Source organism: Miscanthus floridulus, chromosome 13, assembly GCF_019320115.1.
Source record: "Miscanthus floridulus cultivar M001 chromosome 13, ASM1932011v1, whole genome shotgun sequence".
NCBI lineage: Eukaryota > Viridiplantae > Streptophyta > Magnoliopsida > Poales > Poaceae > Miscanthus > Miscanthus floridulus.
In genome coordinates, this window is record NC_089592.1 from 53,871,178 (window position 1) to 53,943,266 (window position 72,089).

Here is a 72,089-nt window from a genome sequence, read left to right on the forward strand (position 1 = left end):
TCAATTCAAGGCATAGTCCATTGGTCAGTTGTAAATAAGTGTAAACTCCTTTTCTAGATGGATGTTCAACTTAACAGTCTCCATCGAAACACTGGTATATCAAACAAGCTCAGAACTGAAGACATTAACTGTGGACTTCTGAAGTTTGGTGGGGATTGTTAGATTAATTTGGGCCAGGCCCATTATTTATCTAATTAATCAAATAAACTTCAAAGGCCCACAATTATTGTTAAGTGGAAAAGTGATTAGTACCATATGGGAAATTCACTAAAAAGGTTCTCAATTTAAATAGTGAGTCTTATGACTCTCACATAGACAAGTTGAGAGGGAGAACCGGGAGGCCACACGCGCGCGCCGCCGCCGCCGAGCCGAGCCGCCCGCCCGCGCGCGCACGCTATGTGGGCCGTGGGCCGTGGCCTGGTTTGGCCTGGTTTTGTCGCTTGGCCCAACCGAAACCCTAGCCGTCGTAGCCAACTCCCAACGCCCAACCACCCTGTCTAGGTTCATTCCCCCGACAGGGCCTAACGGACAGATGGGGAACGGCGCGGCTATAAGGGGGGCGCCCCTGTCCGGCAGGGGATAGACCCAACTCTTCCTCTTCCTCCTCTCCGCAATATCTGAACGCTGAGCTGTTCGTCTGCATCTCCGACCGAAGTTCCCTGCGCGCATAGGGAGCTTCGGTAGCAGGCCTCCGGAACTTCCCCCGTCAAGCGTACCTGCACGGGTAGGCAGGGAATCAAGTTTTTGGGGAGCGCCGGCTTTCCGGCGCGACTGCTGCCCTGTCTTCGCTTCTGCAGGATACTGTTCGGGGGCTTCTGCTTCCTGACGGGAGAGTCCCGTGTTACTGCTCCGACACCTCACCTGCAAGAGCTTCCCGTGCTACTGCTCCAACACCGCACCTACAGGAGCCTCCCGGCGCGACCTCCTCTGCAACATGGTGGACACGAGGAGGACTGGTGCCCGCACCAACGCCACCGACGGAGAAGATGGCGGCTCACTGTCCGCGGGTACCGGCAGTCCCACCCTAGGGTATAAACCTAATCCTACTGTGCGCTATTGTTCATATGCTATTCTGTTAGCGTTGTTAGCGTACTTGGTTGCTGCAGTGTTAAAGACTATCTGCAGTAGTGGTGGTGTTACAATATGGTTAGTGCTATTGTTACTATTGGTTAAGTCGTTTTTATGGACTAATATAAGTCGTAAATTGACCAAATATTCAACAAATAATGCTAAGGTTCACCCTAATATCCATCATAAGAAGGAAGAAGCTAAATAAATGCCCATGCTTTATAGCCAGATGTAGTGGTGTGTTTCCTTCGCTGTCACCCGCATTCATTATACTCGTGAACTTTGGGTTCATGCAGATGTACCGCACCAACTCAGCACTCCCGAATTCAACAGCACAATGCAAAATACTTCTATGTTTCTTGTCAACCAACTCATGGCAGCTAGGGCATATCTCCATGATCTCGCGGATAATTTCTGAGTTGCCAGCTATAGCAGCATAGTGCACAGGATAGAGACCATCATCATCTGGAATGTAAGCAAGCAAGCTGTTGACCAGTAAAAGTTGACCACTCCACTATTCCCAACTGACGCTGCATAGTGAAGGGCAGTTCTTCCAGAGCTGTCAGCCTTTTGCGCAAGTGTTGGCTCCCAGCGTTGCAGGGACTCGCACATTTCATGAGCTAAAAAGAAGAAGAAGAAAAGATTACCACTACAGTAAAAGAGAACACTTATAACACTTGAGACCTGTAAGGTAGAGCTCTCAGAGTTGAATCCAGAAGCTCTGACATACAAACATTATGTCATAGACAAATGATTCTATGCTGATTTTCTCAAATAATATAGGAGGCTGGGAGATGAAAAAAAAAACTAACTTCTCCTGATTTACTTCCTGCACAGAATCACCTCTTACATATAGTTTATCCTAAGAATCAATTTCTGCCACGTATCACTTTTCTAAGAGAATCACTACACACATAGAATAAGGAACAAAACGAGGTCTACCAAAAACGTCCTTATTACATCGTACTTCAAATTGAGGAAAGTGGAGTTAAGGGAATAGAGACAAAACACTACCAAGTCTACAAATGCATTTTCTATTTCTATAAGAAAATATCTCGCCAGTCTCGTACTATACCTCTGTTTTGTATATGATATTAGCACAAAAGATCAAAGATAAAAATTTAAGTATACGCATAATAAACACAAAACTGATATGGCATGAAGCGAATGTGTAGGAAAGAATTCATGTTACCATACCGTTTCTAGCAAAAACTGCAGCATGCAGTGCAGTTTGTCCATCTGGTCCTCCGGCGTAGCTCGCCGGCGATTTCACACTACCTTCACGAGATTCACTTATCAAGATGTCAACCATGTCAGCCAGGTTGGACACAACCGCCATGTACAGCGGGGACACCAAGTTACTCCTCCAGTCGCCAGTTTTGCAGTTGCTTTTGATACCTTTTTTCCTTATTATGAGCCGACTATATTTTTCTAAGAATGATTCCACTGGTTGGTTGGCCACCAAGGATCCTGGGACACTTTCTGTCTGGTGTTATTTCTCATGCTGTGGAGATCAATTCGTTCTGACTTTTCCCTCTTTTCTTTTAATTCAGGTTTATGGTTTTGCATCTGTTTTTTTTATCAACCTAAACAAACAAACAAACTGTTTATCTCTATTGTTACATAATATGCTAATTGTTAGTTGCAGCTGTGTTGTCGGAGCTTTTTTTTTAGTATGTGTCCAAATAAATTAATACGAGCTCTGTTACTCTCTTTAGTTTTGTATCCCAATCGTTGAACAATCAATTAATTAATTAATTAATTAACCTTTCTTTTTTTGCGATTTTATGCGCGACTGCATGCAGTGGCAAGCTCTCGTCAAGCCCCAGGTCAGAGCCACCGTCGTCGGGGACAGGGAACCTGCCGCCGCACATCGACGGCCCATACAGCGGCGGCGGCGGCCAGGTCGTCGGCGCAGCTACGCCACCGTGGCGCATCGTCCTTGCCGTCGCCGTCTTGGGTCTCACTACGTAGAAAAAGGTTTTTAGAAACGGTTGGCAGAGGCGGATCTGCCAGGGGGGCTGCCGGGGCTCAAGCCCCCCTACCCTGGCAGCTCCATTGGAGCCCCCTTAGCCCCTCATGAATTTTTCAGCCATTAACAACAGGGAAGAAGGTGCTGGAGTGCTCTCGACGGAGGTTGAAGATGAATTTCGAGTTGAAGATGAGTTCCCAGCCCCCCCTAAATGTATTTTCTAGATCCGCCACTGATGGTTGGTAACCCTCTGTAGGGGCGGTTTTGCCAGCCGCCCCTATGAAAGGGTGGCTAAAAATCACTGATTTGTAGAGGCGGTTCCCAGGCCGCTCCTACAAATCGATTTGTAGGGGCGGCTGATGTTTCCAGCCGTCCCTAGAAATCGATTTGTAGGGGCGGCTGGTGTTATCAGCCGCCCCTACAAATCCGATTTGAATATTGAGCCGCCCCTACAAATCAATTTCCAGAAATCACGAAAAAGGGGCAAAAAAATAGCAAATTTTTTTTAACCGAGGAGGTCCCCACCAGCAGCCACACACACCCTCACTCTATGGTTGAGGCATTTTTTCACGATCGTCATCTTCTCTACCACTATACCTCACATTCACTTATGTCCACGATACATTTTGATTCCCCATGTATTATATAAAACTGAGCATAAATTGATTGTTTGAGGCCCTGAACCAATTCAAATGAAAAAGTTGTCAACTACAAAGTTTTATAACTTTTCAAGATCTACAACTTTCATTTTTACTGTTTCTCCATCTGAGGTCACTTTTAAAATTTGAATTTCAAATAATAGAAATTCGAACGTAGTTTTCCATGACAAGATGGGTTCAAATGAGAAAGTTATCAAGTACAAAGTTTCATAACTTTTCAAGATCTACAACTTTCATTTTTACTGTTTCTCCATCCGATGTCGTTTAAAAAATTCAAATTTCAAATTTTTGGAAATTCAAACGTAGTTTTTGTTGACAAGATGATTTCAAATCAAAAAGTTGTCAACTACAAAGTTTCATAACTTATCGAGATCTACAACTTTTATTTTGATTGTTTCTCCATCCGAGGTCGTTTACAAAATTTAAATTTCAAATTTTAGAAATTCAAACGTAATTTTGTTGACAAGATGATTTCAAATTAAAAAGTTGTCAACTATAGAGTTTCATAATTTTTTGAGATCTACAACTTCTATTTTGATCATTTATTCATCCAACATAGTGGTAGTAACATTGTTCACAAATGTTATATATCCATCTTATTATTTATGAAACTATAAGATATATATAAATTTTGTGAACAATGTTATTACCACTTTATCGGATGAAGAAATGACCAAAATAAAACTTGTAGATCTTGATAAGTTCTGCAACTTCTATGTTCATGATTTTTTCATCTAAAATCAATTAGTGTTCCAAAATAACGTTTGGCCTTCTCTATGTGGTCCTCCGGATATTGTTCATCTTTTGCCCCTCTCTTTTTTTTCTATTTTTGGGGCTGTCGTTGTTTTTTTGAGAAATTTCAACTTTTTTATTTTATTTTTTTGATATTTTTCTTTTACTTAGGAGCACAAAAGAAGTAACCACAGAAAATATGAGCTGAAACAAGTGAAAGACGTGGCCTGTGGAATTTTCAGAAAACTTGCTCAAAATCGACAAAAAAAACCTTGTGACCACAAAAAGAGGATCTTGTGACCACTTTTTGACCAATCTAAAATTTCCGAACCCCGACAAGTCGGGGATGGACGGATCCAAAATTTTTTTCTGATCGATTTTGATATATGGAACGTCGAAATCGGAGTTCGTATGCGAAAACTAGACCAGTTTTAAGAATTGGCTCCGAATTAGAGGACAAAACGGGAACAATAATTTCAAACATTATTTTCAAGTAGTAAATGATCTCAACTAAAAAAGTTGTCAACTACAAAGTTTCATAATTTTTCGAGATCTACAACTTTCATTTTGATTGTTTCTTCATCCGAGGTCGTTTATAAAATTTGAATTATAGTGCATACTTTTAATATTTGACGTCTATTTATAGAGGCACTTCATCGTTGAGCCGCCCTTACAAATCAATTTATAGGGGCGGCTGTATATTGAGCCGCCCCTACAAATTAATTTGTAGGGGCGGCTGGATATCCAGCCGCCCCTACAAATCGGGCCATTTGTAGGGGCGGCTGATAACACCGGCTGCCCCTACAAATTCATTTGTAAGGGCGGTTTATTTAGCAACCATTTGTAAGGACGGTTCTATCATCAGCCGCTCCTAAAAAAAAATTCATCCCGTTGCTAAAAAAACGTTTTTTACGTAGTGTCTGGTGACTGCCGCCCTGGGTGCAATCGCACAAATCTGGACTGTCTTCAAGCTGTGCTGGAACCACCAAGGTGCAGGCGCGGCGGGTGACTAATCAATCCATGGAGAAATATGAACACGTACGTACGGAAGAAGCAATGGTATACGCATATAATATATATATAGCTAGTGAGCTGCTCAGTATTCAGCAACACAAATAGATATCGCTTGCATGCAGCGAGCGCTGAGTCAGGAATATGCGTTCGCGTGTCCAAGCATGATATTGAATAAAGCGCCGTCACTATTCGAGCGCGGGTTTGTTGCTTTAATGCATGTGTCACGAACAAATCAACTAATTATATTATATTATATACATATCATAATGTACATTATTTGCTGCTATATATTATGGCAACTGCTCCGGTGCTTCTCTTTTAAGAATTACACGTATCTCAAAGCACCAAATCTAATTAACCAGACATTTTTCTTAATTATTATTACCCATCTAGCTAGATCGAGCATGGGCCCAGCTAGCCCGTCCATTCCCAATGCAAAAACGTGCCAAAGTCAAAACCCGATCCATTTGTTACACCCAGACTCCACTCCCTTTTGTTCGGAGCCTTCAGGGCTTCAGGGCGTCGAATTCGAACCTGATATGCTGCTGCTCTTCGATCTCGGTGTCTTTGCCGAGTGCATGGGTGTCTTTTCTTAATTATTATTACCCATCTAGCTAGATCGAGCATGCCGAGTGCATGAGTGCCTTTGCCGAGTGCATGGGGCACTCGGCAAAATGTGTGGCTGCTGTAGTGTCTCATGGGTGTTGCCGATCGAGTCCCGCGCTGTCGTTCTCTGTTACACCGATGCCGAGACGACGACGACCCTCAATCCTCATCTTTTGCCTGAGCAACGAGGACGACGATGGCTGTAGCAGTTCATCGCGTTTTATATATGGCACGTACGGCGCTATGATCAGCTACATGCGATACGATCCTACTGCCGTACGAGGACAGCGGCTGCGGCGGGCTCCCGATCGACGGAACTGATGTGGCTTCTGGCCGGACATCAGGGAAACAAACGAACGAGCACCGGCGATCGGAAAAGACATGGGCCGTTAGGCCCGGGCTGGTTTGGGGGATATGATGGAATAATTACTATGTTAATTTACGAGATTATAGTAACTTCTTACTAAATGGTTTACTATAACGTTATGGTAAATATCTTCATGTGTTATAGTAACCCAACTATCGTAAATATGTATTGACATTATCGTAAATTAGTATATAAAATTATCGTAAATGGATGTGGCTACAAAATAACTTATTTTATAGCTGGCTACTGAATATACTCTCCATATATATATATATATATATATATATATATATATATATATATGAACTTTTTTATTATGGTTGGGGAGACGTCAGGAAGCGTTAGCTGTGTCAATGATTGATGGGCCCATATGAGTGAAGGCGTTGAGAGGCGTCAATGAGCGAGGCGTCGGGAGGCGTTGGATGTGTCTATGGTCGGTGGGCCCATATGCGCCATAACGCCTCCAAAGTTGAGAGAATTAGGACTTAAATAAAAGAGTGACAATTTCTTTTTCGTAGTTATTTATTTTAATCAAGGATAAAACGGTAAATCCATAATTGTAAAAATAATGTTTTGAGTGGATGAATGGGTGCTGCCGCCCCGAGGCCAGACAAGAGTTCTGTCGAATGTCGATGGTGTAGCGTTGGTGTTTCTCGTCCTCGCTCGGGCTGAAAACGCTAGCACGCAGCAGCGTCACGCCCCAGCGCGTCGCCATGTTGCCACACTGTGGCCATCGTCGACTTGTACGCGCCGAGGACGCTCCGTTGTAGGGGATCTACGAGGGATGTGGCCGTCCGCCGGCACCCAATAGATACGGCTTCGATTTCCACTGTGTACAGACGAAAGGCATGTGAAGCTTAATCAATAGGGAGCCTGGAGAAATATATGGTTGCTGCTAGCTTGATCTCCATTGGTTGCACAGGAACAGGACGAACATAGGAGTTCTGCCGAATGCAAACGTAAGCGAACTCACCCTGGCAGGCAGGGCCACCAGCGCGACACCGTATGAGGGCGGCGGCACCGGCTTGAGCGAGGGAGAGAGTAGGGCGGTGGCAGCGGCCTAGGGTGAGTGAGAGAGCGAGGTGCGTGCGGTTTGGGGGAAGGGGATTCGCAATGACCATATTGTCCTTGATGAATAAAAATCAACAAAAACAACTATTTTGGGTAGGCATCAGGGAGCGTTAGGAAGCATTTTCAACGTAAAAGGACTCTATATATATATATATATATATATATATATATATATATATATATATATATATATATATATATATATATATATATAGAACTACTATCCTGTAGCTGGCTACAGAATAACTTATTCTGTAGCCACTTTGAGTTATGATAATTACTATATTAATTTACGAGATTATAGTAACTCCTTACTAAGTGGTTTAATATAACGTTATGGTAAATATCCCCATGTGTTATAGTAACCCAACTATCGTAAATATGTATTGAAAGCATATATATATATGCTTTCAATGGACGATATTATCTTCTGCAACTCCAATGCAAGAACACATGCACGCCATGCTGCAAAGTGCAGATGCACGTCACTCTCAGTGGACATCATCTCCTGCAGCAACTGCTTCCATCTCTTATTCATCAGTATTCTTATGGACTCTTTGGCCACATGGACCTGAATTTCATCCCGGCCGATTCTTGCCGTGCTGGCGGTATAAAGATGACGATATTGTGCACGTTGAAGATCTGACAAGTTGCTAATTGGCACTATTAGATTCAGACAGGATCAGACATGCGAGTGTTACTTATTGAGGTGCTGCCCCCCACTGTGTCGCTCTAAATCCATCAGTGACCAATTGTGTCGGAGCATGCCATCATGCTCCTATAAAAAAAAATCAGTAATGTAAGCATCAAGGTTAACGTATGTGATGACAGAGCTGTTACTATCAAATTAAGAGCAGGTCTCCTCAGCCGTGCTTTTCGGACTGCACCAGTTTTTAACCTGCTAATGCAAGCTATAGTTGAGGCGTTGAGCAATGCAACGTGTTCACTACTGATCGGCACAAGAAAGGTTGAAAATGTGAATGCAGACTTTTGGGAGGATACAACACAACACTGTATACCATACATATTCAGATCAGGATGCCAGGTTTTCAGAACGATCAAATCCTCTGCTTTGCGTGAACAACAAAAAAAAAGAAAGATGCCAACTAAAGATTCCTCATTTGATACACGGCTATTCTGGAACTAGATAACTAGAAGAAGGTAGTAAACCCATGAAATTACTTCAGACAGATTCCAAGTTTAGCATCATATCTGACAAAGGTAAAGCATTATCAAGTGGCAAACCAATGAACCAACCGTGCTGGCAATCTATACCAAGATGAGATATTAGGCACGTTGAGAATCTGACAAGGTGCCAATTGGTAAGCATTATCAGATAGGATCAGACACACAAGTGTCAATTATTGGCGTGCTGCCCCCACTGTGTGTCGCTCTGATTCCGTCAGCAGCTACCTTGCCTGAGAAAGATGCCACACTACAAAAAAGAATTAGCAATGCTATTAGAACTGAGGACAAGCTATTAAACTAGCACAAATCTCCTCGGCCGTATTCTCCGACCACAGACCAGTTTTATTGAGCAATGCGATGTGGGAAGCCTCTGAGCTTCATGTATCGTAGTTTTAATTTCGCTAGTAGTGTTTCTTTCAGTTCTTAGTAGCTTAAGAGTAACCGAGAACATTTGCATTCATGTAATCGCCAAACATATGTATTCCGCTTTCTAATTCTCCTTAAATGAAAGGCAGCGCTCCTACCACTAATATATTTTTTTTTTAAAAAACTACTAATTGGCACATGTAGACTTCATTGAGGATAGATCACTGCATATAGTAATATATCTGGAACTGGGAATGTTTTTTTTCCCTTTGCGTACACAACTTCTAAAGAGAACTGAAATTTCCACCTTTTGGTTTAGGACTATTCAACATCATCTGACAACGCACGCATTATCAAGCACTGCCAAAATGTTACATGAGCTCCTGATGGATACAAAAGTGACTTTTACTATCACCAGGCATGCAACATGGCAACTGCAACCACAACTACACATGCTACCATCGACATGCACTGAAGTTTTCGGTACTGTCCTGGAGCTAAATTTGTGTAACTGTGTGCAGAAACTAGTGACGCACTGCAGGTTTTCAGCTGGCTTCTTCTGTATATACACACTAACCTGGATATCAGTTCTAGCAGATGGTACAAACAAAATTCCTTTTCGATTTCCATCTGGTTGGGTTAACTGTTTTCATTAGATCTTCGGAACTCGCTATTAAGGCCACTGAACCAGAAGAGGTGCTTTCTCTGCTTCCTCATCAGGCTGGTCTGAAACATTTCGCCAAAAAAAAGGCTGGTCTGAAACAGCAACCTCGGAGCATTTGCCCCCTGCTTCCTGGATTAAGAGTCCAAGCAAAGCACAAGGGGATTGCCTGTAAGGTATTTAGCATTAGAGGAACTCTATGTTCAGATATCATGTTGTAAAACCATATGTACCTTCCAAAGCCGCTGACGACCTAAAGATGACGGCCATCAAGTGCAGGGGAACCAGGCCAAGCGCAAGAACACGAAGAGGAGCAAGATCGCTCCATCACCAATTGGAGAGATGGAGGCCCAGGTGGTCCGAGGGACATGCGTCCAGGGAGCAAGCGTTTCAGCGGTTTTTTACTTTTCTAATGTTAGGCAGAAAACAACGTCTTTGATTCTCTGAAGAACCATAAAATTGGTGGACTCTGTGTGCTCAAAAACTCTCGAATTCCTCTCCTTCCAAACTTCCCAGCAAACTAGTATAATGAGCGAACGTAGGCCTTTCCTCCTCGTACTCGGCGCATTTGACATCGCCGTCCACCAGTTCTCAAGTGTCTCGCTATGTGGCCATGCACTCGGTTGTAGGTTGGAGTTTTGTGCCCAGGTGGCAATTTCCTTCCAGAGGCGCTTCGTGAATCTGTAGTCCCTGAAAAGATGCAGGCCTGTCTCCGCATGAAGCCGGCATAGTGTGCAGGTTCCTCGGTTTGGCCACCTCCGAGCTTCCAATCTATCAGCGGTCCAAACTCGGTTTTGAATCGCAAGCCAACTGAAGAATTTGCATTTAGGCGGTGCCCAAGGTTTCCAAATGAGTGCCTCAAAGTTGTTTTTGGTTGCACCAATAAACTGGGCATGGTAAGCAGAGGATGTTGTGTATTCACCATTTTCCTCAAATTTCCAGGAAAGATTATCTGGCGTGCCCGTTCTTAGAATTATGCGCCTAGTTGCTTGCCATAGATGTGTGTATTCAGCTAAGTGCTAGGCAGAGAAACTATGATGCTGCAGGTTGATGTCATGAATCCAATTATTATCAAGGAGTGCCTGTTGCAGAGTTCTATTTTTCCTTCTGGAGATGGCAAAGAGGTGCGGCGCTACGTCGCATGGCCGCTGACCGTCTAGCCATGCACTCGACCAGAACAATGCTCTTTTTCCGTCTCCTATTGTTAAAGTTGTGGATGCCGCAAAAAGGAGCTGATCGGTCGTGTTACATGGGGTTTCATCCCCAAGACTACCATCAAAACTTGCTGACCATTGTCGCCATAGCCATCTCAACCTTAATGCCCTTGCAAACTTCCCTAGATGGAGGATGCCCAAGCCTCCAGAATATTTGGGTCTAGCTGACCTCGGCCAATTGACCTTGCATTTTCCTCCTGTTAGCGTCTCGGCGCCTGCCCACACGAACCTCTTCCTCTGTCGATCGATGTCCTTGATTGTCTCTTTTGGTGCACGGAGGGATGTGAGGAAGTAGACTGCTTGCGAAGTAAGGACCGCTTTAACCAGAGTCGAGCGACCTGCTGGGTTAATTTGGCGCCCATTCCAAGCAGTGAGCTTGCTGACCGTTTTGTCTACCAGAGGCTGGAAGTCCACACGCCTTAGGCGCTGATGCGTTAACGGTAGGCCTAGGTATTTGGTTGGGAAGCATGAAATTTCCGTTGGAGAGCCAGCAAGGATTTCATTTAGATTTAACCCTTCACACCGTATAGGGATGATTGTGGATTTCTGAAAGTTGGTTTTCAGTCCTGAAGCCTCGCCAAACAAGGTTAGGAGCTCGGCCATAGCTAAGATGTCTTCCCTTGTTGGCTTGACAAAAATGGCCGTGTCGTCAGCCTACATTGAAGCTCTAATTTGAGTTGTTCTTCCCCTCAGCCTGGACAAATGTCCTTTTTCGGTTGCTAGATCAAGCAATTTTTGCAGTGGATCCATTGCTATGACAAACAATAGAGGTGACAGTGGATCGCCTTAACGAAGCCCTCTGCCATGTTTGATAGGCGTGTTTGGGATGCCATTCAATAGAAACCTCGTCGAAGAGGTGAAGAGAAATGCAGCGATCCAGTCTTGCCATCGACTAGGAAATCCAAGCTTATTCAACAGAGTGAGGAGATATTCCCATCTGACTGAATCAAATGCTTTGGCGATGTCGAGCTTGAGGAATATTGTTGGCAGCTTAGAATTGTGGTAGCGTCTTATTGCATTGCGGACGGCCATGTAGTTGTCATGGATGCTTCGTCTTTTGATGAAAGCACTTTGCGTTGGGGAGACAATGGAACTCATATGGGGCGCTAGCCGTAATGCAAGTACCTTGGCGAAGGAATGAATCAGGCTGATAGGTCGGAAGTCTGTAATAGCTTCAGCACCATCCTTTTTGGGAATCAAAACCACGTTGGCTGAGTTGAGGAGTGCAAGACTGTTTGTCCGTAGTGAATGGAAGGCATTCGCCGCATTGACGATATCAACCTTGACGATGTCCCAGCATGATCTGAAGAAGGCGCCAGTGTATCCATCTGGCCCCGGTGCTTTGTCAAACGGCATTTGGTGGATAGCATGTTTTATCTCCTCTTCAGTAAATGTTGCGTCCAGTCCACTAAGATCATGGGATGACAGGTTCAGCTCATCCCAGTTGATGTCGTGCTGCCGTGCTGGAGGGTGTCCCATGAATTTTGAGAAATGGTCCTGTATTACAGAAGCTTTGTCATCATGGTTTATTGCTCAGCCATGGCCGTGTCGCAATCTTTGGATGTGGTTTTCCTTCTCCTGGCATTTACTTTACGGTGAAAATATTTTGTGTTAGCATCGCCTAGATTGATGGACGACAGTCTCGATGCTTGTTTACATCTAGCTCTTTCGATCACTGCTAGCCCCAAAATTCTTTTCTTGAGCTTAGCTCGTAGAAGCAGCTCAGCAGCCGTGAGACTTCTATTTTCTTGGGCGACATCGAGCCTTAGGATGATCTCTTGCGCCATGAAGAAAAGTTTTTTGGCGTCAGAGTTGATTTCCTTGCTCCATGCTTTCAGTTTTTGCGAAGTAGAATGCAGTTTGTGGCACAGGACATGAAACGGCTCATGGTGGTCCGTTGGAGTATCCCATGCAGTCCTGACTACATCTTTGAATCCTGGGAGTTTGACCCAATAATTTTCAAACTTGAACGAACTTGGCCTTCTAGGTCCCGATTGGTTGGATAGCAGCAGAGGGCAATGGTCGGAGAGTGATGTTGACAACGCATTCAGGATGTGGTTGCTGAAGGTAGCGTCCCATTCTACGTTATAGAAAAAGCGGTCGAGTCTTGACATTGTGGGTCGTTGCCTCTCATTGCTCCAAGTGAATTTCCTATTCTGAAGGCTAATTTCAGACAGATCACACTCATCTAGCGCCTCACGGAAGTGGTGCATTAGGCGTGGGCTTAGGTTCCTGTTGTTTTTGTCTGCAGCTCTATAGATGAGGTTGAAATCGCCCGTGATGAGCCACCGCATGCTTGGCGCTGGCTTTAGCGCTTTTAATTCATCAAGAAAGCGTAGCTTGTCTGCACTACGATGCGATGGTCCGTACACCACTGTAAGCAGGAAGCTGGCGTCCGAGTTTTTTAGCTGAACGTTCGCCGAGATGTGGAATTCTCCGATGGTGATGTCAGTGCAGCTTACACGACATTCGTTCCATAGTATGATGATGCCTCCACGCGTTTGAGAAGGCCCTGATGCCGGCTTGTAAGCAAACTGACTCAGGCGATGGCCACCAAGGTACGAAGCATCATATTGACAGATTTGGGATAGCTTGGTTTCTTGTAGGCATGCAATGTTGCATGACGTCGCTGCTATTAATTGGTGGACGGTGTCTCTTCGAGCTTGCTGATTTAGGCCTCGAACATTCTAGGACCAGAGATCAATGCTGTGTGCACTCATGGAGGGGTGGTGAACTCCTCAAATTGCTGCATGATGGCAGCCTGCAGGAACATTCGTAGGATTGGAGAAAGATCGCCGAAGACTGATCTACATCTCCAGGCATTCAGGAGCAATAAAACAACTCTGGAAGCATCACCCGTGGTTGAGAAGCAAAGTTGAAGCATACTAAAAATAGTCTTCGGCGTACACAAATCATGGTGGCCCGACAAGTCTGCAATCAAGCCTACAGCCTGAACGACGACGGTGGAATGTGCGAAGTACTAGTACAAATTCTGATACAATGTAGCTTGATACATATTAAGCGTTAGGACGCAAGTTGTGCAGTCTGCAATGACCGTCAGGCTGCTGCAGTCAGGATGGTTGCGTCGCGGAGTTCTTCGACTCCCTCGCCCATCATGCGAAGCAGCGCATCATCAACTTCATTTGGCTCTTCGGTGCCCAGGTTGAACATCTCCGTCAGCGCGGCAATGATGTCCGTCGGCAGCGGGCCATTGAACATGGCGATGTAGTCCTGCAAAGCGGTTTCCACAGGTTCAAGGTCATCATGCAGGAGACCAAGTTTTCGGCAAAGGTTTCTCTGAGCACGCTGCATCTGGGACATGGGGCGAGCATTGGCCAGGCGAGCACTTCGCCGTACCGCAGACATGTCGAAGGCACGCTGGCGTCCGTGGCGCCTAGCCCCGCCAGAGGCCGGTGTTGGCGTAGCAGCAGCTGCGTGCTGTGGTTGTTGGAGCAGTGGTGCCATCGGCTTGCTGAAGAGTGTCGCGACACCATCGTCACCCTGAATTGTGGGGCTCTCCACTGCAGCGAGCTCGATGCGGGCCAATGCTTTCTCGACCGCAGCAATGGAGTTGTCTTCCACTGCTGCATTCGGTGGGAGCGTGTTGAGGATGCGGTCGAAGATGCCACGCACTGGGACCGTGGCGTGAAGAGCTCGGCCTGTCGGAGCTGTCTGGGGGGCCGCTTGGACCGGGCTTCATTCCCTACCTCCTGCAGGTCCAGCATATCAGCTTCTGGGGGGCCTTGAAGCAGCCCAAGCCCCTCAGCTAGCGCCGAAGCTTTGTCGATGTAGTCTTGCATGAGAGACTTCAGCAAGGAGGCCATCTCTCCGGTGTGCTGGACGCCCGCCCAGTCCACAATGCGCTGCATAGCACCTTGGAGGGCCATGGCGTGGGCTTTGAAGAGGCGCTGCAGCTCAGCCTCTTCAGTCACCTGCAAGACACTTACTTGAGGAAGCTGAGTGTGGATCTTGGCGGGAGCAAAGCACCTTTCTACTTTCCTTCAACTTCTCTCCTAGTTTTCAATTGTGTTTTTTGATTTTCTAGCTGTGTACAGAGTCAAGTTGACTGAGTTTGTACAGTGTCCGTCAGGACGTTCCTTCTTTTTAATATAGCGGGCAGCTCTCCTGCCGGTTCGTTTCCAAAAAAAAAAACAATTGAACCTGAATTTGAACTCAGTCGGGTCTGTATCTTTAAATGGGCCAGCAATTAGGCCCTGCGACATCAGCGGTGCTTTGTACCGGTCAGAATGCCCAGCACCGACGTCCGTGAAGCTCGCCAAGCTCTCCTCGAGGCAACGCATTTGTGAAAAACCAAGTCTCCTGGGACTTCTCAGCTTTTTATCAGGCCCTTGCACCAAGCAATGTAGTCCGCAGGTCGATGTTTTCCATGAGTCTACTATTAATTGTGTGCCTCTGATCCATGTCGCAAAGTGTTGTGTTGGAATGTTCGTGGGCTTAATGCGGCAGCTAGGAGAGCAAGTGTACGGAACACAGTTCGTTCATCCGGCGCAACGATAGTATGTCTGCAAGAGACTAAAATAGCACACTGGACATCTAAACTCGTGGCAGAATAATTTTGCAAAGAACTTTGCTGCGTTACCAGCCCTTGGCACAAGAGGAGGCATCCTTATAGCGGCAACAGTGAACCATTTCGACATGCTTAACATCCACAACACCGATCACACAGTATCCACAACAATCACTATGAAAGCAGACAACAAATCTTGGACACTCACATGCGCCTATGGCCCTCAGGATGACCACGATAAGCTTCTATTTCTAGGGGAACTGAAGAGCTTAAAAGGACAAGTTCTCACGGAATGGCTCATAGTTGGTGATTTTAACCTTTATATATAGGGCAGAGGACAGAAGTAACAATAGGCTCAATAGAAACCTGATGAACCGTTTCAAGCAGGCAATTGACGAGATCCAATTAATGGAAATCGACCTCCGTGGACGGCGTTTCACCTGGAGCAACGAACAAGATCACCCAACGTTCACAAGGATAGACAGGTTCTTCGGCACACCAGAATGGCATCTTCTCTTCCCAAATCTTGACTTGCAAGCCTTGCCAACCATGGGCTCAGATCACTGCCCATTATTTTTGACAGGCGACGTAGAGAGACAAAATTATGTGGGCTTTCGCTTTGAATCTTATTGGGTACGGTGAACATACCAGGTTTCTTAGAAACTATACAACAAGTCTGGAGCCAGCCAGTGCATACTCAAGACGCCATACTACGTATGCATGTCAAACTCATTCGTACAGCAAACGCCCTTCGACTGGCAATTGTTGCATTCTGTGGATCGACCAGGGTAGATCTAGACGGTTTGCTGCTGAACATGATGAACTAGAACAAGCAGAGAGTGGGAGATAGGGTAGAAGTGCTGGTGTTGAACCTGAGCCTTCGGATGAAGTCGCAGTTGAGCTGGCCATCGCTGGTTCGTTGATGGAGGCAGCACACGGGCAGCAACGGGTGGAGTAGAGGTTGCACAGACGTCGATGAAGTGCAGACGAACGGCGTAGCAGTGACGACGGCGAGAGTCAGCGGAGCTTCCCGTCGCTGGCTGCGCGCCCTCTTAGATCGGTCTAGGGTTTGTCGGTGGGGTTTGCGGCTCACGGCGAACCTCGTACTGAGAGCCGCCGACCCCACCTCTATTTAATGTGCAGTGTGACGGGGGCCCGCCAGCCATAGATGGACTGTGCGCCCCCGATCAGGGCGCGAGGTCAAGGCCCAAGTGGCCGTTGGGCCACTGTGGTTGGGAGATCAAACCAACATTCTCTCCCTTGATCTCAACTCATACTTTAACTTTAAACTTTTTAATCCTTTTCACTTTTATTTGTTCCATCACAGATTAGTGCATAGAGCATGCTTCATCGTCACGGTCAATCGCCGATAGACTTAACAGCTACAATATACATCTCTGTTCTAAAACAGATTCTTTAACTTTGGGCCCTTTATTGTCCGAAAATCATAGGCTATACCATAAACCCATGTCGACTGTGTGTTCTCCAAACACACTGGGTGGTAAGCCTTTTGTACGTGGATCCACAAGCACTTGCTTCTTACTTATATGTTCAATACTTTTAGTATGATTCCAGACTTTCTCCTTCACAACGTACAACTTTAACGTCAATGTGTTTGGCAGCACACTTGACCCATTGTTATAGGAGCGAACTACTTAAATGGTCATTGCTGTTGTATACCATTATCAATTCCGGGTGTAAGTTCTTTTAACCACTTCGCCTGTCCTTAAGTCTCATAACAAGCTATACCATGGGTATGCATCTTTGATGACATCATAACTGTTTCTTTGGAGCTTTTCCACAATAAAACTCCAACTGCGAGTGTTAGCTACTATGTGGGTTTCACTAAACATCTCGCCAAAATTTAACATTTATACCCACAACTATTTGAGAGTACTTATTCTTTCTTACTCACCATGAGGCCTATAAATCTTTGCACAATTGCAAAACATTCTCAACTCCATTCCAGTGATCTATATCTGGACTGGACTTCTGCCAAAACCATCCCGGATACATAAACTGTGTCAGGGTAAGTTCTTGCTTATAAGCATTCAGTAAGCTTCCAACAGCTGAATCATATAGGACGTCCATTTGATCGATCTCACATTTATTCTTGGAACACTGAAAGTTCCGAAAACTATTACCCTTGACTATAGGAACAGGCGCAGGTTTATTCACATATATACTTTATTTCTTTAGAATCTTCTCTAAGTATATACTTGAGATAGTTCTAATACCCCTTTTCCTTTTATCTTGGTAAGTTCCAATTCCTGTAACGAATGATGCTTTACCAAGATCATTCTCATTGAAACTTGAGGACAAGAACTGCTTCTTCTCCAACAGTAGATTAACACCACTACTAGTGAGTAAGGTGCTACCCATATGCAGGATTAGGAAAATAAATTTCCCTTGTTTAAACTTTGCATAAATACAATTGTCCTCTACATTCTCTTTAAAACCCAAACTTTCTTATTGTACTGTCAAACTTCAAGAACCACTGTCTTGAAGCCTGCTTTAATCCATAAATGGATTTCTTTAGGCAACATCCCTTTACGTTCTTTTCCTTCCACGACAAAACCTTTTGAGTTATACCATGTAAACATTTCCATATAAATCCTCGTTGAGGAATATGTCTTTACATCCTTCTGATGTAACTGTAAATCGTAATGTGCCACTAATACCATTATGATTCTAAAAGAATCCTTGCATGCTCATTATAATCTATTCCTTCTCTTTATGTAAATTATTTCACCACAAGTGGCGCTTTATAGCTTTCCATATTCCCTTTGGATATCTTTCTATATTCCCTTTGGAGTCGCTTTGTCTTGTAGACCCATTATAACCTACTGTTTTGGCTCTATTAGGAATTTTTTCCTAGTCCCAAACATCGTTGGTATTTATCAATTTCATTTCATGTTCCTTTGCTTCTTGCCATTTAGACGAGTGAACGTCTCTCATGGCTTCTTCAAATGAGGTGGAATCACTCTCTATTTGAATTTCTTTCTTAACTTTTACTTCTTAGTCACCAGAAATATCTGATTTTCTTATTCTTTGAGATCTTCTAGATCCTCGTGGCACTTCTTTCATATGGGGCTATTGTTACTCTTCATTGCCAAAAGGCAATTGTTCTACAGCCACCTGTATCACAAGATCCTTGTTTACTTATTCATCCTCTTTAAGAGCTAACATCTGGTGTTGTATATGTCATACAATATCAACATGTATTAAGCAATTTGTTGCTCTAAACACTGTAGTGGATATGTAATCCCACTTCTATTCAAGCTTTAGGTATCTACATACCATGCTCCCTCAGATTACTCCATCTTCTGTAAAGATGGTGTATCTTCAAATTTCTTATTTTGGGTTTAATCTGCTAAAAACTCATATGGCGTCATCCAATATAAATACTAGCTGACTATGCTATCTTCCTATCGAAACTATAAAAAGGTTCAGGAATTTAGCTATTTCTTTACTTTAGGGGTATCGTTATTATGACCGTCTTACTCCCTCAACGATCACAATCATCTTTTATAGATCACTTTTACCTTCAATGCATAGTATGCATTGCATTATCTGAAGTATGGGAAAGTATCTTTCTTAATTGTCTTTCTTAATTAATCTTACATTTCTCCCCCTCGAAATGTGGTATGAACTTCTCTACCACAATTTCGAAACATTTAGAACTCTTGTGAATGAGGAAACTTTGATTACTTACTTCATCCACATGATTATATCATGCAAACAAAATTTGTATGGGAGTATATTTTTCTCATTACACTTCAAAACTCAACATAGTCTATTATTATCAATACTTCTGCAAGTCATGCTTGCATATCTTTTTTCTTTTGGTTCACATGCAACTTTCTTTTGTTCTTAAACTCATTGAGTACTTAATGACCATGACACAATCAGAGTGTACGGTCAATACTATGATAGCATAAAAGCTACCTCAAACTTCTCTTCATGTGCGGGATACACTTAGAGCACATGAGTCATCACATCCTTCTCCCGCCATGCGGGATAAGTACTTTGCCAAACTCTCCCGCCATGCAGGATTGGTTAACATATGTACTATGCCAACTTTACCCCGTCATGCGGGTATTTTCTCAAACTTTTTCCCGCCATGCGGGTACTATCACAAACTTTTTCCCGTCATGCGAGATAGTTCTCTTGAACAGACATAATTGCCAGGATTGGCTCGTGTTCAATCATCAAATTCAGAAATAAATCCGAATATTCTTTAACACACATGTTTAATCCAGTGTTAGTCAAATTAAACATGTATATGACTTTTACAACTCTCATAAGTGAAACTGAAAATAAATTCTTCTCCACAGAGAGTACATAAAAGACATTTTTCAATGAAGACTCTCATTGATCTATCTCTTTCTTGGATCAATATCCTAGAATTCTTTTCTTTTGAAGTCATTCTTTAAAGAGAACACAGTCCCTTAACCAATAGCATTCTTTCATACATAACTTGCCCTTAGGTATTTCATCATCTGAGTCACAAGTACCCAGCTCATTTCTCTTTCTACCTTCAAGAATGAAAGCGTGTAGGTCTTTTATCTGAAAAATATTCAACAATAATGCTCATTAAACTTTGAAAACCTTATATTCTATTCTATATCACCGTTGGGCAGAAATAGAATAAAACATCATTCTTCTACATTAATTCCACATCACCGTTGGGCAGAAATGGAATTAACGTATATAAATTCAATAATCTTGAAAACATAGAATTGCTCCTCAAAATTAAATTCTTCCGTTGGTTCGAATTTAATTAGAAGACAATCAACTTCATTGCAGCGGAAACATGAAAATACATTTCTCTAGTTTAAGAGCATTCCTTGATCTTTATCTTTTCTCTGAAAAATTGGTCACTTTGATGCAAAATTCATCAGAGATTTAAACTTTAAACACAAAACTCATAGAATTATAATATTGTTATCATCAACGTTGGTCAGAAAATAACAATACCATAATTTCGCTTTAAACTTAAACTCATAAATAAACTTATAATATTGTTATCATCAACGTTGGTCAGAAAATAACAATGTTATAATTTATCTTAACTATCAACCGATTATTCCTCCAATTAAAAAATTTTCTAGCTGGTTCCAATTTTAAATGGAGGATAAACTTTTCATTATTTACTGAATAACTATAACTGCTCTTCAAATTAGAAGACAATAAACCTTTAACTTTGCAGCGAAAACTTGACAAAATTTCTTTTCCTACTTTTCAGAAGCAGTTTTCTGTACTTTTCTAGTCTTTGAAAATTCTAACACGTTGGTGCAAAATTATCAGAGATTTTAAATCATTCTTTGAACGAAATCATCAAAATTTGCTTCTAAAAAAAATAATAAAACAATTCTTAATCATCACTGTGCATTCTGGCCCGGTCCAGCACTGTGTAGCCCTGAGCCCAGCATCAGCAGTGCCCGCGGCCCAGCTGCTCACGCACGCGGCCCAGCTGCTACAGCAGCACGCGGCCCGCAAGCAGCAGCAGCACGTAGCCCACCACTACGCGCGCTTGCGGCCCAGCAAATCCCGGCGCGCTCAGCAGCCCATGCTCAAACCGCGCGGCCCAGCAACACAGCGCGTAGCGCTCGCGGCGCCTCCCCCGCGCCCAGGCCACAACCTGGGCCTGTGCCGGGATTCCACTTGCCCGCCTGGGCTCTATTCGGCCCGGAGCAACGCTCGCCGTCAATTTGAATCCGACGGCCAGGCAACGATCTCGGAGGATCAAAACCCCCACCGGCCGCGGCTTCCCTCAACCCTAGCTTCATTCTTTCCCTCCCCTTCTCTCTCATCCGCGCCGAGTGTAGCCAGCAGTCGCGCATGGCGTCCAGAGGAGGAAGTGGAGGTGGCGGCGTCGCCGTGGCACCTCTCGCCGGCGCGCGCGTGCGGCTAGAGCCGCGCGCGGCACCATCGAGGAGAGCCATGGTGGTGCCCTTTGCAGACTGAGCCCGCGCGGTGGGGTAGCTCGGCCGTCTTCCCGCACGCCAGCGAAAGCCGACGCTGCAGTCTTTTTCCCGCACGGTGGCGATGCCGGCGGCAGGATGAAGGCCCAGGTAGGACCCTGTGTTCGTTCTCATCTTTGCTGGGATTTGGGGATTCTAGGGTTAGGGTTTGGTGAAATTTCGAATCGATTTGAATCACCTTCTTCTCTCTTTTCTTTTATTCTTGTTCTCTTTTGTGTTCGGATTGAACCGATTTGCAGTGTGGGGATCGAAGATAGGGTTTCATTTTCTCCGAACCGAAGTTCGTTTCTCTTTCTTTTCTTTCTTCTTTTCTTTGCCCCGAGATCTGGTCACGGGTTTAGGGTTCGGATCAAGCGGTCTTGAAGCCGAGCCCCTTCCGTCTTCACCCAGCTAGGGTTAGAGTCTTATCTTTTTCCCCACGTGCTTCTTCGTAGTGTTAGGGTTCTGGTCTGTTGGATCCGAATCGAATTCGAACTCCACTCTTTCTTTCCATTCGTTTTTCTTTGCTTTTGATTCGGAAAACTCTAGATCTACACCCTAGGGTGGCGAACTGCTAGGGTTAGGGTTCTTTGTTGAAACCGTGTTTCAATCTCATCCCCACTTTTCCCGTACCCCATTTAGGGTTAGGGTTCGATTTGCTTTTCTTTCCCCGATCCAGATCCACATACTAAAACTGGCTCTGGTACCATTGTTAGATACTTTGAATCATCTAGTAGTGGATCCAGTGGGTGAGTTTTTTTCTATTTGGGATAACTAGTGACTTAGAGATTTAGAGGGAGTAGGAGACAGAGAGAGAGAAAGGGAAATGTAGGAACATCTGACCGTCGGAGGGATTGGAGGAGCTCCCTGCCAACGAGGTGCTGCGCTTCTTGGATGCAGCTCAGGAACAAAGAGCTCTTACAACAGAGGAATTAGAATTTCGACGATATCTAAAAGCGAAATCGGTGGGCTTAGCTGCGGTTCAGAGAGCCCCTGCAAGGAAACACTCCCGGTTCACATGGATACGTAAAGGAGGCGCATGCACACGCATGTTTATGCTGCATGCTAACAACAGAAGAAGAAAGCTAACCAGTAACCACCGTAAATGGAACAACGACCAACAACCACCAGCAAAAAGAAGAAATAATATACGATCACTTCGTAAACCTATTGGGCAAAACACAAGAGAGATCCCTCAGCCTAAACTGGACAAATCTCGGATATCAACCACATGACCTGACCGACCTGGAAGCACCATTTGAGGCGGAAGAAATAAAAAAGGTCGTCATGCACTTACCAGCGGAAAAATCACCCGGCCCGGACGGATTTGTTGGTCTATTATATAAGTGTTGGGACGTGATCGGAGAGGATCTGATGCAAGCTCTTCATGCCTTCCACTCCCTTAGGACCAGGCGCAGGGAACTGATTAACGAGGCCAATATCATTTTGCTGCCAAAGAAAGAAGGAGCGACCATGGTTACAGATTTCCGGCCCATGAGTCTCATTAACAGTCTAGCCAAGATCATAACAAAGGTGCTATCAGGTAGATTGGCTCTGAGATTGAATGAACTAGTTTCCGGATGTCAGAACGCCTTGTTATGAACGTAGATTCGTACCTCTGTGTAACCCGTAGAGGTGGGAAGGCTCCTCACCTTCTCTGTTCAGCGCATCGGCAAGCGTAGACGCCGATGCCGTCATGTAGAAGACGCCCAGCGCGGTGGCGGTGAAGTCCAGTGGCGCTAGTGGAGAGACGGCGGTCCGATGGTGACCCTGTAGTGTGCCGACGACGGTGGCAGGGCACATCCCGTCGCTGGCAGCACGACCTTTAGATCGGATTAGGGTTAGCTTTTGGTGGGTGTGGCGGCTCCGGTCAACCTCGTCCAACGAGCCCTGATCCCCACCTTCTCTATTTGTATGTGCTGTGCGACAGGGGCCTACCAACCAGTTAGGGTTGGACTTCCCCGATCAGGGAGCAGAGGCAAGGGCCCAATAGGCCGTTGGGCCTATTGGTGGAGATCAACTAACATTCTTCCCCTTGATCTCATTCCATCTTTTACTTTTATATCATTTACTTTTGTTCATTCCATTACAGATTAGCTCATAGAGCATGTCTCATCGTCACGGTCCATTGCCGATAGACTTAACAGCTACAACTTACTACTCTGTTCTGAAATAGATACTTATCTTTGGGCCTTCTTTTGTCCAGGAATTTTATAGGCTTTCCCTTAAACCCATGCTAGCTACATGTTCTCTGAACACCATGTCCTCTGAACATGTTGGGTGGTAAGACTTTTGTAAGCGGATCCCCGAGCATCTTTTCTGTACTTATATGCTCAAGACTTATGACTTGATCCCGGACTTTATCTTTCACAACATAATACTCTATGTCAATGTGTTTGGCAGCACCACTTGACTTATGTTGTGAGCATACTGTACTGCCAGATTATAATCGTAGTATAACTTTAAGTGGTCTATAAATGTCGTCAACCACCTTCAAACCGGGTATGAACTTCGTTAGTTAGTTCACCTGCCCGTTGCCTCATAACACGCTACAAACTGTCATACATTATGGACGATGTACTGATGGTTCGTATTGAGCTTTTCCATGAAATAGCTCCCCTTTGCGAGATGATAGAAAATCCACGTCTAGATATGCATTCACTCTCGCATAATCAGAATCTGAATATCCCACCATGTGGAGTGAATCAGATCTTCTATATGTCATCATGAGGCCTTTCGTTCCTTGCAAATAATGCAAGACTTTCTTTACTAATTTTAGTGTTCTATTCCAGAATTGCTCTGGAATCTGCCAAGTAAAATCCGGTAACAAATGCCAAGTCAGGGCGCGTACATACTTGAGCATGTTGCAAGCTTCCGACAGCTGAAGCATATGTAACCACTTTCATTTGATTGAGCTCATATTGGTTCCTAGGGCATTGAAAATCCCCATATCTGTCGCCCTTGCCTATAGGAGCAGGTGAGAAACTACATTTGTGCATATTGAATTTCTTTAAGATTTTTTATATGTATGCCTTTTGTGACAGTCCTAATACCCCTTTGATTATATCTCGGTGAATCTCGATCCCTAGAACGAACGAGACTTCACCAAGATCTTTCATATCAAGTTTTGAGGACAAAACTTCTTTGTCTCCTGTAGTAGACTGACATCACTGCTAGCAAGTAAGATATCAACCACATATAGGACAAGGAAGATAAACTTCCCATTCTTAAACTTTGTATTGACACAATCGCCCTCTACATTATCTTTAAAACCTCAAAATTCTTTATTGACTGATCAAACTTCAAGTACCACTGTCTTGAAGCTTGCTTTAATCCATAAATGGATTTCTTTAGGCGGCATCCCATTCATTCTTTTCCTTTCATGACAAAACCTTTCGGTTGTGCCATGTAAACATTTTCCTCCAAGTCTCCGTTGAGAAATGCTGTCTTTACATCCATCTGATGTAATTCTCAATCGTAATGTGCCACTAATATCATTATGATTCTGAAGGAAACTTTATATGAGACTAAAGAAAAGGTCTCATTGTAATCAATCCTTTCTCTTTGCATAAAGCCTTTTGCCATAAGTCACACTTTATATGTCTCTATATTCCCTTGAGAGTCATGTTTAATCTTATAGACCCATTTATAACCTACTGTTTTGACTCCTTTAGGAATTATTTCCTAAACCCAAACTTTATTGAAATTCATCGATTTCATTTCATCTTCTATGGCCTCAAGCCACTTTGATGAATGATCACTTCTCATGGCTTCTTCAAATGAGGTGGGATCATCCTCCATTTGAAATTCCTTAGTGTTATACACTTTATAATCAGCAAAAATAGCTTATTTTCTAACTCTTTGAGACCTTCTAGGGGCCTCCACATTTGGCACAACTTTTGTTTGAGGCTGTTGTTGCTCCCCCTCATGTGTGGCAATAGGTTCTATAGGATCCTGAGGAACAGGTTCCTCATTGTCATTCATTATTACCACAGGTGGGATAACAACAGGTGCTGGCACCACAGTATCTAGCACTGTCGGTGCAGCTATAGCAGGTAGTGAGAAAAATGGCTCATGAATCATTGGAGTGGACGCATACACCCGCTTCACTTCAAGGACAATTTCTCGAGCTACCTTGCTCCCCCTCATCTTTTCATCCTCTAGGAAAACAACGTGTCTCATTTCCACAAACTTTGTATGTCTCTCTAGACAGTGAAAAACGAAAACCTTTTGACTTTTCTGTGTTGCTAATGAAATGACACCTTACTATTTTGGGATCTAACTTCCCAATGTTTGGGTTAAATACTTTAGCCTCAGTAGGGCTCCCCCACACACACGCAAGTGGTTTAGTGAGGGTACACTTTCTGTCCACAACTCATACAGTGTTTTGGGCACCGATTTACTTGGTACTCTTTTGAGAATATGAATGGGGTTTTTAACGCCTCCATCCTTAGGCTCAACTGTAAGGTGGAGTAATTTATCATACTGTCCACCATATCCATTAGGGTACGATTGATTCTTTTAGCTACTCTATTCTGCTGAGGTTCACCCAGTATAGAATACTAGGCTACTATGTCATTCTTTTAGGGTATGCCGACCGTAGTACTCCCCCACGGTCAGACCTGACTATCTTAATCTTTAATATCTTGAATTTATCTAGTACATCTTTTCTTTCTTTGATTGGATAAATATAGCCATAATGGGAGTACTCATATGTGAATGTTATGAACGAATCATAACCATCCACACTCTTTACAGGAAAGCTGATCACAGATATCTGTGTGAATAATCTGTAAAATTCCTACGCTTCGTTTGTCATCTTTCTTAATCTTCTTTATATGCTTTTCTTTTATGCATTCCCTGCATTGAACTTAATCTGAGAGCTCTAATGGAGGAAAAATATCATTCTTAACTTGTCTTTCTATTCTCCCCCTCGAAATATGGCCTAAACGACAGTGCCATAATTTTGACAACGCATCGTGAGCTCTCTTATGTCACCTTTTCCAGATTAACACTCTGTGACCAGCTACTTTATCAGCTAAGTGGCATATGTCTTTGAAGAGCCAGTGAACTGACTCTTTATTCTATTGAGGTACTCGGTGACCATGTCACATTCTGGGATTGAGCCCACAATTGCAGGTTCAATCATGTTCTTTATCACAGCCAAACATTTCTTATTTGCAGTGACATACTTCCTATGCTCAAAAGCCATAGGATATCTTTTGGGATTCAAAATCCCTTTCTTTAGTTGCCTAAGTGGCATCATTCTCTTTTTGTCTCCCTTACCGGTGCCACAATCTCAGTGGAACACGGTGAGGTGACTACCCAGTCCACCTTAGACAAGATGAAAACCAGGTCAAAACTTTTCTTAACATAAAAATAACACCATTTGTATGCCTTGATTCCAACATTGGTCAAAATCAAAACATACAATTATTCTTATACACTAATTCTACATCGCCGTTGGGCAGAAATAGAATTAATGCATAAATCTTTAACTTTCACAACTGTTCTTACACACTAATTCTACATCACCGTTGGGCAGAAATAGAATTAATGCATAAATCATTAAAATTATCAACTTTTCTTATACAATAATTCTACATCACCGTTGGGCAGAAGTAAAATTAATGCATAAATCATTAACATTACGATATTGTTATTAACAACGTTGGTTAGAAAATAACAATATCATAATTTTATCAAAACTCTTTTTCTCCAATTAAATACCATATTGGTTCAAAATAACTAGAGAATCAACATTTTCTTTAGCTGTAGAAAATTCTCTTTTCCTTGAATTTTACCCACAGGGAAAATTGTTTTTCCTATTTTCTTTAATCTATTAATCAATTTCCAGGAAATAAACATTTACTGGAAAAACTTTCTTTTTCTCCAGTTAAATAACACGTCGGTTCAAAATCACTAGAGAATATACTTTTTCTTTAGCAGAGGAAAACGTATGCTCAATTTCTTGAATTTTACCCACGGGGAAAAATTACTTTTTCTATTTTTATTTTTGAGCTATTTTTCATTTTCCAGAAATAAATATTTGCTGGAGATAGGAAAAAAAGGAAAAACTCATTCTTTTATGTACTGTTCTTTCGGCCCAAAACGGCAAGGCGGCCCACGGCCCACGGCCGCGTGGGCGCTTCCCGCGCTCTCCCCCACGCCCAGGCCGCAACCTAGGCCTGGGCCGGGAATTCGGCCTGGCGCACGCACCCGCCTGGGCTGAAAGCCAGCCCTTGCTGCCATCGCCGTCAGATCTCATCCGACGGCCATCCGTTCATCTCGGCCGAATAAAAGCCCCCTTCGGCCGCGGTCAGCAAACCCTAGTGTTCATTCCTTTCGTTGCTCTCTCTCTCTCTTCTTCGCCGCTCTCTCCTCTCTCTACCTTGCTCTCTCTTCTCAGCCGAACACAACCGAGCGAGCGAAAGCGTCCATGGCACCGCCGCCGGCCCCCTCGCCGGCATGCGCGCTCCCTAGCGGGTGAGCGCGTCGCCGTCGAGTGGCCTGGCCGCGGTGACCCCTTTGCCGAGCCCGGCTCGGTCTTCTTCTCCCTCGCCGGCGAAACGGTTCGCCCGGTGCACGGCGAGGTCTCTTTCCATTCTTTTCCCTTTCTTTTTCCCTTTCGGATTTGATTTGTATCTTCTTTCTTTTCTTTTCGCTTGTTCACCCGAAAAGGAGATCTAGGGTTAGGGTTCGGTTGAACCCGATTCATGTTTTCTTTTCTTTTTTTTGTTTGATTCGAGTTCACCAAGATTATCCCCTTTCCCCTCTTCGGATTTGGGTCTGCTTTTCTCTTATCCGAACAAGGATTTAGATCTAGGGTTCGGAATCCGACCCTCCCCTTTTCCCCTTCTCTGATTTGTCTTTGGATCTACCATCCGAATCGGTTCTCTTCCCTTTCTTCCCCTTTCCCCTACTCTGATTTGGATCTGATTTTCTCTTATCCGAACAGATGTGGGGAATTAGGGTTTGGGTCTGGGGTTCCTTTTCTTTCTTTTGATTCGACCGATTCGGTTGTTCCCTTTGGAGTTCATCCGAATGGCTTTCTCCTTTTTCCCTTTCTCCATTCGAGTTAGGGTTAGGTCTTAGGGTTCGGTCAAATCCAAACCCACTCTTCTTTCCCAAGCTTTCTGCGTGGGTTAGGGTTAGTGAACCCCTTCTCTGATCCGAATGGATCTTGTTCTGTTCTTGCCGTGCGCCGGCGAAGATGTCGGTGCGGCATGACCGGCAGTTAGTGACTTCCGCCACCCCTGGTCTCTTTTCATTTTCTTTTACCCGGTTAGGGTTAGGATTACACAGAGGCAACTGGCTCTGGTACCATTGTTATGAACGTAGATTCGTACCTCTGTGTAACCCGTAGAGGTGGGAAGGCTCATCACCTTCTCTGTTCAGCGCATCGGCAAGCGTAGACGCCGATGCCGTCGTGTAGAAGACATCCAACGCGGTAGCGGTGAAGTCCAGTGACGCTGGTGGACAGACGGCGGTCCGATGGTGACCCTGCAGTGTGCCGACGGCGGTGGCGGGGCACATCCCGTCGCTGGCAGCACGGCCTTTAGATCGGATTAGGGTTAGCTTTTGGTGGGTGTGGCAGCTCCGGTCAACCTCGTCCAACGAGCCCCGATCCCCATCTTCTCTATTTGTATGTGCTGTGCGACAGGGGCCCACCAACCAGTTAGGGTTGGGCTCCCCCGATCAGGGAGCAAAGGCAAGGGCCCAATAGGCCGTGGTGGAGATCAACTAACACGCCTTCATAAAAAAAAGATGCATTGGCCCCGTTCGCTTCGCTGAAAAAACAAGCCGAAACACTGTTCCGGCTGATTTGTTGTGAGAGAAAAACACTGTTCCGGCTGAAAAACAAGCTGAAAAATACGGATTATAAGATAAGCGAACGGAGCCATTGCACAAATCAAAGACACCGGCACTCTTTATAAAACTCGATATCTTAAAAGCTTTCGACTCACTTAAGTTGGGTATTTCTCATCGAAGCATTACAGGCCCTAGGTTTCGGCCAAAGATGGAGAGATCGGATCACAACACTATTAGCCACCTCATCATCCAAGGTACTACTTAACGGGACACATGGGAAAAAATTCAAGCATGCTAGAGGCCTCCGTCAAGGAGATCCACTATCACCCATGTTGTTCATCCTCGCCATTGACCCACTCCATAAACTGGTGGAACTGGCAACCGGCAACAACATCATAAGACTAATCCTCCCCAGAGCGGCAAAGCTACGATGCTCCCTCTATGCAGACGGCGCAGCCATTTTCGCAAATCCGGACAGAGAAGAACTACAACGTATCGGACATTTGTTACAGATCTTTGGAGAATGTTCAGGACTCAAGATAAATATGACTAAAACGGAAATATTCCCTATCCAGTGTACCAACGAAACCATCTCAGAAGCTCTACAGGATTTCCCGGGGAAGATTTCATCCTTCCCTGGAAAATATTTGGGTTTGCCTCTCCACACGCGCAAACTCAGAAGGGTGGACGTGTCCAACCATTAATTGACAAGATCGGTGGAAGGCTTCCTGGATGGAAAGGTAAAATGTTATCGTCGGCTGGGAGAGAGACACTGGTGAAGAGTGTGTTAACATCACAACTTTATCACCTCACAGTTTTCCCTGCTAAAAAATGCCTGATCAATCAGATTGATCGCCTGCGTCGCAGTTTCCTTTGGAAAGGAGAGGAACCACAAAAGGTCAACGGAGGACACTGCTTAATTAGATGGCCAACAGTGTGCACGCCTAAGGACGTGGGAGGGCTTGGGATTCTCGACCTCGAGAGACTTGCGAGGGCTCTAAGAATGCGATGGTGCTGGTTCCAGTGGAAGTATAGCGAGAGACCTTGGGTAGGACTTGATATCCCGTGCGATAAGAATGACAAAGACCGGCCTGTTCTATGCGTCAACGGTAGTAATGGTGGGCTATGGAAAGAAAGCAAACTTCTGGCATTCGGCATGGGTGAATGGAAAGTCCCCAAGAAACTTGGCACCACTTTTGTTCCAACGATCTAAAAGGAAAAACTTCTCTGTACAACGGGCCCTACAAGATAACTACTGGATAGCGCAGGTTTACCCACTCGTGACGGGGGAGGAAATCAGAGAGTATGTGCAGCTGTTTGAGGAAATAAATATGCTACAGCGTGACCCTAATGCCGAGGACGAAATATCATGGAGGTGGACGAAGGACAGGGAGTATACCACGAAGAGTGCATACCGATACCGCATACAATTCCAAGGCCAACTGAAGAAGTTGAGTATTACTCCAATATGGAAAGCTAGAGCTGAACCAAAATGCCGGATCTTTGCCTGGCTTCTCCTGCATAGAAAAATCTTAACGGCAGAGAACTTGGAAAAGCGGGGTGGCCTAATGACCCTCAGTGCAAGCTATGCAATTCTGACCTGAAGACACCCACACACCTGTGCAAGGACTGCCCTTACACAACGGCAGTCTGGGACCGGCTGCAGGGATGGTTTTCTGTTAACCACTTACCCCCAGGCAACACATCGCTTTCGATCCACAAGTGGTGGAAGAAATGCAGGAGCATGATCGACAAACGGAACAAAACTTTTTTTGACGGCCTCATCATATATTTCTGGTGGAACATTTGGAAAGAGCGCAACAGACGAGTTTTTAATCATGAAACCAAACCGGTGGACGACGTCGCGTTCTCTATCAAAGAAGACATCCAACAGTTCCAGTTGGCCAATAAAACGCAGGAAGCCCCCGCGGTTGAGCCAACTTAGTGACAGTTTTCTTCTTTTGAAGTGGGGTTTTTTTCTCTGTTTCGAGTGGATCTCCCTCTTGGGAGTTATGTTTAGTTGGTGAAGTGAGAGCCTTGTACATAGAGTTGTTTTTTGTTTTGTTTTTCTGTCTTGTTTGGTTTTACCTCTTCTAATAAAAATTCGGCAAAGCTTTTGCCGTCCGTTTAAAAAAAACATATGTACACTTGACTGTGATTTTCTGTCACACTGCAATGGAGAAAAGTTCTAACCAAGAAGAAACCAGCCACAAGGAAACTAAATCCTCTGCAACTGAAGGGGGCTTCGGGTGAAATGAAGTAAGCTGAAAGACAGGTATGCAAAAGGATAAGACCAGAATACACTCAATATTTATTAGCTTTACAAAAAATAAAGATAATAAATATACACATCATGTGACAATCGATATAAACACCTATTTATTGATCTTGGTAAAACTTGGTGTTATCCATACGGGAATTGGCCAATTGCAACCAGGGCTGTGGAGAGACTATCTCAATCACACTGCTATCCTCCAAATTATACATTCCAACATCTCGAGGATAATATTGGCCATCATCATCCATCAGCGAATATTCATCGTCATCATCGGTGAGATAAACATGGTTGGGCAGTAGCCTAGGGTGATTGTTTGGGGGCAGACAGCACGAATAGTTATGCCCAATGAACAAAGCATCATCCTTCAAGGTGTCAATATACAAAATATCTTTCTTGTCAAAGTCAACCTCGTTGAACATTTCAATATCAGTTGTGCGCGTTTCTACTGAATCTTCAATTGGGCAACTCGTGACCCTCCAAATTTGAAGCATATCGCCAGACGAGGTCCGAGCAATATACATGTGTATGTGCTGGTGTGTACGGCGATGTATCCTTGAAACTTACATGGCGTGCACTACTGGATTCAGGTTGAGGCACTCGGCAAAGGCCAAATTACATTCGGCAAAGTCTTTGCCGAGTGCGGCACTCGGCAAAGAACACACGACAAAAAATTAATCGGCAAAGACCTCTTTGCCGAGTGTCTTTTATCGGACACTCGGCAAAGGCTTTGCCGAGAGTCCCGGGGGCACTCGGCAAAGAAAAGCGACCGTCACGGCGCCGAATCCGTTGACGGTGGCTTTCCCGAGTGCCAACCCTGCAGACACTTGACAAAGATTTTTTATTTTTTTAAAAAAAAAATTTCTTTGCCGAGTGCCCACTGGTCGGCGCTCGGCAAAGTTTGAATTTTTTTTTAAAAAAAATTCTTTGCGAGTGCCCTCTTTCCGGCACTCGGCAAAGTTTGATTTTTTTAAAAAAAAATTCTTTGCCGAGTGCCCGCTGGTGGACACTCGGCAAAGTTTGAATTTTTTTTAAAAAAAAATTCTTTGCCGAGTGCGCTCTGGCCGGCACTCGACAAAGTTTGAAATTTTTAAAAAAAAAATATTTGTCGAGTGCCCTCTTTTCGACACTCGGCAAAGTTTGAATTTTTTTAAAAAAAATTCTTTGCCGAGTGCCCTATGGCCAACACTCGGCAAAGTTTGAATTTTTTTTTCGAGCGCCCATTTTTCAGCTTTGCCGAGTGCTGTAACCATAGCACTCGGCAACGGGGTCCTTTGCCGAGTGCAACACTTGGCAAAGTGACCAAAAACGGCAATTTTTATTTTTTTTTTACATTCTATCATGACAAATAAATTCATACAATTATATATCTCATCCATCACATATATATCTCATCCATCCACACATCCATCTGCACATATCACATCCATCACAATATATATCACATATATAATAATAAGTGCTCAAGTCCATCCAAATAAATCCATAAGTCCATCAAAGTCCACAAGTACATCATAAGTATATCACAAGTCCATCACCAAGTGAACAACAAATACAAAAAATACAACGTGCACTCATCTCGACCACTGCGACTGTGGTGAAGACCCAGTTCCATCATTCGGAGGTGCATGAGGTGCATTATTCGAACCACCGTCAGATGGAGACTACACAAAGGAGAAAAAATAGCATGTGAGACAAGATTATTTGAATGGCTAATCTAGGAAGGTAGAGGCCATACAGGCAAAGCATAAGCGAAAGTAAAAAAAACTTTCACACTCACAGGAGTAGCTGGAGCTGCAGGACGCGGAGGCAGAGGTGGAACCAACAGCCCTGATGGCAGAGATAAGCCCACACGTTGCCCAAGCCCTTGTAGGAACTCCGTAATGTCCGTCAGCCTCTGTGCCTAGGCCTGCCGCTCGTCCCGCTCGGCCTCTAGCTGAGCCGCCATCCTCTGGTGCCTGGCCTCCAGCTCCTGACGTTGCCTCATTTCTTCTTTCAGCCGGGCCTGCAATATTTCACTCTAATGTTTCAGTAATGCAAAGCTAATTAAGGTGTGTAAAGATCAATATATGACGAGTAAAACAGGAATAACCTCGAGTGCGTCGACCCGGTTCTGTGCAACGGTCGGCCATGTGCGAATGGCCGGGTTCTCGCTCATGCTCCGTGCTCGGATCTGAAAGAGAGAGGGAGTAGAGGCCGTGTCGATGATGCTGTCGCCAAGCCAAAACCGCCCATGCTTCTTGCCTTGCTGCACCCTCATGACGGCCTCTCCATCGAAGTCATGGGTGCTCAGATCGTGGTCTGACTCATGGAGCGACCTCACCACCTCAGTATACTCACTGATGTGGGAGTGGACGCTCTTGTCAGGATTGTACTGTTTGTCATTTTTGTGCCATGTCATCTGTTTCGCGGATTCCTCGGTCATGTATAGCCGTTGGATCCTCGGTAGGAACGGAAGGTACCGTATGATTTTTACGGGGATCGTAAGTTGCCTCTTCTGGCCATCATCAGAGTCTACCTCCAGGTACCTAGAGGATTTATACTTTGGATAGAACTTTGCATGCTCGTGTTCTTTCCTAAATGGGACACACCCCTTTGGACAAGCATGTATCTGCTCATACGGCATCTTAAGTGCACGAAGGAGTTTCTGTGACTCGTACATGCTCTTTGGCAGAATATGACCCTCCGAAAGCAGGGTGCCAATCATGGCCAACATCTTATCGAAGCCAGGTCGACTCAAGTTTAACTCGGACTTCAACCCCATTAAGCGTCCAATGGCATCCAATTGAGACACCGTTGACCGATCGTGAAGGGGTTTCTATGCCGAGTCCATCATGTCGTAGAACGCCTGTGCGGCTGCCTCCATCTCCTCCTTCTCATGTCCCTCATCGAACTGTCCTTGGTGAAAGTCATCTAACATGTCTGCTACCCCAGCATCAACATCAAAAGCCTCCACCCGTGGTCTCACCACCTTCCCTCTCACACAATGGGCTTCACCATGGTGGACCCACCGGGTGTAGTCCGGCGTAAATCCATTCTTCACAAGATGTTTACCTATTTTCACCTTGTTTACCCTTCTTCTGTTTCCACATTTGCTGCAGGGACACAAAACTAGGCAATGTCCTTTAGCAGCCTTGCCAAATGCACTGTTCAAGAAAGCATCAGTCTTGTTCATCCATTCCGTGGTGTAATCACTCTGACTTCTCCGGCCCGTGTACATCCACTGACGGACATCCATCCTCTAACATATGTATCAGCGAGTAATGTAACCAATAATTGCATCTACATGGTGTTCCTACTGTCTAATAGGTGAGGATAGGTCCTAATCCCACCCGTGGATGCGTAGATGAGGTTAGTTTCCATGCTCTACTCCTATCCAAGACAGAATTTCGGCAGCACCTCCCTGCTGTTCTCCAGATACACGTCCTGCCAAAGAAGGTGCGTATCCGGAGAACAACAAGGAGGTGATGCTGAAACTCTATCTCGGACCGGAGCAGACCATGGAAACTAACCCATCTACGCATCCATGGGCTGTCCAAAAAACGTGGACAATCCAAAACAGATACGGTCATAGATATGCAAAGATCTACATACCTCCAACCGTATCTCTTTCGAACGGGAGACGCCTAACTAGGTTACGTGATCTATGACCATGATACAGAAAGAGGGGTTATACCTAGGGTGGCGGCAGAGTCAGGCTAGTGGGGCCATGGTGGGTCAGTGTAGTGGCGAGGCGACGCGGTGCAGGCAGACCGGCACGGCGACGGGAACTCCGACTCGGCTCCGACGGGCTCTTCTCTACAAAAATAGAACAAAATACTGTCATTTAAAAAAAATCGGCAAAACCTGCAAAAAACAACGGCACAATGGCCGACAAGCACATATGTCTCAAGAGAAGCCATGTAGTTTGGATATCAATCCATGAAGAAGAATGTATCCAAGTAGTACCACTACTTCTACTACTACTTCCACTATTGCTATTACTACTACCACTTCTACTACTACTACCACCACTATCGCTACAACTAATACCACTAGTTCTACTACTACCACTACTTCTACTACTACTACCACTAATTCTACTACTACTACTACCACTAGTTGTACTACTACTACCACTACTTCTAATACTACTACTACCACTAGCACTACTAGTACAACTAATACTACTACAACTATCACTACCATGACAACAACAAGAGAGAAGGCATACCTGACAGGCGCCGAGGGTAGGGGCGGGCGGCGTCGGGGTCGAGCGGCGTCGGGGTAGGGGCCGTCGGAGTCGGGAACAGGGTCGTGCACAGGCGGCGTCGGGGCGGGCGGTCCACGGGCATGGCCGAGAGCAGGGCCCACGTCCAGGGGCAGGGCGCGGCGCAGCCAGGGGCAGGGTCGGCTAGGGGCAGGGCACGTGCGTGTGTGCGGGGTGCGTGGCTGGCCCAGGGGTTAAATCCCCCCTTTGCCGAGTGCCCCCGATCTGGCACTCGGCAAAGTTTTTTTAAAAAAAAATTCTTTGCCGAGTGTCCCAGATGTCCTGGTGTGTAAGCATCGTACGTGACAACATGCACCAAACCTTCTCAAATTTTTATCATAGCCTTCACATACGATATCACGATATCTCAACAAGTTTCATGATTTTTGGATTTCGTTTGCTTTTTATAGAATTTAAAAACACTTCGCACGCAAGTTCGCGGTCATGTTTCGTGAACAAGATATCCGAAATTTCGGGTCTGTTCCTGAATACGGCCTCACACTACACTCAGTAACATGACTATCATTTTTTGAATCATTAAATTCCATCATGGGCAAACTCGCTGGGGCCGTCAGTGGCATCCTCCTCGGCTTCGGCCGGGGTGTGTAGATCGAGGCGCATGACCTCGTCATCCGCCTCAACAACGCCTGCGTCGCAGGGTATGCCGCCGACATCGGTGCCAAGACCTCCATCTCCTTCGTCAACTCCAACATCCTCCACTACTGCGTCGTCCGCTCTGCAATCACCACCCCCGGTTGCTCCTGCCACCCCTATGGCCGCACGGTCCCCATGGCCATGTACGTCTGCCAGCCGGCGCTGTTAAGAATCTAATCGTACTAGGGGTAGATCCGAGGGGCTACTCGCTATTGGATGAACCAAAACATAGGACACGTTCTAGACAGAGAGACATGGACATAGAGAGGATGGACAAGGGTTGTCGAACCTGACACCGTAGAGGGGGAGGGTTCAGAGGACGCCATCACGTTCGTCGGTGTAGTCTGCGCACGGGCAGCGACGGTCGATGAAGAGGGCGATGAAGACATCAATGTCGATGGAGCGAGCGGCGCCGGCTGGTGGCTTCCCATCACTGGCTACGCCCCTCTATGATCAGATTAGGGTTTAGGTGTCGGTGGGGAGCACGGCTCAGGTCAACCTCGTGATCAGAGCCGCCGGCCCCCACCTCTTTTTATAGCGTAGTATGACAGGGGCCCTCTAGCCATGGTGGGCTAGGCGTCCCCGATCAGTGCGCAAATCAAATGCCCAATTGGGCCGTTGGGTCTAGTTAGGATTAGAGATCAATCTATCAATTTCCCCCTTGATCTCCTTCCATCTTTCATTTTCATATCATTTACTTTTGTTCATTCCATTACAGATTAGTGCATAGAGCATGTCTCATCGTCACGGTCTATTGCCGATAGATTTAACAGCTACAACACACCACTCTGTTCTGAAATAGATACTTAACTTTTGGGCCTTTTTTTGTCTAGGAATTTTAAGCTTTCCCTTAAACCCATGCTAGCTACAAGTTCTCTGAACACGTTGGGTGGTAAGCCTTTTCTAAGCGGATGCGCGAGCATCTTTTTGGTACTTATATGCTCAAGACTTATGACATGATCCTGGACTTTATCTTTCACAACATAATACTTTATGTCAATATGTTTGGCAGCACCACTTGACTTATTGTTGTGAGCATACTGTACTACTGGATTATTTTCGTAGTATAACTTAAGTGGTCTATAGATGTCATCAACCACCTTCAAACCGGGTATAAACTTCTTTAGCTAGTTCACCTGCCCCGTTGCCTCATAACACGCTACAAACTCGCCATATATTATGGATGATATAGTGATAGTTTGCTTTGAGCTTTTCCATGAAATAGCTCCCCCTACGAGATAATACATATCCAGGACAAGGAAGATATCGTGCACATACAGGACTGACATCACTACTAGCAAGTAAGATATCATCCACATATAGGACAAGAAAGATAAACTTCCCATTCTTAAACTTTGCATAGACACAATTGTCCTCAACATTCTCTTTAAATCCAAAATTTCTTATTGTCTGATCAAACTTCAAGTACCACTGTCTTGAAGCTTGTTTTAATCCATAAATGAATTTCTTTAGACAGCATCCCATTCATTCTTTTCCTTACATGACAAAACCCTTTGGTTGTGCCATGTAAACATTTTCCTCCAAGTCTCCATTGAGAAATGCCGTCTTTACATCCAGTTGATGTAATTCTAAATCGTAATGTGCCACTAATGCCATTATGATTCTGAAGGAATCTTTACATGAGACTGGAGAAAAGGTCTTATTGTAATCAATCCCTTCTCTTTGTGTAAAGCCTTTTGCTACAAGTCGCGCTTTATATCTCTCTATATTCCTTTGAGAGTTAAGTTTTGTTTTGTAGACCCATTTACAGCCTACTATTTTAGCTCATTTAGGAATTATTTCCAAGTCCCAAACTTTATTGGCATTCATAAATTTCATTTCATCTTCTATGACCTCAAGCCACTTTGATGAATGATCACTTCTCATGGCTTCTTCAAATGAGGTGGGATCATCCTCCATTTGAAATTCCTTAGTGTTGTATACTTCATAGTCAGTAGGAATAGCTGATTTTCTAACTCTTTAAGACCTTCTAGAGGCCTCCACATTTGGCACATCTTCTATTTGAGGCTGTTGTTGCTCCCCCTCATGTGTGGCAATAGGTTCTACAGGATCCTGAAGAACAGGTTCCTCATCATCATTCATTGTTGCCACAGGCGGAATAACAACAGGTACTGGCACCATAGTATCTTGCACTATTGGTACAGCGACAACAGGTAGTGAGAAAAATGACTCATGAATCATCGAAGTGGGTGCATACACCCGCTTCTCATCAAGGTTAATTTCTCGAGCTACCATGCTCCCCCTCATCATTTCATCCTCTAGGAAGACAACATGTCTCGTTTCCACAAACTTTGTATGTCTGTCTGGACAGTAGAAATGAAAACCTTTTGATTTTTCTAGGTAGCCAATGAAATGGCAACTCACTGTTTTGGGATCTAGCTTCCCAATGTTTAGGTTAAATACTTTAGCCTCAGCAAGACTCCCCCCACACGTAAGTGGTTTAGTGAGAGTACTCTTCCTGTCCACAAGACCACAACTCATACGGTGTTTTTGGCACCGACTTACTTGGTACTCTATTGAGAATATGAATGGCGGTTTTTAACATCTCCATCCACAGGCTCAACGGTAAGGTGGAGTAACTTATCATACTGCGCACCATATCCATCAGGGTACGATTGCGTCTTTCAGCTACTCCATTCTGCTGAGGTTCGCCCGGTATAGAATACTGGGCTACTATGCCATTCTCCTGTAAGAACCTTGCAAAAGGTCCAGGAACTTGACCATATGGGGTATGCCGACCGTAGTACTTCCCCCCCCCACGGTCGGACCTGACTATCTTAATCTTTAAATCGTGTTGGTTTTCAGCTTCTGCCTTAAATATCTTAAATTTATCCAATGCTTCTGTTCTTTTTTTGATTGGATAAATATAGCCATAACGGGAGTAATTATCTATGAATGTTATGAATGAATCATAACCATCCACACTCTTTACAGGAAACGGACCACAGATGTCTGTGTGAATAATCTATAGAATTTATGTGCTTCGTTTGGCATCTTTTTTAATTTTCTTTACATACTTTCCTTTTATGCATTCTCTGCATTGTTCTAAATTTGAGAGCTCTAATGAAGGAAGAATATCATTCTTAACTAGTCTTTCTATTCTCCCCCTCGAAATATGGTCTAAACGACAGTGCTATAATTTCGACAAAGCATCGTGAGCTCTCTTTCGTTTTCTGTTTATATCCACATACGAGGATACATTCTCATTATCACACGCAATGTTCCCATTATCGCATATAACATTCACATCATCACATAGTGATAACAAATAAAACTCATTTTGTAAGATAGCAAGACCAACACAAGCATTATTAAATGTTATCTTATATTTGCCATTTCTAAAATGGCAATCATATCCATCATTGTCAAGCATGAAACACTAATCAAGTTTCTCTGTAGGGAGGGAACATATAGTATATCTCTAAGTAAAAGTGTGAAACCATCAGCAAGCTCTAGAGAAAGATCGCCAACGGCTTCAACATCTGCTCGGACTCCATTTGCAACTTTAACGTGTCTTTCGCTTCTTTGTGTAGTCCTCGTCGAACAGAATCCCTGTAAAGAATTAGCAACATGAATAGTTGCACCTGAGTCAATCCACCAAGTAGATTTCGAATACTGTACATACATGGATTCATTTATGAACGTAATAATGTTCTCACCTTTCTTTGCCATGATCATCTTTAAGTAATCGGGACAATCTTTCTTATAATGTTCTGTCTTCTTGCAAAAGAGACACTGGTCTTTCTCTACTGTGAACTTGTTCTGCTAAGGCTGATGCAGCATGGGACCCTTTCCCTTTGACTTTGAGGAGGAGTTAGCATTAGTATTTTTTTTCTTGTTGTCTTTAAGATAATTGATAGTTCCACCATTGGCAGCTTTCATTCTCTCCTCTTGCACACACATAGCCATGAGCCTCTCCATGTCCCACTTCTCGGGCGGTATGTTGTAGTTGACAATAAAAGTGTCAAACTCTTTTGGCAAGGAAGCAAAAATTAGATGGATAAGGAACTCTTCCTTGAGAGCTAGATCCATTGGTTTTAGCTTGGATGCCAAATTGCTCATCCTTAGTATGTGCTCTCTTATGCCACCATTATCAGAGTACCTCTCTGTCACCAGCTGCTTTATCAGCTGGGTAGCATATGTCTTTGAAGAGCTAGTGAACTGACTCTTTATTCTATTAAGGTACTCGGTGACCATGTCACACTCTGGGATTGAGCCTATAATTGCAGGCTCAATCGTGTTTTTTATCAGGCTCAATCGTGTTTTTTATCACAGCCAAATATTTCTTGTTGGTAGTGACCCACTTCCTATGCTCAAGGTCATAGGACATCTTTTGGGATGCAAAATCCCTTTCTCTGGTTGCTCAAGCTGCATCAGCCTCATTTGTCTCCCTCACCGGTGCCACAGGCTCTGTGGGACACGATGAGGTGACTACCCAGTCCACCTCAGCCAAGATGATGGCCAGGTCAATCTTTTTCTTCCACTCCGTGTAGTTATCACCTTTGAGAGTGGGGATCTCTTTGATACAACCCATCAAGTTGTATTCGCCTGAAAACACAATTCATATTAAGTGAGAACATAAATAATAACAATAACAATTGCATGTCTTAGTTCTACCATTGGTCAAAATTAAAACATACAATTATCCTCTACACTAATTCTACATCACCGTTGGGCAGAAATAGAATTAATGCATGACAAAACTCATCACAATATTGTCATTAATCAACGTTGGTCAGAATAACAATAATATTATAATAAGCTAAAAACATATCCATTTTTCAAAATTAAATTATCCCGTTGATTCGAATTTAATAATGAAAATAATAACTTTAAATACGCAGCGGAAAAATAATCTCAATTTAGTGAATTTTACCCACATGAAAATTCTCTTTTCTATTTTCTTTAAGCCATTTAACCATTTTTTAGGAAATAAATATTTACTGGAAAAACAAAAACAAAAAATGACTCATTTCAGCACTGTTCATTGGCCCAACAAGGAAAACCAGCTCGGCCCACTTCTCTGCGCGCGCGCTGCCCGCACCCAGGCCGTAACTTGGGCCAGGGCCGGCAAAACCGTGCGGCGCGCTCTCCCGCCTAGACCACGATGCGGCCCGTGCATCCGGCGCCATTGGATTCAATCGGACGGCCGAGCGGTGAGATCAGGTGAACAAAACCGTCGACGCCGGCCTCCTCCCGAACCCTAACCCTCATTCGTGCCTCTCCTTCTCTCTGTCACTCTCTCAGCCGCAGCGAGCGCACCGAGCGAGCGAAGCAGTGGAGCGGGCAGCCATGGCGCCGTCACCGACGTGCGCGCTCCCTAGCGGGTGAGCGCACCGCCGTCGAGTGGCCTGGCCGCAGTCCCCCCTTGGCTGAGCCTGGCGAGCAGCTCCCCAGCTCGGCCCTTTCTTCTCCTCGCGCTCCGGCGAGGCAGTAGCACCGCGCAGCGGCGAGTTAAGCCAAAACGGCTCTTCCTCTTCTCCCTTTCCCCTTCTTTCTTCTGGGATTAACCCGATTTGGGGATGGGGTCAAAAATTAGGGTTAGGGTTTCAGGATGGGCACTGATCTTCTTCCCTAGAGGGACTCTACGGATTTTAGGGTTCGGCATCGCGTGCCGAGCCCACCTTCTCTTCTTTCTTTCACCCAATTAGGGTTAGGGTTACACCGAACCCTCTATTCTTCTTAGACCCGCACTGGATCTAACCTTCTACTTCCTTTTCTAATCGGTTTCTAGCCTCTGCCGTGATCTACACCTTGCAAACTCGCTTTGATACCATTGTTAAGAATCTAATCGTACTAGGGGTAAATCTGAGGGGCTACTCGCTATTGGATGAACCAAAACCTAGGACACGTTCTAGACAGAGAGACATGGACACAGAGAGGATGGACAAGGGCTGTCGAACCTAACACCGCAGAGGGGGGGGGGGCTTCAGAGGACGCCATCACGTTCGTTGGTGTAGTCTGCACATGGGCAGCGATGGTCGATGAAGAGGGCGATGAAGACGTCGATGTCGATGGAGCGGGCGACGCCGGCTGGTGGCTTCCCGTCACTAGCTGCGCCCCTCTCTGATCGGATTAGGGTTTAGATGTCGGTGGGGAGCACGGCTCAGGTCAACCTCGTGATCAGAGCCACCGGCCCCCATCTCTTTTTATAGTGCAGTGTGACAGGGGCCCTCCAGCCATGGTGGGCTGGGTGCCCCGATCAGGGCGCGGATCAAAGGCCCAACTGGGCCGTTGGGTCTAGTCAGGATTAGAGATCAATCTAACAGGCGCACCTCCTCGACGCGCTCATCTACAACGCCACCGCCACGCCGGCGTCCCCGTTCCTACTACTCGTCACCGACGCGCGCCTCGACGCGCTGTGCGCGCGCATCGCCAAGTACTACTCGATGCGGCGGTTCGTCTCCACGACTGGGGAGCCGCCGGGCAACTGGACGCGGAGGCACAATGAGAGGTACTTCCACTACTCCTCGGGGCTGCAGGCGGTGGTGATGGCCCTGGGGGCCTGCGACGAGGTGAGCCTGTTCGGGTTCGAGAAGGCGGCGGGAGCCAAGCACCATTACCACACCAACCAGAAGAAGGAGCTCGACCTGCACGACTACAAGGCCGAGTACCAGTTCTACCGCGACCTCCAGGCGCGGCCGGAGGCTGTGCCATTCCTCGACGAGGCACCGGGCTTCAAGATGCCGCCAGTGAAGCTCTACTGGTGACCGGTGAGGTCAGTAACCTGTAATTGTTAGCTAGTGTAATGTGTTTGTTGTACAATTTTTATAATTTGACTGATAGGGGTGTTTAGGCAGAGAGAAATGTGTAGATTATGTCAATTCAAAGGGAAGGAGAGACTGTCTAGATGTTACAGATTGAGGACCATGTGAGGAAGAGGGGGAAATGTAGCTCAATTTTGTGTTGATCAAGAAGAATTGATCAAATTGGTTGTAACAGTTCTTGTTCATGTATTTGGTACACCACAATTGTATACTGGATTGGACATCGAGAAAATGTAAATTAAGCGTAATGGAAATGTAATGAACCTGGTGTTAACTATGTGAAAATGTGTATGAAAAAATATTTTCTACAAGGAGGGGTTATGTTTTTGCCAATTCAAGGTGCTGATGGTGAAGCCGTACTGGTGATTGTTTCTCTTGTGCGTTATACTGTTATTGTGCTTTTGTACAATTCTCAAACTTGATTGATAGAGGTGTTTAGCCAGAGGAAAAGGCTGTAAACTAGGAGCAGTTCAAAGGGAATGAGAGTTTGAGATAGATGTGTCTAATTTGGGAAACTTAGCTCAGGTTTTAAAGGGAAATGCAGCTCAATTTTGTGTTGATTAGATGGTTCAAATTGGTTATAATCGGTGAGATATTTGTTGTAAAATGTTACTCTTGATTGAAACGATCATACAGATACGACACTTGAGACACATGAAACTGTTTATGGTAAATGGGAAGGGGATGGGGCGGGGCTTGGGCCTTGTTTAGATCACCTTCAAATTTCAAGTTTTTTCACTCTCTCTCCATCACATTAATTTTTGGACACATGCATGGAGCATTAAATGTAGGTAAAAAAATAACTAATTGCACAGTTTGATTATAAATCACGAGACGAATCTTTTGAGCCTAGTTAGTCTATGATCGGACAAAGTTTAATCTTTTGAGCCTAGTTAGTCTATGATCGGACAACGTTTGTCAAATACAAATGAAACGTGCTACAGTGTCCATATTGCAAAAATTTGCAATCTACACAAGGCCTTGATCATATATGCATTTGTCAGATTTGTCAGAAGAAAATTTCTAGGTACACGAGTGGTCATCTCTGTGTATCCTCAGTTATCTGAATTTCTGTGCACCCTCTGGTATCTGAAAAGGAGGAGAAAATTACAGTTGATTGTACCTGTTTGGATTTATTTATTTAGCTCGATGAAGAAGAGGTCAACTAGCTGGCATTTTGGTATCTTCGTTTGCGCCCTTATAAAAGGATAACTTATGACCAATCACTAACAGGTCACTACTACTCCCTCCATTCTTAAATATATGACACGGTTGACTTTTTATTCCAACTTTGACCACCAATATCTATTGAACGAGTTAGTTAACTAAAGTAAAATGTGTATCATTATGTCTATTGTCAAATGCACTTTAGATTTAACTTGTAGGTTTATCTATTTGCAAAAATATTTGTAGAAAAGACGAATAGTCAAATAAATGAAAAAAGTCAACGGTGTCATATATTTAAGGAGGAGTATGAAGCAACCAAAATGGTGTGAGTTGCGTACGCACTGCTATTTATCTGAAGTCCAATAAGGTGGTAGCAGGCTATCAGATGAGTGTGGTTCAAGTGAGAGTATAATTTACGACTGATGCAGTTACGGTCAGTGCTCTAGTGTTGTTCTGTCAGATTGCACCAACGTCCCTGCTGAATTATCTAGTGCTTTTTGGGATTGTGCAGATGCTTGCGAAGTCACTGAAGTTTGGTTAGTGGTTATGGAGAGAAATCAAACAATGTCTTTTTTTCCGATCGCATCTCGAGGTTTTTACTCTTGACATGAAATCGCATGCTCATCATTATCCTGCACGTAATAACTCCTTGCAAGGAAGAGGAGGATGTTGACAAGCCCTATCACTATCAGGCAGTGCTGAGCTCACATTCCCTGGTTCCAATGTCACCTGCCCCTAGTAATGGCCAAAACTGACATCCAAACAACCCAAAGCCTCAGCCGGTCATAGTCACACTTCGCTTTGCTGAGGAGAGAAATGCAGAGAACGCAGCTCCCAGCTCCACAACGACAAGCACTAGCCCGGACTCTAGCTTGAGCTACTCCTGTGCTCCATCACAAAAATAGGCCGTTCGTATCCAGCTGCGATCATGCTCCTTTTCTGATATGCATCCATCCTGATCCTGCAGAGATGAGAGGAGGAGAGGCCTGAGTGCCTGACCGGACGAGAGCTTCACTTTGCTCGACTGTCGCCATCATGATTGCTCAAGGAAGATAGGCCTGTTGTTCGCAGGAGTACTGGTACTGTGTTTCAGTTTCTGAGGTCAACATGTCCAATCAGAGCTTCATAAAAAACCATGTCCAATCAGACCAAGAATCCAAATCTTGGACTCATCAAATGTTGCTATTCAGCATTCGCGGGTAGCTGCCTGCACGACTCGCGGTATCTCCTAAATCTCCTATCTCAAATGGAGTGATACACAGTAATCGCAGTGTCTCCTAATCTCCTGTATCTTCGATGCTAGGCCAGTCTCAATGCATGGTTTTATCGCACTATTATCCAGAGTACCATGTCAGCTTTTCAACGAAAAAAATTGTTACCTTCAGTGCATGGTTTCATTGCACAATTTTATAGATAGCCTAAATCATTTATTTTTTGTGTTGTCCTATGACCAAATGCATCATGCCATGAAACTATAACATGCTCAGTGCAAGTTTCATTGGGTTTCATGAAACTTGGTAGCTGTGCTAAGTGGGTTTCGTGGGGATGAAACTCCCTTCTCCTCTCTCCTCATAAATAAGTTTTGCTTGAAGGAAGCGGTCGGGTAGTGCAAAATACTTTAGAGATTTGACTGAATAATAGGACACGGAGTCACAATGTTGTATTTCATTCTGCAAAAAAACATACTACTCGTATCTTTTCTTTTTTTGGTTGAAAAAATGTTTGCACACAGCGCGTTCAAAACCAAATCTCCAAGTGACATGCCAATGCCATGATGGAGGATTAAGAAGCATATGGGCAGTGGTTGAGAGCATTGGAGAACAGAAAACATGCACTTGAATGCTGATCATCATGAGTTCTTGCCTTGGGACAGTAAGAAATCTGTTGCACATCTCAGGCTTTTACTTCCGACATGAACTCCAACCAGATTTCTTGCAAATACTGCAGCACTTTCGTTGTTATTTAGTAATTAGTGTCTAATCATAGTCTAATTAGGCTTAAAAGATTCGTCTCGTGAATTTCGTCTAAACTATACAATTAGTTTTATTTTTTATTTATATTTAATGCTTCATGCATACGTTCAAAGATTCGATGTGATGGGAAATCTTAAAAAAATTTACAAAATGAAGTGGGACTAAACGGAACCTTCTTCCTACTTTGCCTGCCACTTGACTGGACCGGAGTACGTGACAAGGCCTAAGGCAGTGCTGAATCAGCCTGTTCGCTTGTTGGTTTCAGCCAGCCCAAACCAACCAATCAACAATGTTTTTCTCTCACAACAAACCAGCACCAGTCAGCCTAAACCAGCCCAGAAACCAACCAGCGAACAGGCCGCTTCCAGTGTCATGGTAATAGTCAAAACTGACATCCTAACTGCCCCAACTCAGTCTCACACTGCTCATTGCCCCCTCGCACACCTACTGTATGACAGTATGAGTACTGGTACCACTTGCACAGTGTAGGTATGCTCACCAAGTTCCAAGATTTTCCATTCCATCCTTGTGTATATGCAGCTCCTATTCTTGTGTATTGCCGTTCACTTGACCTCCCAAGGCCGTCACCATTGAACATTGTCCATTCTCAGCGAAAAGTGGTGACCAACAAAAAAATCAAGTGCCCCACAACCAAAATAAAATCAAGTCCTTAAACTTAAACGGCGGCTGTATCATTCCGATCCTGTACTCTTAAAATACACTTTTGTATCCCTAAACTCTGTTTGGATCTCACCATGGTCCAATCGGGTCCCATGCTGTGCGCCTCATGCCAACATGGAGTCTACGTGGGAAGGGCAAGCATAGCCTGTTCGCTTGCTCGTAAACGATCGTAAATTTTCAGCTGAGAACAGTGTTTTTCTCTCACATCAAATCAGCCAGCAATAAATAATCCACGATACGATACGGCCTCCCAAACAGGCTGTAGGCCGCGCCATCTTCGAGGTTGTGGCAACTTGGCATGCCGCATGCATGACGAGCTCATGGTCGCCTGCCTCGGCTTCTCCGTCCTCTACGTCGAGCTACTCCCCGGTCATGTCACTACATGTGCCCATATCGAGCTGCCGTCGTCGCGCGTGCGAAGGAGGTGCCATGGGAGGAGCCGCATTGACAGAAACGGCGAGGCCGAGGAGGCAGCAGGGACGGAGACGACCATGGACGCTGCGAAGGTGAGGCACTGGCTTAAGCATAAGATCGAGCACCTGGCGTGCGTTGTCCATGCGCCACCAAGGCCACGACTAACAACTTGTTGAGCACAACGGGAGAAACAACATGCGCACGGCGCGCAAATGGCAGAAGACGCCAATGCACCACGGCCCGGCGGTGATGCCGTCGGCACCATGCTCTTCATGGCCATCTTCAGTCCCGTTATCCGCGATGTTTATTAGAGTCGCTCGTCGAGGTCATTATGTTCATCACATACGAGACGGCCGACGCTGAACAGCAGCAGCCGTACGTGCTGAACCTCAACGTGGAGGTACCTCAGCGTCGAGCTGACAGTGTCGTCCCAAACGGTGTCGACGCCGGCGTTGGTGCTGCTGCTATCGAGCTGGACTTCATGCACGGCATCGGCCCGAAGTGTGAAGCTGTTCGTTTCGCTATGGCTTGTCGTTAACGATCGTAAATTTCCAGCCGGAACAGTATTTTTCTCTCACACAAACCAGCCAGCAATACTTCTTCACGAACCAGCAACGATATGAACCAGCCAACCGAACAGGCTGCTGGTCTCTAGTGTGCCGGAGAGAAGAACTACAGGACAAAGGGAGCAGCGGTGGCAGTTGTGGTGCTCCTCGCCGGGGGCGGGGAAGAAAGGAAGCGAGAGGCCAATCCATGCTGGTGTGCTCAGAGAACTGGCTTGTGGACTCTATGGACGGTCCAGCCATGTCACCACGCCACGTCCATATGTGGGTGCGGGTCAAGACCCATTTGGACCACCTTTGAGACCCGGGGCTGGTTTTGATCGCGGTTAGGAATCAGTATTTGACACTGTAGCATTTTTATTTGTATTTGACAATTATTGTCTAATCATGATCTAACTAGGCTTAAAAGATTCGTCTCATAATTTACAATCAAACTGTGTAATTAGTAATTTTTTTATCTACATTTAATACTTCATACATGTGTCCAAAGATTTGATGTGATAGAGAGAGTGAAAAAACTTGGAATCTAAACAAGGCCCCAAAACAAGTTTAGAACATAAAAATACATTTTCAGAGTACATGGACCGGAATGACACATATACGCAAGTTTAAGGAATGGCTACGCACTTTACTCTTTAAAAAATTCTAGTGAAAGGTGGTGGAAAATGGGCATTGTCTTTAATTCACTGTATTTTTTCCCTTGTTGTGTCATTTTTTTCTGAGGTTAATCTTTTAGAAGAGTCATGCTATAGCTTGCTCGTTTGGCTGGGCTGGTTCGTTGCTAGTTCGTGAAGAAGTACTGCTGGTTGGTTTGTGTGAGAGAAAAATACTGTTTCAGCTGAAAATTTACTATGAACAAGCTGTAGAAATATGTATTACTGTTGGCATGTTGCACGTGAGTAAGATAAGAACAGGATGCGTCTTTTTTTTTAAACTTTCGGATGCATCTTTTTGACGTCAATCTTTGTTGTGAAGTGAGAGTGACATGGGCGCTGGCCATCATGGAGTATTGGAGGATGGTAGCAACAGGGCGATCGATCGATCGAAGGCAGTGAAGTGATGACCTGCACTTAAATGTTGGTCATCATTCGCTCATGCCTCGGGACAGCAAGAGAGATCTGTTCCAAGATCAGCAAGAACATTTGAGTTGACAGCCAAAGACTAGGCACACTGCACTGTGCACTGTACACTTGCTATTGCTAGTAGTAGATGCAATCGAGTGCAACGGTTGTAAATGCCATTGACCCTTTTGACGCTCAAGTAGGAGCCCGTTAGGCCGGGCTTCGAGCGGCTTCGGCTACTCTGTTTATCTTCTATAGCGACATTGTTTATTAGAGATTTTTTTCTTTCTCTTTCTTTCCTCTCTTACTGAGAATGCGGAGCCGGAGAAGCTCATTTTTTTCTCTCCTGGGAGCCCGGCCAAACGCGCCCTAAGTAAGCATGTGTTCTTGTATGATGATCCGCCTTCAGTCCGGCTTAAGCCATTGTTCAACTCCAAAGCACAATGTTGTCATGTTGAGTACTGTAATTTCACAAGAAATGCAGTGGTCTCGATCTGTGTGTGTTGGGAGAGAGAGAGAGAGAGAGAGAGAGAGAGAGAGAGAGAGAGGAGAGGGTCCAGAGGGAGGAAGCGCAGCAAAGGCAAGAAGGAAGACCAGGAGGGGGCCAGCAGGACTGACAAGACCGAGGAGGAAGAGGAAGAATGATGGCGTATCTTTGGACCTGGAGTGCGTCATCAATTCATCCCCATCATCACACTCTACTCTGTTGACAGCTAGCTACCACGCACACAGTCTCGAGTCTGCAGCTGACAGAGGATGATACATGACGCACAGCATTGACTCGTAGTACTTGTACAAGAACACTTGCTCCTTTGATCGAGCTTGAGGGGGCGGGCTATAAATAGACTCCCAGGCACACTTGAGCGAAACACATCGAGCTCTTTCTTCCTCATCTAGCCTCCTCGTCCTCCCCGACCCCCTGCACAAGTGCAAATCATCTGCCTGTAAAGGCCAGGCCAACCGCGCTGCTGCAGAGTTCAGGGAGAGGTAGGTACTAGTGCGTGCTTCAAATGCAGAAGATTGCAAATTCGAGTATATATTCTCTTGTCTGCGTTGAACCCTTTTGTTTCTTGTTTCCAGTTGAAGTTACATGTGCTTTGATCATGCTCGTTCTGAAAATTCACTGCAAGCATTTGGCTTCTGAACTTTTATTTTTGGTGGTTTTGGATGCATATATATGCAGGTAGCTTGGCAGGCGAAGGATGGAGCGTGTGAACTCGAGCCTGTGCCTGGAGAACCTGCGGATGATGCACGAGAACGAGCGGCTGCGGAGGAAGGCGCAGCAGCTGGACCAGGAGAACAAGGCCCTCCTCGCCCAGCTCAAGCGCAAGCAGCAGCAGCACAACTCCTCGGCGTCGTCGTCGGCGTCCCAGCAGCAGCAAGGCGCCGCCACCGCGGCCAACAACTTCAAGGCGGCCGGCAAGCAGCAGCCCACCATGTGAACAAGCAAGTGAACGCTAGCTGCATCCCTGTCTTTTGTAACGTAGCAGTAGCTAGCTGGTTACTACTCCTAACTAGCCACTGGTAGAGTAGTAGTAGAAGGAAGTTAGGAACTGACGATGATGATGATGATGCATGGTTAAGCCAGCAGCGGCAGCATTTTGTGCTACGCAGATGGAGTACTCAACTCAACTAGTCAGTTGAGCAGTCTTTTCACAGTGCACGCAGCATGCTACCGACGATTGAGTACTGCTGCTTTCGTAAGAACACGTGCATGCGTTCTCGAGGTACTCTCTCTTGTATGCAAATATGCAATGCCATAGAGTTTTTTCTCAAGGAATTGAAGAAGAAATGAGAGAGATCATAAGTACGGCTCTGTTCGCTTATAATCCGTACTTTTCAGTCTTTTGGCTTTTTCGGGGCGCAGTATTGCTGTGAATCGACTTGGAGTAAAGCCCTTCACCCTTTTCAACGTGTGAAATGGGAACTTATTTGCGATTCGAGACGTTTTTTAAGCACAAATCATGTTTGTTTTTTAAATTCACGCATGCCATGTTTGTCTGAGTCTGAGTGTCTGACGCGCGGTTGACCATGTCAACCCTGCACAAGCTGCTGGCGACGTCATCCGCACACCGCACTGGAGTGACTGGTGAGTGCTTGCGAGATACCAGGCCGGCAGCAGCCCCCCCGTGCGTTTCACTGGAAAGCCCGGAGTAAGCCCAGCCCAATATGAGCTCGACAGGGCATGGATTCAGGCCGTGTGAGACCAAGAAACTTTCAGACCAAATATGCATGATATTGGAAATCCTTGTCCTTGCAAGTGTCGTGACAACATGAACTAGTTCAAATATGCCAAATGATTGAGCTATCGATCCTTGTCGTATAATCCATAAAGTGGTTTGGATGCATTTCTGTCCAAAATTACCATGGTTTATTACTTTTCTGGGTTGTTTATCAGCTACAAATTAAATTATATAAGAACGGTGACAGATTTTTCAAGTAAAAAAATATTCCTCTTCTCAATCAAGTAATGCATAAATTTTTGTTTGGTGTCCCAGTATTCACTACTTTACCAACGAAGAACTGAAGCATCTCGTGTGTCGGAAGGGAGCTACGACGCTATGGTACAGGAAAACGAGCCAAGTAAAGTAAGAAAAGTTCCTCGCACGATTAAATTAAAAATGGAACCATCTAGAAGTGCTACCCTCCCTCCGCTCCAAAATCCTAAATGTACGGCGAAGTGGTTTGGGGTGCGACGGGAGACGCTGCGGCACGGGGGAGGTAGGCTCGATCTCTAGGTCCCGCCGCTGGCGACGGCGACGTCCGTTCGCTTGATGGGAGCAACGCGAGTACGCGACTAAACAACGGTAATTGGATGGTGGAGATCCACAAATATCGGCCTGGGCTAGGGTTGGACTTGGATTGGGCATAGGTAGGTTTGGGCCCAAACTAGACCATGACCAAATTAATTATAATTAATTATTTGTCTGCTTTAAAATTTACGTTAAATTTTTCGGGAGGACCACCAGAGCAGAACTCATAGATTAATCATACTAATCTTACTAAGAGATACAAATGTTAATACTATTTTCTATAAATTTAGTCATACTTGATATTGTTTTACTCATCGAAATGCGAGATGTGCACTTATTTGGGACGGAGGAAGTACATTTGTTGGTACACCTAGGCGATATATTCGTCAGAAATCAGAACCAATTGATGTTGGCTTACTACCTTTCTTGCTCTTGAAATTCGTTGCATTTCCTTTTCTTTATGCAAAAGTTAACAGAAGTCAGGTTTGATTTAATTCTGTCCTGGTACTGGATGCTGGCCGCCAATAAGATTAACAAGGACGCCGAAATCGACGAGAAATCATATATGCACAGATCTTTCAGTTTCAGCAGAGTTCCTTCGGATGTTGCAACTTGAAGGCATGGATAGAGAAAGTGCTTCAGGAAGCAGAGTCATTTGCTAGTTTTTTTTTTTTTTTTGGGAAACGGCCGGCAGGAGTTCTGCCGGGCATAGTCATTTGGTAGTGTAGTGGATGTATGAAATGAAAAGCTTGTGATTCTAGCTACTTATTATTCTGCTCGAGTCATCCAACATATAACCTAGTGAAATACTTGCTACATTTGTCATATTCAGCCAATCAGGTATCGACTCTTAGCAATCCCGTACTCTCATTGATGTATGTTTTCTTTTGCAGTGTTCTCCTCAGCCATATATCAAATTGACAAAGATGTCTTCAAGAGATATCTTCACTCAAAAAAATTATAACAAAGCTGATGCACAGAGTAGGATGAGCTGAATTAAATATATGCACAAAGCAAAACTTTAATTCAGCTGATATCTCCTGCAAGATGCCCTTTACTTGTCTGTGAGATGATGCTTTTGATGACATGAGGAACAGTACTACCACTGCTCCTCCTAATCAGGATTAGGGCACACATCCTTTTAATACTCCTAGTTACATATCTTATCCCAGATTCTTCAGATTAGGAACAAAACTTACCCAAGCGTCAAGTCCCTAACCTACCACCTGTTCTTTCCAGATTGATGTACCAGTGATGCACATAACAAGTCACATCTGATTCCATTTATTACTAAAAGCCTTCTTTCTACCCTGTCTTGATGTCCCCCTTTTGCCCCTTGGCGAAGAGGATTGATTGGCCGGCTGGCTTTCCCTTCTTGGCATTGCAACCTTGGCCTCTGCTGAATTCTCATCATCTGGCCTCCTGGGCAGGAGATGTGCTGTATTCCTAGTAGTTGACAATGCACTTGCCATATCTGGCACAGATCTGACTTTGTCAAGGTGCATGATGTGCAGAGCAGACATGGAAAAAAGATAGTATTTTTCATCTGTTGAGGTGACAACTAGTTTGTTTTTTAAAGCTATCTGGATCGATCTGCAGCATATTTCTAGTGGTTGTTCAGTTGCTTGTCTGTTCTCACCAACACGAGGCTTAGGATAACCACAAAAGAAAACAGGATTGCATAAAAAATCTGCTCCAGGGCGAGGGAAGAAGAGCAAAATATCCTGGGATGATTCAACTTACATGGTCACGGCCCATAACAATGCAATACTCAGTGGACTATCATCATGTTCAGCATTGACAAAAATGGAAAACAACTCTGTCCTCATAAGGAAAACAACTTGCAGCTCAAAAATGGAAACACAAGTGCTTACCAATTATGGGTTGTAGCTGCAGCTACAGGCGCCTTCTAAGAAGAGCCTTATTTTAAAAGAGGAGCAAAATAATGCTTTCTTTATCTTAAAAAATGGGCTGTGCCACGTTGCAGAATGGAAATGGCTTGTGCCCCGTGCTCGGGGGGTGCTTCGTCCCCGAGCATAGCTCAGCATGTCTAGTTCGATGCCTCATCCACGGACTCTTCTGGTGACGAGGCGTCTGATGGCTGCGCCTCCCCTTTCTTCGACCCTCTATGGAAGGGGAAGGGCGAGATGCAAGCGGCCATAGATGCGCGGCCTCCTCCGCCTCGTGGTGCCTTCATGGCTGACGCCCGCCGCCCGTCCGCCATGGCAGCTACCGGCTCTGCTCTGGTGTCTGTTGCTGCTGCAACGGTTGTTCGGTCGCAGCGCGTGCAGTCCATCATTGTCGGACCTTCGCTATCCCCGGCGGCTGAGTCTGGAGCAGCCAAGCGCCGGTGTCGTCGCAATCGAGTCCGGTCGCATCCCCAATGTCGCCAGGATGACAAGTCGTCTTCCCGTAGACGCATCCTTGTGCGCCAGCGTTTGGGGCCTCGTATCGCCCCGCCCGGCGAAGGCATCGCCGCGGCCTCAGGGCAGAGGGCTCCCGTGCATAGGCAACTTGGCCCCTACCGAAGGGCCTCCTCGCCGGATCGTGATGGGTGGCAAGAGATGCTGCCCCGTCAGGGCGTCGAAGCCTCGCAGCACCACCGTCAGGTACAGCAGGTCATTGGTTGGCGCTTCCCTGACAAGCTCTGGGGCCGGTGTCTCAATTGCCTATCCTGGACACACCGTGTGGCGACATGCCGCCTCCCATGCCGGTGCCTACGCTGCAATGGTTTGGGCCACCTGGCCCGTGCCTGTTAGCGTCCGCGATCGGTTCCTGCTCCGGTGGTCGGCGACGGGAGTCGTCAGCGTCGTCGCTTGGGCGCCTAGGCTGGTCATCGACTTCAGCCACCTGCCCACGTCCGTCCGGTGGAGCCGGGTGGGGCTGTGCATGTGCCATCTACCGGTACGCCTGTTGGCCGAGGCCGTCGGCGCCGACGCACGAGGCGCCAAAGACAGCCACCGGAAGGCACCAACGCCCCCTCCACCGACGCTGCAGCCGACCTCGTCGTGCCAGCCAGCGGGACGTGCCTTCCTTGGTTTGACCCGTTGACACTGTTTGTTTGGCCTCACGACGTGCTCCCTGTTCGCGACACCATGGATGACCCGATGCTCGAGGAGTTGGTGGCCTCGATCGCCCCTAGCCGGATCGACCCGCAGTTGGTCGTCTTGGAGGAGCCTTCGGGTGTGGGGGTCCCAGCAGGAGGGTCGCTCCTTCCGGCGCGGCTTTGTGGATCGCCTGACTTGACCGCACGTTGCTACCCCCTGAGTAGGAAGTGGCCATGGACGTCTGTGCCGGATTCGGAAGCTATGGAGCTTGAGCTGTTGAGGCCCAGCTGTGGGTCATCGACTGACGATGAAGGCCATAACGCTCAACCTCCATCAGCTGATGTGTCCCTGCTGACACATTGTAGAGGCCTAGGGGGACCCAAGCTTGGGGAAGCATCTGGGCGGGCACATCTGGAGGTTGTTCCCTCCGATTGGTGGGCCGACTGCGTCAAAGTGGAGCTCGCTGGCCCATCTCGCTCAACCCCTTCTTCGGACGAGGAGCACTCGGACCACGCGAGGACGCCGTCCAGAGTTCCTTCCCCGCCTGTGGCCTTGTCGCCCATGGGCGCGGCAGCGACTGTGGCGCCAGCTCCGGTGTCACCAAGTGCCATCTCGCAGTATCTACAATCACAGCTTTGCTCTACCATCACGGAGCCGATCTTGGTCGAACCTCCACGTCTCCGTGTCCCTAGGAGGCGTCGTGCAGTTGAATGCACATTCTCACCGCCACGTCGTAGCGGGAGGCTTGCGGCCAAGAGCAGATGCAGAGCCTCCAACCCGACCGTGCAAGCCCAGAACGTGTTGATGGCAAAATGGGGAGTCCGCCAGCAAGATCAGGCGCCGCAAGCCGATGCGGAGGGCGATTTCGATGAGTACATGGCCCTATTCGGTGGGCCTCTCTCTGAGTCCAAGCGCGAGGCAATCAGGACGCTCTTCCCGGCAGGCTGCGCGATTGAGGGCATCTAGCTGGTGGAGGGGGTTGACCTTGAGGTTTAGCCTACCTATGGGTACCTGCTCTAGGTCGTCCAATCGTTGCCCATGGCCTAGTTTACTAGCTCGCTATCGCTCAGCCAGTTGTTGCTTTTAGTCCCTCTTGTGGTAGTAGTCGGGCTTCGTCGTAGTTTTCTTTAGTTTTTCTGCTTCTGTTTTTTCTTCCTTCTCCTCGCCTAGAAAACCTTTGGTTACCTAGTGTTAAGCCGTTGTTGTTTGGTTCGGTGTTGTCTATATCCTTTTAATGAAATACGTGTTACACGGCTCGCGAAAAAAGAAATGGCTCGTGGGAGCATGGGCATGTCGTGTAGGACAAAACGTCTCTGTTCCTGTACTCTGACTTGAAGGCTGTGCTTTTTTCTTTTTCTTTATTATCTAGAGTTTTTCGTCCATGGAAAACCGGTTGAGACAACCGTGTGCCTTTCATCCTTATCTTCCCTCAATTTGTCTTGTATCCATTTGGGCCTTTCGATTAGATGACAAGACACCCTTTCATTTTTTTCTTTGATGATTTGCAGATATAGCAGCACCAGATGACCCAAGGTTAAGACTCTATCTAAAGAACACAAGTGTGCAAGCGGCTACGGTCACAAGTCACTAGAACTTCAAAGTTATGTCACACCCGTACAGTTCTCTTGTATGACCTGTTTTTTAACAGGATAAAGTCCAACTTGCAACCTACGACTTTACATTGCAGTTCAATTGTCAACATTGAACTACAAATGGGCACTCCCCGACTGTTGAAACTGAATTAGCATTTTTTTTTCAAATGAAGAAATTAAACTAGATAAATTTGTCCTCTAGCTTTGAGCATTCATATTCGAATTCGGTATGGATATTAAATGTCTAGATTCATATACGGATTAATTCAATTAGTTTTTGAACCCCTTTTGACGGACGATCCCGTTTTAATCTCTAGGTAAATGAGTCCACTAATTAGGGTTTATAGGCATGTGATGGGAGCACACTCAGTGGAGTTCAAGAGCATTGAGTGAGTTTGATCCCATGATCTTTCGTTATCATTAAACATATACTCCATCCGTCCAAAAATAAGTGCTCATCTCGTACTTCGAGGAGTCAATAAACCTCAAGTTTGACTGTTTATATGATATTAATATTTATATCTCTAAATATGTTTACTATGAACATATATGGCATGATTAAACTAATGATATCTCTTTGGTATCATAAACATTAATACTTTTTGTATATATATTCGGTTAAACATAAATTGTTTCACTTCTCAAAATCTGAGATGTGCCCATATTTTAGGACGGAGATAATACATATGCTTTTGAATATGTCTTTCCTAAACACTGGTACACCTTAGAAATGAAAATGGTAAGGTGGTACTATTGAGGTTGTTTGGATCCATAGCAGCCTACTAGTACGTAACTTTTTATTGGTATTAGATAGATAGTTCACGCATGATTCTTTGGATCAACTAAAAGCATTTCTTAGCAGTGCTCTATTAGCTCGATCTAAATAGAGCTTTAATATGACTTGGCTTTGGAGAGAAGAATCAAGAGAGTATATCGGTTCCTTCCAAGGACGCCTAACTGCACAAATTGATGTACCATCCTGTTCGGCTAGTATTAAAGTTGGCTAATAAGTCGGCTGAAGCTGATTTGTTGTGAGAGAAAAATACTGTAGATTCTAGCTGATAAGTCGGCTGATAAGTTCAAACGAACCGAGTTGTCACTCAATACAAAGCGGCTTTAGCTAGAGAGTAAGTTTTACACCCTCGAAAAGACAGGTAAGAAGTGTCTGTCATGTTCGCTTGGCTGATTTGTTGTGAGAGAAAAATATTGTTTATTGTGAATTGCAGTTTTATCAATTGGCAGACACACGACGAGCAGACTTTGGGAAGCCGAGCGCACACACGCACTTCTCTAATATTCCATCCATCAACCACCAACCCTTTTCCCTATATGAAATAGAAATAAAAATGTCGAGAGCCATGCCGCCTCCACTGACGGTGCTGGAGCGCGGTTTTCTACGGTGGCCGCGTCATGTTACGCGCCTAGATTTCCGGCGTCACCAACAGGTCACTCGTTACGTGCTCAAAGGATGGAATGGACCGAGCGGCGTGCCATGAAACCATTTGTTTTCGTCTACTCGAGTATCATGGGTGTTTCAGTATCATTGCACTGAAGGGCAAAATAAAAGGGATCAGTTGGCTATTTTCTTTCGGACTACAAAGTCACGCACACGCATGATAGGATAATGCTTTGTTTTCGACAAAATGATTTTTTTTTTCCGAATGAACGTCAAAATCTTTGCCGCTATTTTAGTAGACAAAGTAGAACAAAAGGCAAGTTTCTACAAAATTTATACAACGATCTTCTCAATGAAAAAAGGATTTACTCCACATAAGGTGACATATCTTACAAATACATAATTAAGAAAATAAAATAAGAAAAAGAATTCAGCCAGTGGATTTAGGATTGAGGTTGGGGTATTTACATGCCCTGTGAGTTGTGACTTTTGCAGAGGCAATGAATGCAGTAGCGAGGGTACGGTGCTCACGGGCGGAGGAGCCTAGTGGAGGCGAAACTAGGCTCTAGTCCCCTCTTCCTCTGCGCAGCTTTATTGAGGGCTTGTTGCGTATGTTTCTATTGAAGAATTGGAGAATACGAACATGTTTTATTGAGAGCTCAGTTATTTCTATTAGAGGCATGGTTGATTGGGCTTTGTAGGTGGCCCACCAACTAAACTAAAAAAGGCAAAGACTTTATCTCTCTCTCTCTCTCTCTCTCTCTCTCTCTCTCTCTCTCTCTCTCTCTCTCTCTCTCTCTCTCTCTCGCTCTCTCGCTCTCTCCAGCGATAGGCGACCTCCTCCCCGCGCCCACGCCTGCGCCCCCACCCGCACCGAGCTCCTCACCCCACTGACGCCGGCCATGGCAAATCCACTGGATTCGACGGTGGCTATGGCGAATCCAGCGGCGGCCATGGCGGATCCAGCGAGCGAGGTAGGCCTCCTCCTCCTCCTGGATCTCTAAGTTAGGGTTCCGTGAGCTCTCCCTCTCATCTCCCCCAACTCCGGCGGGCCTAGTAGGAAAGGTTTGGGTGGGGGAGGAAGGTCGGCCAGGCGGTGGGGATGATTGGAGGGCGGTTAGGGGCCCTAGCGGCGGTGGAGGCGGTCGAGCCATGTCGGTGCGGGGGAGATCCGGCTCCGGCAAGCTCCGGCCAAGCCCTAGCGTGCTATGGCATGGCTGGGGGCGGCGGCGGGGAGGAGCACGGCCACTGGCGAGGAGGAAGAAGGGGGAGGGGGTGGTGAGCGAGAGGTTGAAGACGGCCGTACGTGTGACCTAACGTACGCACGGCCGTTATTTAGCCGCATCCAACTAAAATGCATCCCAATAGCACACGCGAGGTCTAGTTTAGCTGAAAATGTCCCCCTTGTTTTGCAGCCACGCTTCGCCACTGACGGTGCTGCCGACCACAGTGGTAGAAGGCCGGCGGCAAGTAGAGGTAACTTGAAAGTGAGGATTGGACGACATTTAGGGAAGTGTAAATAAAAAGAGTGAGGATTTGAAGGTAGGAGAGTCGAGAATGACTTGAAGGTGATAACAAGATTAAAACAAATGATATATTTAGGTGGTTAGATCTTTGATCCTATGAACTAAAACTACCTTCAACATTCAGGAGGAGCAAATCCATTATATACTTGAAAAAAGAGACGATAAAATTTGCTAAAATGTTGTACACTAGAAAGACAGAGCATGTTTGCCTGCTTGTGTATGTAATGACTCATGCCCCACCCACCTGGAGCTGTTGCTGTAGCCACACACACACCATGCTATCTGATCTGTTTCTTTTGCTAGCTGATGTGACCCTGATTCCTCCTAAGCCTCGCACTATCCACTAAGTATGACCACCGATCAGGTTTCTTTTGCTAACCTAGAACCATATCTCGTGGCCGTAGCTACTACTGCCCCCCACTACACTACACTACACCCAATCCGATCCAAGCACCACATCGCAAGTCCAAGCTACAAGCTAGGCTGGCTAATGGTTGTACGTACACGCCCTAGACAGGAAGATGAGATAGAACTAGTATCATCTTTCGCCTATGCTCTTTGTTCTGCTAAGAGGAAAAGTTGCCTGAGTGGCTTGGCGGCAATGAATCGTCACTTCGCAGAGAACTTCAGCCGGCGTCCGTCCATTCGACGGGGCAACGCCAAAAGATGGCAAGCAGCGGCTGCGGCGTGCGGCGTCACCCACCACTCGCAGTGCGCTTTTAGTTTTGGTTTTGGGGACCACACCAACACCAGTTGGCATCATGTGTTCAACAACGACGATGCTCGACACCCCACACAGGACCTAGGACAGTAGTGCTTTTCAGGGCAAAATCACTCTCTGACATTAGCCAACCGTGTATAGAAAACCGCTGGTCTGTTTGCAACAGGAATGCTATACTCCACCCATGTGTTTTTTGGTTTGTTGGCACCCAAATTTTCTGTCCGCCGGATGATGAATCAACATCCGATTTGGTGCCGGTTGCTTTGTGACGCTGATTTCCAGGGTCCACTCCGGAGATTACTATTTCAAATTGGGAGTTGCGCCTCTCCGTTCTAGCTCCCTCATTTCCCCGTCGTCTTCTTCCTACGACGCTCTCCCAGGTCAGAGAGGCGATTCCATCAGTTTCCAGGTTCGTTGCTTTTGCTTTTGCTTTTTCTTCCTTCGATTCCATGAATTCTTCGTTGTTTGGGTATGCTGGATCCACATTCTGTTGGGTCGCTGTCGATTCCGGTGCCGCCAAGCCCTCCCGTGTCCGCTGCGTCGCCAGCGACGACGACCACTGCGGTGAGGTGCTGCAGCCGGCTCGCCCGTTCAAGTCCTCACGGCTCGCCTCCGCCTCCACCTCCCACGTTACGCCACCGCCCCCTGCGCTGTTTCCTCTGCCCGCGCCCGGCTTCATGCTGCTTCGTACGCTACGCCCGACGCTGCGGTGGCTAGGAATGCCTCAGTATCCTGAACGCCGGCGGCCACCACGGTTGTGGTTGCTGTCTTTGTAGCAGCTAGGTTTAACTGATTTGAGGTTCGTTCTAGTGGAGTGGAATGCTGTGGATTTGAGCTGCTTAGGGTTGGGGAATTTTAGTATTAATTTTGGTCCTGTGATTTTGATTTCCATCTGTTGTGTTGGCTTCTATTCCCCTCAGTTTATTTGATCTGATAGGTTGCTTGTGGTTGCTTCACTAGTTCACTGCAGCCACTTTACGATCTCTGTTCATGCTCTGTTTTTTCTTTTCATTTCGTCAGATCTTGTTTTCTTAACTGAATGCAGAGCAAATAATGGTTGTTGTTTTATGGCACCTTAGTATGAATGGTGTGATAGCAGACTAGCATGGATATATAGGTCACTTTGTAAGTTGATTTTTAGGACATGTGAACATTTCAGTGATACATGGTGTAGCGAACGGAAATGCAGATTAGGAGCGTAGCATATCCACATGCTGAATTTTTCCCTTATAAATTTCTCAACTGGTTCAAATCAATATAGGTTCAGATTTGGTGTCTGGTGGGGTCTTCACATGCATTACCTTATACTTACCTTTGGTGGTTGCTAAACTGAGTTTGAACATGTGTCTTGTAGTGCTTTGGTTTTTCCTTATCTCAGTATCACCTAGCATTGAAATGGAAGTGCAAGAGATCTGAACTAGTGTGTTTCTGTATCCTAGTTTATCTATAGTGTATTTCAGGCTCTTGCTTTGCTGCTGAGGTCAGTGATGTTCTAATGGCATGAATATAGTAGAGGGCCTGTTTGCATATGCCTGTGTGTTTGTTACTGTATACCAAATCTACTCCTCCGTACTGGTTTGCTGTATTTGTTCAATTCAGCAAGTGCCAGGAAATCTCTTTCTTGCTTCAGAGCACAATATAATAATAAATCAGAGTTGAGTGTCCATGACTGCATTATAGGTTTCTCACCGGCCTCCTTCCTGTGATTTGTGAGTACATTGATAGCAGTAGTCGTAGGATTGTATACTTATCCGAGATGTCTGAAACAACGACACTGGTTAACATGTAATAGGAACCTGCTATTTGTTAGCTGCATCCACCAATTACTGAGTGGTTTGAACTCTTCTCCTCTTCTGCAACTCCAACCCAATGAGATGCAGCAGCAGCAGACTGTTTCTTTTTGGACAACCAGTTGAACCTAGGAACGAGCATCCTTGTTGGTATCTCTGAAATCGGATTCTCTGTTTTGACTGGCTGACAGGGTTCATTGTGCAAACCTATACGGCTGAGATAGTTAGATTTGTTTAGTCTTGGTTTGTGGCCTCATCTGCGCAAGAGTGTTGAGGTGGTATGGCGGAATGAGAAAATTATTGAGCAGTATATATATATATATATATATATATATATATATATATATATATATATATATATATATATATATATATAATAAACGCTGCTGATAAGAGAGGGTGGAATTTCTAGTTGTGCCACGCAGCTTTTCCTCAAAAGGGAATTAGGAGAGATCAGGCTAATTTTTTAGATTTGGTGTAGCTTTTCCTCTGTATGAATCCTTCTCAAATGAGATGGTGCTACTGCTACTGCACCTATATAAATTTTCTGCTATCATATTTGCTAACTGGAATTCTCTGTGGTGTTGTATCTGTTTTCTTTACTAAATGCGGAGCAAAAAATGGTTGCCGTTTATGCCACCTTAGTATGAATCAAGTGCTAGTGTCCTGTTCTTCATATATGTTTGCTAGATTTCTTTTTATGGGCAGCTTTATTAGTTCAAGATGAAACAAGCAATTCTAGAAAATGAACTTTTGTGTCAGGCACTTGAAAGGTCTTGAGATATTGTGCATTTGTGCTGACTGTCACACTGAACTTCGTTACTTTGTTATATTTCTACAATCTAAAACCTATCATTCATTTCGTTGCTTCAGTTAATTGGCTGAATCTCAATTTTATAACTGAATCTTTGAAACTCTGTCTGAAACTCATGTGTTTTTAATTGAAATTCTATTTATAAGCTAACTCGTATTTTTCTAGGTAACGAAGACTTCAATTCTGATGCTGAATCTGTCATGGGGAGAATGACGATGATTTCGATATGAACTCTGAAGAAAACGACTTAGCTTCTTTGGATCCACATTTGTCAGAGGACGAGATTGATGAAGATGAACTAGTGAAGACTTGCAAGCATTTCAGACAAGTTAGTTGTTTTTATACTTGTTTTTTTTCCTTTTTTCCTTTTAATTTCTCCTTTTACATGGGGGCAGCCTATATTGTAATTTTTTTGTGCATGGCTGGATGAGATGTGTGGGTCTTGTGGATGCAATGCTAGTGTGGTCCATGTTGTGGCTCCTTAACTTTGTACAACTAGAGTACTTTTGTAATGGTCGAGAGTGTGTTGTGCAGGAAGTGCTGATTGTATGGGGAGAGACCAGCTGTTCCCGGTGGAAAAGGCGTTTGTAGTTCAGAGGTAGAGGGTTTCTTCACACGCACACTTTGGTAGTTTGCAAAGCCCATTTTTTCGCCCCAAACAGATGGCTGGCCGTCGCCCGTGCTAATTACAATAACACCGACTGATATTTGTTTTGCTTTTGTGGTTGTGTCCTAGTTTGTCTTTCTATTTTGTTAATGCTAATAAACAAGTCATCCTTGCTGGCTTTTCCTGTGTTGTGCATGTCTGCTTCATTTCCCATTAAATTTTGTGTTTTTACGTAGTAAATTTTCGGCAAAAGACTTGATATGTTTTTGTTGCCACTAATGCATCCTCTCTGTCTGGAAAAGACTTGTTCAGTAGCACAAGTTAATTGTACTGTCAGCAGGCTCCACATGCATGAGCCAGATTTTGTCTTTATATACATATACAGTATAATTGCATTAACAATAAGTAGTATTTGCACTATTCTAAATGTGCAATTTTCATATATGTGTTTTGTAATTTTTGAAGATCATATATAGTATAATTGCATTAACAACAAGTGAACAGGTGGGGCTTTGCTTGCTTGTCTCAATTATATTTGTGGGATGCTTACAATTTCTGAGCGAGCTAGGAATGAGGACTAACTAGCGGTCTGCTTGTTTAGAGGCTTCGTAGTGCATAGCTAATTTGTTACGGTACATGTTTTGGTAGAATGTTTATTGCACTTTGCACTCTTGGAACAGCAGAATTATCACCATCCTCCTTTTTCCTACCAAACAGGTTACACTTTAGTGTCACCCTTGTTATATTGCCAGTTGTCATCTTTCTTATCCTTGCACTTGTATGTGTGAAATCTGACCACTGAGAATCTCACTATATATGTAGTCATTGTAGAAAGTGTAGGCATAGGTAGCTGTAGTTACATTTTGCCATACTCAATTGAATCTAAACCTTAACAAAACACTCCCTACTACAAGTAGAAAATAGGTATCAACCTATGGGGTATAGGCATAGGAAAAAAAAGGATAATGCAGCCTTGCTAGGAACTTGGTTGTACAGTACAATTCATTCCTGGTTTGCATTTTAAGAGGCAAACTTAGTTTTCAGTTCTCTTGTGCTGGGAACATGTGAGCATTGCCATCATCTATTTGTCTTCTTGTGCTTAGCATGACAGTCATGCTTAATACTTTGTGCTTAGCATTTTTCTTTGTTTATTATGATTTGTGTTAGTGCACACCAAATTTTTGTCTTTGTCCTTTCATAGAAAAAAAATTATCTCTTGTGATTGTGCTAACACACCTTTTCATCTGTTTAATGTGTTTTTTGCCTACCCACACCAAGTTTTTGTTAGTGTCCTTTCATAGAACAAAATTGTTGTCCTTGTCCTTTCATAGAAAAAAAATTGTATCTTGTGATTTGTGCTAACACACCTTGTCCTTTGTTTATTGTGATTTGTGTCAGCCCATACTAATTTTTTGTCCTTGTCCTTTCCTAGAAAAAAAACTGTCTCTTATGATTTGTGCTAACACACATTGTCCTTTGTTTATTGTGATTTGTGCTAGCATACACCACATCTTTGTTACTTGTGCTTTGTGGCGACACACAACTCAGTTTTGTCCTTGTTCTTTCATAAAAAAAATTATTTATTGTGATTTGTGCTAGCACACACCACATCTTTGTTACTTGTGATTTGTGCCAACACACACCTCAAAAGTACAATCACTCTTGATTTGTGTTAATACATCTTGAAATCTTTTTATTATGATTTGTGGCAACACAGACCCCATAAACTCACACTTACACTCTCTCTCAGTCTCTCTCTCCCTACCCTAGCAGCAGCTAGCCAGAGGACAGCCAGAGCTCTATCCTCTCTCACTCTCATCATTATTTATGCATCTGCTGTAAGATGGGACTGCACTAGACTATTTTCCTTATCATGTGATCTGTTTTGTAGTGGAATTTGTGTAAAATAGCTCTATCCTCTCTTAGTTTTTCTGTTTTGTGCATGATCTTATCACATTGTAATATATTGTGTTTACGCTTGAGTCAACTGTAGGAAAAGAATACAGTGTTTTGATCTGTTTTGTTTTTAATTTCAAGTGCCAGCTACTATCAGGTTTGCATTAGACGGAGAAATGACGCCCTATTTACTTGTGAAGGATCTGATTTTGCAAGTAAGCTTAATAGATCTGATATTGCATTTTTTTAATACTAGAAATTGCACTAGTTATAATGCACAAATTTTTAATTATTGTTTTGTAATCTGTATTATGTTTTTATTTTTCTTAGTGTGTTTGGCACCATGAATTGTATTATGTCAAGGTTCTTTCTACCTCTTTTGTGCTTTTGGAAATTGTATTCTCTCATATGTGTGAACCTTTGGCATCTGGCAGTAAGTAAATTATTGTCTCCCAGCTTTGTTCTATAGTTGCTGATATCTTTCTTTTTCATCGGTAGAGCTGTAAGTCGACCTCTCAGATATGATAGAATAGAAACCATCTTCCTAGTTGCTGATATCTTTCTATTTCTGTTTCCACTCTGCAGTCAATAGCAGTAGCCTGTAGGGCTGCCTTTCTCTGTCTGCTTCAGTTCATTCAGCTTGTCCATACTAGTATCTTCCTGCTACTACTGCCAAGTAGAAGTAGTACGAGTACTCTGCTCAATTGCAAACTGTATATTCATCCAAATCTTGTCGTGACTCGTGATGCCTGTCATCAGCCTGTGCCACTTCGGCTTCGTACCGGACTTCTGATTTCTGAATGCATGCACCCGGCTCAACTCTTAGACATACTCCTATATAATCCATAATAGTTCTTGTTCATAATAGTTCCTATTAATCTGTTCTATTCACTAAAAAAACAAATAAAATATTCAGTTACTTAATAATTGCAACCAGTAATGCTGTAAATTGTAATTATTGAGCACTGCAATTTTTGTGTTGAGGATATGCAATATGTCCCTTTTTACTTTCAGGGGTTGACTATTAGTAAGGAAATCATTCTTCCAACTTTTTTGATCTAGGTTTTGTGTAGTGGGTTGTACATGGTATAGTTGAACTGAGCGGTTTGGGATTCATAGTTTGTCTGTTTTCCACATTTCTACAATTATGTTATGTCTTACTAGGCCACAACTTTTTCTTTGTTTATTGTGATTTGTGCTAGCCCACACCATAGTTAAATTAGTAATAATACTAGTACTTTTCTAAGCAGGTTGGATTAGTGTTGTAGATGCCGTCCAAGCTATTTAGTTACCTAGTGATTTATTGAGGTGGATTATGTATTTATATACATATACAGTATAATTGCAATAATAATATGTAGTATTTGCACTATTTGAAATGTGCAATTTTTGCATTCTTGTTTTGTAATATTTGAAGATGATATTCATTGTGCATTTTTTCACCGAGAACATCTCATTATGTGAGTAAATATTTTGTGTTAGTAGTAATTTCATCAATATAATGCAGTACACTTAATTTGCATATAAGATTGTGCAAAATCTAGCAGCAATCAGGAGAAACACAGGATGGAGGCAGAAGCAGGAGAACAAGTGCAAGATGGAGGCGCTCAACCTGCGCCACCTCTCCCCCGTCATCAAGGAGGCCCCCAAGACCCCTTCCCCACTGGTGTGATGCCACGCCCGCTTCTGCCTCCTTCGTTTGTCTTCACCTGCTATATGCGCTGCCGTTAGTCTGACTGACCCTTTGTGAGCAGAAGCCGAAGAGGCGTAGGATCATCGAGGACGCGGTCGTGGTTCCCTCGCCTCCCAGGAGGTCCCGCTGGCTTGCGCAACTCCGTGAGGTCAAGTACGCTGAGGTATCTGTCTTCTTTTGCCTGCTCTGTCTCATTTTCCTTTTGGGCTCTAATAAATGCACATATTTCGCTATTATTTTAGTGATTTCCAGACGTGTTTGTGTGGCCAATGAACATGGTAGTTTCTTATTTCGAGCTCAAGGCTTCCCATTTCTTTCCACCGGAAACAAAGCAACATTTTATTTCTCTGCTCTTAAATTGAAACATTGTGGCGTGTACCAACCCATGTGGCCATAAAAAAAAGCACAATCTGTTCAGTTTACGAAACCATGTGATTTTGGTAAAGGCAACTGAAAAGTTGAACATTTGTGTGCCGCAACAGATTTTTTTTTCTTACAAAATTGTTTCAAAAGTCATTGGTTTACAAATGTTTCTTCTGATAATCATCCTGTAATGTAACATGGCACATCGTGCCATTTTGCCTAGCATCCATGTCATGAACTATAAATTTGAACCATTTGTTTTTACTGACAAGTTGTATTTGCCAACAGATAGCACCACACACTACAGATAGAATGACAAGGTATGTGGACATTTGCTAGCTGCCTAGCCTGACCATAGGAGCTATAAACATATGCTCTGCTCCTCTTAGGTAACAATCCTGTTGTTCCGTTTCTTCCGTAGGTCTCCTAGAAAACCAGCTGACCTCATCTACATGGCAAGAAGCAGAACAATTTCCATGAAAGCTAGGTTGGAGGCAACAAAAAAGGCCGAGGAGCTAGAATCACAGCTTGACCCTGACATCCCATCCTTTGTGAAGGCAATGTTGCATTCACATGTGGTTCGAGGTTTTTGGCTGGTGAGTACTCAGCTCTACACCCGTTTGCTCTCCCTAGCAACTTATGCCATGTGCTGGTTTTTCTGTATGTATGATCGAAAGGGTCTCCCGAGCCATTTCTGTGACACTTACATGCCGAAGCAAGACGCCATTATCACCTTACTGGATGAGAAGGATGAAGAATTCGACACCAACTAGCTTGCCTACAAGAAGGGGCTAAGTGGCGGATGGGCTGGTTTTGCACTATGCCATGGGATTCAGGATGGAGATGCAGCTGTTTTTCAGTTGATTAAGCCCACGACCTTCAAGGTACTATATGCTTTAAGTGCAATACTGTTTTCCAGTAGTTCAAAGCATGTTTTTTTTTCCATTTATAATGCTCAGTGCTCATTTACCAATGAATTCGTCTCCCAGGTGTATATCATCCGAGCAGCCTCTGATGATGGCAGTGAGCGAGATGAGTGACTGCATCACGCACAACCGTACTAACTTAGCAGGACGTGGAATGTGGGATTTCGAGTATTTTTAGGCTTTATCTATCAGAATTGCCCTAGTGTGTATTTTATTTACCAATGAATTCAGTGCTACTAGTGAGAGGCTGAACTACTCTGCTGATATTGGGCCTCTCTGTCTTCTTAGTTAGTGGGCCTCTCTGGCACGTCTTTATTGGGCTGAACGACAGTTGTGGGCCTTGTTTGCCTGATGGAATTTGTGTGTTGCATTCTCTTAAAACACACGTTTTTTTCCGGTGTTTCAATTCATGTGTTTCTTAGGCATCTAACAATCATGTGCTAACTAGTCCAAAAACACGTGGTTTTTCTTATGTTGAAATCTGTGTGTTTTACATACAGCCAATAACCATGTGTATATTAAAACACACGTGTGTACAGTAGCCAGACTCGTTTGCAAACACATGAACTTTACGAGTCAGGAGAACCATGATTCTTCATTGATCCCCATCCACATCAACACACTGCATAGTAGTAGTAGTTATCACGCTATGGTCTTGCCTATTTCCCCCCACCGCCACAAATAAACAAACCTGTGAGCAGCAAAGGTGGTGTCGCTCCATCATCTTAGACCACCATTCTGCTTCGAAAACATCTATGCTTCTGCAACAAATCTGAATACCGAAGAGCATCAATCACCTCCCGCCCTTCCCTTTCACCTTGCCCTTCCCTTTCCCTCCTTTGCCACCAGCCCCTTTGCTGAACCCTTTTCCGGTCCCTTTCCCGTTCCCATCGGGCCGCCTGTTCTTCTGGAATTTGCCGTCCTTCGCGGATTTGTTCTTCAACCGCGTGATTTCCATTGCCTTCTGCTGCCTGCTCTTCTGCATTTGCTCGGGGTTCCTTATTTCAGAAGGCACGTTGGCATTTGGTATAGACCTGCGGCCATGGCCCGCGAAATGCTTCTTGTTGCCTCTCTGATACTCGCCTGCACAGAGGTTGCATCCATCAGACAGTGTTCTATATACATCTCATCATACCAAGGTTCAGTGCTATTAAAGTACTCAGCTGAAACAAACCATGCTAACACACTTGTAAAAGAGAACTAAGGCAGTGCACAGGGCAACAATCAATTCACTCAACTGAGCAAACCTTCAGAAACATTTAATGGACTTCTATTGTCAGAAAAAAAAAACAGATAATATGTTTTCATGCCAAATCTATAGAGCTGAGACTGGAAAATAAAAAAGTAAAAACAGTAAGCTTAAAAAACGTATCAGGACTGAATTGCAACTTGCGAGAGTAAATAAAATCAGAAAAGGCAACGGTTACATACAACACAAAATCAGAAATAGTGTTACCTGAACTGGATGTGCCCTCTTCTGCAAAGTTGCCAGATTTCCCACCAATATTGACTGATTTATGTGTCCTCTGCTGCCATCTCTTATACATCCCTGTAGCCGATGCCTTTATCTTTGCACCACCTTCCGTTTTAATCTAACATAAGTTAGGAAAGGTTTTTCAGAATTGTGAAGTTAAACTATTTGATCTTTCAGACATATATGCTGAACATACCATATCGGCGTACTAAATACTAATATGTCTCGGTATTTAACATGAAGCACTGAGCTAGTAAGAGAGATCTCAATCCACCTTTAAGACATAAAACTTGTTACCAGAAAAAAACAACAAAAAATAGCATTAAGTGAACAATGTTACTTCCAATTTGCATAGTTTATATTTCTGAGTGAGCATAACATTCGAATTTGCATAGTTTATAACAAACCCAATATGTATTTTTAAAGTACAATCAATGTTTCCATTTGTTCACAAGGTCCAGGATATTCAAAATTTCAACTGGTACAACATGAAATCTAGCAAATGGGAACCACACTAAATACAAAATGAATGATACTCAAACGCAGCTTGTGCTAGTCAATTTATTCAAGTCTGCTGCTCCCTCCATTCCAAATTATAAGACATTTTAGCTTTTCTAGGTACATACCTTTGGCTATGCATTTAGATTACAATATGTCTAGATACAAAGTGAAAACTATGTAACTAGAAAAGCCAAAACGTCTTATAATTTGGAATGTGGAGTATTTTAAAACGTTATTGAGCGCATAGCATCCAGGAGATTACCTTTCCTGTAGCAGTGACACGATCCCCTGCATTCAACTTGACAAATTTGTTCTGCAGTAGTAGAATAAGCATGTTAATGAGTATGCCATATGTCTAACATATCAATGTCACTACGAAAGTATATACCTTCATCCAGTGATATCGAGTTTTCTGTGCTTGCATACCAGAAGCTTCATCATCAACTAAATCAAGAACAGCCGCATCCAGTCTGCATGACATTAGTAACCTTGTCTTAAGCAAAAGGGGGACGAGACTCCGCACTTGAATTCATGAATAAACTAATAACATTGACATCCAAAGTACTGTCTTCATCAACAACATATAAAGAGCATGGCAGATCCTACACAGCATTAGGTTTACTGCACTGCTGAATGATGCATATGTTTGATAGGCTGGACATGGGAAGATCAATTAACAATAAGGCTTGCTGTCGACTGATAATCTTTCTTGGTGGAACAGTTTCAATTATTTTGTGCTTGCCAACAGTTATTTCATCCGCTTACAACAGGAGACACAGTCATACTGTTGCATCCCACCACAGAAATTACTGACAGCTACTAAAGAAACAATCCATGAGAAAGCGAGATAAAAGTAGACACATCAAAAACTTGGATTCAACGATTTTCCAAACTGTAATAAGATTGCCAACGAAGGGCGGGCCTGGTGCAAGCGGTAGTCTTACCGCCTGTGACCGGAAGGTCCCGGGTTCGAGTCGCGGTCTTCTCGCATTGCACAGGCGAGGGTAAGGCTTGCCACTGACACCCTTCCCCAGACCCCGCATAGAGCGGGAGCTCTCTGCACTGAATACGCCCTTTTTTTTAATAAGATTGCCAAAAGGAATGCTTTCAAAACCCCCTTTTCACGACAGTTTTGATGGGATAAGTCTCATGTGTTGGCTGGTCTTCGTGGGGCTGTGCTGGTCTTTGTGGGGCTGCAGCACATGGTCTTTGTGGCTGCATGGTCTGTTTTTAGGATAGCATCTTAGCATCTAGGACAGCATCTTAGAGAACAGCATCTTAGCATCTAGGACAGCATCTTAGAGGACAGCATTTTAGCATCTAGGACAGCATCTTAGACTAGCATCTTGGCATATGCTTGGCTGGCTAACAGTCTATAAATATGTATCCCCAACCCCTCAGGTTGGCATGACATTTGTGTGAGAAATAAACTAGAAAATTGTCCCAACTCCTAGTGTCATACTCTCTCGACGAGAGAAAGAATTCTGCTACTACCAAGAGTAAGAATTCAGCGACTAACAACTGGTATCAGAGCCGTACTATCCTGTAGCCTGAGCATCTCCTGCTCATCTTCTTTTCCAGCCTCGCACCAGCCCCAGCTGGGAGCAGCAGCAGCTCCGGCCGCTCCTGCTCACTCCTCCCCCGTCTGAAGCAGCCCTCTCCCCACGCGGCGGCGGATGCAGCGCGTGCGGCGGCAGCGGAGGTCGAGGTCCTGCGTGGCAGCATCAGCAGCTCCATTTCTGCTGACGACAGCGCCGACGCAAACCTCGAGCTGCTGGAGAGGGAGGCAGCGTGAGCGCGGGCGGCGCAGTGGGCAGCCACGCACGCCCACGAGCGCGGCGACAGCCCAGACAGGCGCAGACGCGGCGGCGGCGCTCCTGGAGGAGGCGCGCACGGCAACGGTGGCAGACGGGTCGATGGAGAGCGCGGCCTTCACAGACA

General features: G+C 44.7%; 2 protein-coding genes and 4 pseudogenes across 2 annotated transcripts; 3 read left to right on the forward strand and 3 right to left on the reverse strand.

The window, feature by feature from the left end:
* The window catches only part of LOC136499828 (protein ACCELERATED CELL DEATH 6-like), an 18,403-nt pseudogene extending 15,987 nt beyond the window's left edge, over nt 1–2,416 (reverse strand).
* Nucleotides 2,417–13,975: 11,559 nt separating this feature from the next.
* LOC136499829 (uncharacterized) lies at nt 13,976–15,219 on the reverse strand (annotated as a pseudogene).
* Nucleotides 15,220–36,297: 21,078 nt separating this feature from the next.
* LOC136499830 (sialyltransferase-like protein 2) lies at nt 36,298–43,133 on the forward strand (annotated as a pseudogene).
* A 6,834-nt stretch (nt 43,134–49,967) lies between these two features.
* Nucleotides 49,968–50,491, forward strand: LOC136499831 (protein LITTLE ZIPPER 3-like). Its single transcript, XM_066495344.1, has 2 exons — nt 49,968–50,036; nt 50,233–50,491. The coding sequence occupies exon 2, from the start codon at nt 50,252–50,254 to the stop codon at nt 50,489–50,491; it is 240 nt and encodes a 79-aa protein (XP_066351441.1). The 5' UTR covers nt 49,968–50,036; nt 50,233–50,251.
* A 16,250-nt stretch (nt 50,492–66,741) lies between these two features.
* LOC136498959 (B3 domain-containing protein Os03g0184500-like) lies at nt 66,742–68,287 on the forward strand (annotated as a pseudogene).
* A 679-nt stretch (nt 68,288–68,966) lies between these two features.
* LOC136499832 (DEAD-box ATP-dependent RNA helicase 29-like) lies at nt 68,967–70,655 on the reverse strand. The gene is made up of 4 exons (XM_066495345.1): nt 70,537–70,655; nt 70,411–70,461; nt 69,630–69,765; nt 68,967–69,256 (listed from the first exon to the last, which is right to left on the reverse strand). Exons 1-4 carry the CDS (start codon nt 70,627–70,629, stop codon nt 68,967–68,969), a joined length of 570 nt encoding a protein of 189 aa, XP_066351442.1. The 5' UTR covers nt 70,630–70,655.
* Nucleotides 70,656–72,089: the final 1,434 nt, after the last annotated feature.

Bases quoted from the DNA above. Each gene is read 5' to 3' on its own strand.
- LOC136499831 (XM_066495344.1), top strand. From the start codon at position 50,252: ATGGAGCGTGTGAACTCGAGCCTGTGCCTGGAGAACCTGCGGATGATG.
- LOC136499832 (XM_066495345.1), bottom strand. From the start codon at position 70,629: ATGTCATGCAGACTGGATGCGGCTGTTCTTGATTTAGTTGATGATGAA. The intron at 70,462-70,536 runs GTATATACTTTC...CTACTACTGCAG, and splicing joins CTCGATATCACTGGATGAAG to AACAAATTTGTCAAGTTGAA. The intron at 69,766-70,410 runs GTAATCTCCTGG...AACTTATGTTAG, and splicing joins GTGTCACTGCTACAGGAAAG to ATTAAAACGGAAGGTGGTGC.